The 72,089-nt window shown below is 38.5% G+C and overlaps 1 protein-coding gene across 2 annotated transcripts; it reads left to right on the forward strand.

The window, feature by feature from the left end:
* Positions 1-20,749: 20,749 nt before the first annotated feature.
* On the forward strand, positions 20,750-35,605 carry NABP1 (nucleic acid binding protein 1). Of its 2 annotated transcripts, none has more exons than XM_012776939.3 (6): positions 20,750-21,118; positions 24,562-24,700; positions 27,884-27,955; positions 29,586-29,661; positions 30,051-30,117; positions 31,160-35,605. In XM_012776939.3, exons 3-6 carry the CDS (start codon positions 27,894-27,896, stop codon positions 31,327-31,329), a joined length of 375 nt encoding a protein of 124 aa, XP_012632393.1. In that variant the 5' UTR covers positions 20,750-21,118; positions 24,562-24,700; positions 27,884-27,893; the 3' UTR covers positions 31,330-35,605. The 2 variants fall into 2 exon arrangements, with proteins under 2 accessions (XP_012632393.1, XP_012632392.1); XM_012776938.2 differs by lacking the exon at positions 20,750-21,118 and adding an exon at positions 23,632-24,235.
* The last annotated feature ends 36,484 nt before the right edge of the window (positions 35,606-72,089 follow it).

Consider the following 72,089-nt stretch of genomic DNA (forward strand, 5'->3'; position numbering starts at 1 on the left):
CACCAGGCTTCCCTGAGGAAATGACACTTGAATGGAGACCTAAGGGATGAGTAAGCAATGATGAGAGCCAAGTGAAGGGGGAAGTGGGGCTGTTGGGAGCAGCTGCAGGAGGGAGCTGTTCTGCCTGAAGGGGCCTTTGGGGGAAAAGAGGATCAGAAAGAAAGAGGATCAGAAAGAAAGGCAGCCACACTGGGGAGCTGACCCCAGGAAGGAGTTCCACTAGATAAGGCCAGAGAAGGAGCCAGATCAGTCCCAACAGGTTCTTGCAGGCCTTGCTAAGGATTGTCGTCCTTATTAATGGGAAGCCATTGAAGATTTTAAGCAGATTGTGTAGACCATGATCTGGCTTGCATTCTGCAAAGGTGACTATGACTGCAACGTGTGGAATGGACAGGTGAGTGGCTGAAATGTTTGCAGGGAGATCAATTAGGAGAGAATTGTAGAAATCTAGGAGAGACGTGCTGGTAACTTTATCAAGGGCCTTCACAACAGAGCTGGAAAGATGTGGACTCATGTCATAAATATTCATAAATATTTATAAATATTCATAAGCAAGACTTGGTGATAGGTAGGTGTGGGAGTTGAGGAAGAAAAAGGTGTAGGAATGACTCCTAAGTTTCTGACATGAGAATTGAAAAGATAAGGTACCATTTACTAAGATGGTGACCATTGTAAGAGAACATTGTGACACTCAGAATTTAGAAGCAGGATTATGAATTTTACTTTGGACATGTTGAGTTTCACATAATTAGAAGATTTCTGGGGCATAGTGGCTCATGCCTATAGTCCCAGCTATCTGGGAGGCAAAGGCAGGAGGATTGCTTGAGGCTGGGAGTTTGAGACCAGCCTGGGAAACAAAGCATGACCCCATCTCTACAAAAAGAAAAATTAGCAAGGCATGTGGTGCCACATACCTGTAGTCCTAGCTACCTGGGAGGCTGAGGCAAGAGGATCACTTGAGCCCAGGAGTTTGAGGCTGTAGTGAGCTATGATCATGCCATTGTACTCCAGCCTGGGTGACAGGGTAAGACCTTGTCACTAACATCAATCAATCAATCAATAGATAGTGTTTGCTAGATTTAGTATCTGTCTTTTGAGAACAGTTAGAACAAACTTCCCTAAAATATAGAGAATAATAATAATAGCTCAGGATCTGGGACAGTCTGATTAAAGATGTCAGATTGAACATAAGCATTCAGATCTCTTCCCTCCAGAACCCAGCTAAGAGAACAACAAAAGTATTTGTAACAAAGCATAAATTCACAAGGACAAAGGGCATGGGATAAGAGACAACAAGAATAAACTGTAGAAATTGGGAAGAAGATAGACAAGTAGTAACCGAATTAAGACACCAAGAAAGCTAACTATTAAGCTTGATGATAACCAGCCCAACTTGGAATACAGAACCCTAAATAATTGGAGCAACAGATACCTTAGGAACTGGGAATGAGAGTGGTGCTTAAACAGGGGACTTGGTGGGAAGTCTTTCTAAGAAACTGGTGGGTCCCTAATTCCCCACTCCTATTCTTTTCAGGTGTGAGGCTGCCTCTTAGTCTGGTGACAAGAACAAGCAAAGGGACTCTGGATTGGGGTTACTGGGAAAGGATGTGGCTACACTATTGAAGGCCGGGGATTAAGGGTATGTTTATAAACTGTGTATTGAGACGTCCTCAATCTTCTTTCTCCATTTGGCTCCCAGAATGCTGTTAGCCGGGTGTATGTTCTCTTAGCAAAAGGCTGGAAGTATTTGCTGGGCAGTAAACCAAGAAAGAGAAAGACATAGGAATCAGGTGAAAAGATCTAAGACTAGACAGAGATGAATAGAATCCCTAGGACGATGATGAAGGCAGCGTCAGTCTCCTAACTAGAGCTCATGCTAGAGAGCATCCAGTCCAGATGGAAGCAAGTCAGATCTCCTCCAGGAGATTGTTAGAGTCCCTGATGCATTTGAATATATTCAAAGGAGATTTACACAATTAAGATAGAATTTGAATCAGTAATAAATACAGAGAAAATTAAGTAAAAAAACAAGAAAATAATAAAGACAGTGATTCCGGGGAAAGTAGGAGGTAGTGTAGGTAAAAAAAAAGTGGTCACTGTGATCTACAGGCATTAGCTGTGAATAGCATTTGCCTCTACATAATTATGTAAACACTCACTATTAGATATAATAGTGCCTATGTGGCCGGGCGCAGTGGCTCATGCCTATAATCCTAGCACTGTGGGAGGCTGAGGCCAGAGGATTGCTTGGGCTCAGGAATTTGAAACCAGTTTGAGCAAGAACAATACCCCATCTCTACAAAAAATAGAAAAATCTAGCCTGGGCAATAGAGCGAGACTCTATCTGAAAAAAAAAAAAGCATTAAAAATGGAGAAAAAAATTAAAAAAGATTTTGAGTGCTCTCAAATGTATTGAAATATTATACCAATATCTTGTTAGGTGTCAAAAGCAGATATGGTAAGATCGTATCTTTTTGCATATGGTGAATTTTTCCAGAACATTTTGGAATTATAATAATCCAATCCATCCTCACTTTCTTCTTGATGGTCTGGATTTTTTTTTTTTTAGTACAATGAACATGTAGTACTCTTTGATCAGGAAAAAAAAGATTTTCAAAACAACTCTTACATAATAAATTTACAATTTTATGATTTATTTCTAAAGGTTGCTTTCTTATTATGTGTGAATGTTACTAGTTTGACTCCCTAAGAGCCAATGTATTTCCAAGTTTCTGGGGGCACCTCAGTGTTCTTTCCCCCCCAAAAAACATTCATAGCCTATTTGAGGTATAAAGTACTCTAAGTTGCCAATGTAGAGATCGAGACTCACTAGCTTGTCTGAAAGTCACAACCAGAAAGTGGCAGGGTTAGGGTTCAAGTTCAGACTTTCTCATTGTAAGCCTAGTGGTTTTTCGACCATATGAGCTAAGTGCCCATAAGTGAGTGACAATATCTCTGGTATCAAATTTGTGATGTGAAGGTATGGGGTACGTGATCTTTAAATTTCTGTCAACCCTAATATCCCATGATTTACAGAGGTATAGGATAAGATTAATTCTATATCATTACCAATATATTTTCTCTTCCATATAGGGATTGTGGATTCTGCTAAGTACCAAAAGATTATATGTTTATGAAGTCCAGTTTTTTCGCATGCAATTTTCACTCCCTGTCTTATAAATACCAAGGTACAAAATGGCTTGGGGTTTTATTTTCACTTTTGCAATTACTTGGGAATCTTATCGAAGCTGAGCAAGAAATGTGGAAACTCACAGTGCATTTCCCAAGAAGCTGCAAAGGTTGTGAAATTCATGGGGCTCTAACCTTCCTGAGAGAACGGACGCTGACTGTTCAAGACAGCTCATTTCCAGTAACGTGACTGGCCAATTCTCTGGAGATAAAGGGCGGGCCATGGTAATTGCAGCCCAGTCATGTGCTTCTGGCCTGTAGTCAGTGGCTATTGTGGGACATCCCAGAGAACTTTCTTTCCCCTCAGCCCTGGACAGTCACTCAGCAAGCTGTACTCAGCCAGCCAGGAAAGGCCATAAATGAAACAGCCCAGCCCTGTACTCTGTGGGAGACCAGAAGGTACAAAAACCCAATTGCTGCCAATGACAGAGTTTCACACTGGGTTCACATCCAAGAGATAGAGTGAGATTGCCTTCTGCTTACGTCTTGGCTAACCTGTGTGAAATTAACTGTGTGACCCATTTTTTTTCAGGCCTTCCAGAACCCCTTGCCAACCCCTCACAGCGATGGGTCAGAGGTCTTCTTCGGTCTTCTTCTTCTGGTTTTAGGCCTTGATAAATAGTAACTCTTACTGTGTGCTTAAAGACTAAGGCTCAAATCTCAAAAATATTCTTTTGAAAAGCAAATCTCTATGAAACTGGTCTTATAGCTGATTGTATTTTTGAAGGCATGATCTCAAACACCCTTCATAAGTACCTATAAACAATTTCTAAAGACTGTCTTAATGCACTGATTAGAAGTTACAGATCCTTGAGCAAGCTGCTGCTTAATAAACCATTAAATAAAGTTTATTATCATCAATACAATGCAGTGTTAAAAAAAAAAAAAACACCCCAAACTATCCTGGCCTTTGTTTTTTCACATGTATATTCTGGGTAGTGCTCTGAGGCAAACTAAGCTTTCACTCTGTAAGGACATTGCCTTTTCATGTCCCCTTCTCAGCAGCACTCTGTCCCCACCCTGCAGCACATCTACAGAGCAATTTCTGCCCTCTCCTCATGAAAATTGTATCTTGTAATTAATATGATAAATTCAGCCCAAACACTGTATAAAGACTGGTTCAGTTTACTGTGTTCCCTCTTGCAGGGATATTTTCACTTTAGTCGCTCCTAGGACAAATGAAAGAGTCTGATATCAAGGTTTACTTGGGAGCATGGAGTGGAAGGGGAAAGGGTAAGCTTCCTGTTGACCCTAGTAGTAAATCTGCAAATGACTGAAATCTTAAGACAGAATGCATGTGAAGCTGTTAGCAGAATGCATGCCTCCTAGTGAGTGTTAATAGATGTTAGTATGTTTATTGTAGCTTTATCATGGATCCCATTACTTGGGTCCTGAGAACACGGACTGAACATTCATGGATAAGTCTCAGGCGATGGTATAATCCACATTCAGTTTCAGTTCTCGAACTGGAACTTGCTCATTGGCTTCTGCTGTGGACTGGTAACTAGAAAAGAATGCATTAAGCTTTCCTGGCTGAATGGGAGCCAGCTGAAATATCTTGGGGATTACAATTTTAAGAACTCTGACAGGAAATGTTTACAAAATTTTGGACATCTATGACCTTCACCAGGAGGGCCATGATCGTAGAGATTTTGCTGAGATGTCAAGTTGAATTGAAAGGATTCTGAGATTAGTGAGTACATTGCTATGCTACCAAGCCAGGCCCAGCAACTTCCTGGCATGTCTCTTCTTCCTGGTATTGTTCTCAACTTGTTTTAAATACAGTTAATGGTATTATTATTTTATGTGTCCTCCAATTGCTAGTTCTGATAATCCAAGCAAAGCTCTAAGAAACTGGTTGTTCTTAGTGAGGCAAATGACTTTTGGCATAAATTAGTGTGTGGAATATATAATTTGGAGGTGGTTTCTATCTGTGACGTGAATGAATGAGTCTTTTATATTAAACAAACAAAAGATTAAAGTGTTTTAGTGAGTATTTCCCACCCAGTGCAAACCTTGTTCTTGGAGTGAAATTTTGGTGAAAGATGAGAAGGCAGTAATTTATTCTACATATATCCTTCTCGGAGCATGTGTGAAATGACATATGTTTCCATTTATCTACTACAGCATTGTTTGTAATATCAAAATATAGGAAATAACTCAAATGTTCATGAATAGGGGATTAACCAAATAAATTACAGTAAATCTGCTAATGAAATATTACAAAGACGTAAAAAATAATGAGAAAACTATGTATCACAGTGGAAAGATCGACAGGACGGAAAGGGAAATAAAGCACGGTGCGGAAGAGTATCGTACAAAGAGGTACTTACAAAGACATGGATTATCTCTGCAATGATATAGGGGAAAATGGTAACTGTGGTGGCAGAGAGGAATGGAGACTAGGTGCCTGGGGAACAGAGGTAGGAGAAAGAAGTTTCACTATATACACTTTGTTTTGAATTTTTAATTGTGTGAATGCATTTTCTTTTCTGAAACAAAGATTAATTTTATTTTTTTTACTTCAACGAGGGAAATAAAGATAATCTGTAGGGTGTGAGTTTGTGGGTAGGAAACAACATGCCTGCCAATGGAACAGAGAGAAAACCAAGAAACCATATGCAATTTTTCCTTTTTCTGAATCGTAGGAATTTTAAAAGTTTCTAGAAATGATATTTCTAAAAATGTCAAAAAATTATTGTGTCATGAACATCTCTGGCCATTCATGGTGAGTTGAATCTGTGATTGTCCTATTTAATAATGACAAGCTGTTTAATTGGGATTTTTTTTTTCATTCTAGGTAGATCCTTCATTAGGAAATCATGTTCATTGTAGTGAATGTTGGGATTGACTTGTCAACATCCATTCAACTCCACCCTTAAGATTAGTTGTGGTTGGGTTGCCAGGGGTTAGCTCAGATTAATTAAACCAATCACAGTAATCCTATTTCCCTTGCCAATGTTTAATTGGTTCAGGGATGGGCAGCCTAAGTCTATCTAGAAAGGACATTAAGTAAAAACTAAGGAAATCCTTTAGTTATTACTATATTGGTTCATTGACTATGCAAATGTTCCATACTAATGTAGGATACTAATAATAGGGGAGGCAGGGTGAGGTGAGCATATTGGGAACCCTGTATTATCTTTGTAATTTTTCTGTAAATCTAAAACTGTTTTAAAATAAAAATTTATATGAAAAAGAGAGTAAAATCAGGTGGTTTATTGTCACCAATTTGTCTTATTTTCAAATTAAGAAGAAATTCTTTACTTTTTAAAAGCTATTTCGTTTTTTTTATTCTGTCCCTTTTTATAATTAAACAATTTTCAGCTTTGTTCCTTATTTTAATTTTTTGCTATTTACTCAGATTTGCTTTTTCCTTGTTACTTTGGAAATTAAATGATAGGTTCATAGGGCCAATCCAATCAACCTTAACTGACTACCTTCTGTTACAAAATTTCTTGTGGATTATTCAGAATTTTAGTGAAGAGTTTCATATTTCTATCCTGTTTTGCTATCTTGGTATAGAAACAAGTAAGGAACATTCACTTGGTATGAATATAATTGATAAAAAGTCTGTAAACCTTTTTGATCAATTAAGTTCATTTAGTCCTTGAACTAATTTAATGCATGAATGATACTAATAAAATGATGTAGATTAAGAGCCTGGCTACCTAATTTCTCAAGATGAATATTTTTCATTCATCTATCCTTTTGGGTCAATGTGAATCCTAATCTTTGGTTCTTGCAATATTTAAAAACTCAGTTTTATCAGGCCTTTCAAATATGATCAAACCTATATAACAGTTTCACACAAATTAAATTCATAATGTGGTGATTTTGAATCTAGAATATCAAACTACTCATTTATAATTTGGCTACATTTTCACAGTGACTATATTATCTGTTTTTCCGCATACCTATTTTCAGTTATCGCAGTGCTCAGAGAATGGTATTTGTGATGAGATTCTTTGATGGATAATAGGCCAGGGCAAGGGGAATTGACTCATTTTATAAGATAACTATTAATATTTCCAGACTGGAGCAGAGTCAGCAGATGCCCTTGGACATATGCAAAAGTATGGCTTTCTAGTGTCTGCAGACATTGCATCTCTCTTCCTGGGACACAGTGGTTATTGATTGACAAAGGTTCTATTCCAGAGGTTGGCATGTTCTGTCAAGGGTCAGATAGTAAATATTTTGAACTCTGTGGACCATGTGGTTTCTGTCACAACTACTCAACTCTGGCCTTTTGGCTGGGAAGCAGCTTAAGGTTATATGGCAAACACACAGGTTTGAGGCCAATATTTGCTGACTCCTGTTTAATTATTTTCTTTTATTTAATTTAATCTCCAAGAGGATCACTCCATTTTGGGGATGATATCCAGGATAGCTTACACTTGATTACAGCTACTGGTAGCTTGTGATGTGATCACATGGTCTTTTATGTTAGATGATAGAGACACAAACTTTGGAACCAGAAAGACATGGTTGGAATTTCAGTTCTGCTTAGCACTAGTTGTAGTTGTGTGGCCTGGAGCCTCCCTCTCCAAGCTTCATTTTTCCATCTGTGAAATGTGGATCATGAATCTTACCTTAGAGAAGTGTTGTAATGATTAAATGAGAGTGTATGTTCAGTGCCTGGCTCTAAGAAAATGTTCAAAAAATATTCCTTTCCTTCTCTGATACTGCAACATCCTCTTCTTTACACACACGTGGAAATTGGGCAACAACTAACCTCATCAACACACATTGGCAAACCCTCTCTCAGGTGGCTGATCTGGAACATTCAAAGTTAATTCTAATTAGCTTTAATTTCAGACAATGCTATGTTTAAAAAATTTGTGTTCAGCTTCTTGGAATCCATTTTGCATAGTTCTTGCAACCTCTTGCATGTCAACAGCAATAGCCACCACAACCACACGTCATCAAAGCACTTAACCAAAGGCCTACATTCTGATAGCTCTCAGGGAAGGACAGGAGACCTATAAAACATACTACTGTATTTTAAAGGGCCACTACTCAAAAGAGAGCTTATGGAAACAGTAACAAATTTAGATTTTATTCAATGTTTGCTATCACCAGGTCTAAGCTTGTTAGAATTGGTTTTATTATAAAGTTGCTTTGGAAATTCACTTTTAGTGCCATTGTAGTGGGTTGGGAAATCAATACTACTTGAAATTATTCCTCTTGGAAAAGTTTAATTAAAAAATATACATACACATATGAGGTACTAGTGGCAGGAACTACTTTCATAGCAGGAGAGTGACTTCGTGTGTTCACTTATTTGCATAAACACAATCAGATATTGTAGAATTGAGTATACTTAGCATTAGACTTTTTTAGTTGGGGGATATTTAAGTTCTGCCATAATTAAAAAAATTTGCTACCTCACTAGGGAAATTATTAGAATCAATGCTAACATGGCTATTTAACATATGTAAAGTAGTAATATCTTTAAAGAACTAGGGTAGTGCAAAATTAATATAATCTGGAGAAATAATAAGTACCTCAATACCTGAATGATATTATTGTTTCAAGCATGAGAATTGAAAATTGGGTGTTTGGTCAAGGAGGGTTGTTCTTGATTCCTTGTATCAGAATCTTCAATTTGTGATTCATTGCATTTGTTTCTTGGTTCATTCATTCATTCATTTCCTTGATATACATTTATTAAAGGATTACCATTTGTGAAGCACTATGGTAAGTGCTAGGAACATAATTTATTCAGAGACAGATGCACAAATTGTTGATTACAGTATGTTTTATAAGTGCTACTACAGAAATATGTACCAAGAGCTGAGAGAGTAATACAGAGGGAAGGATTAATAAATCCTTAAAGGGGCCAGACAGAAATATGGAAGAAGAAATGGTCAGAGAATGCAAATGACACTGGAGCTGGGTATTGAAGCTCTTCAGGGTTTTTTGAGGATGACAAGACCAGAAATTATAGACAGAGTAAACTACATGATCAAAGTCAAAGAAACACAAAAGTGTCCTTTGAATATATTTGTGAGTAGGTCGCTGTGGATGGAGCAGGCTTTATTACCGTGGTGGAGGCGGGAAATTTCATGCCATATTACAAGTCTTGGTCCTTTATCCAGTTGGCCAGAGATCCCTTGGCTATCATTCTAGTCGTAGTTTTTCTCTATAAAATCTGTGTTTTCATTGGCTAAACCCCAGAATTAGTGAAGTGTTTTCAGGTTTCAAGGAGTGCAGACATACCACTAACCTTGAGTAATTGGAATTTATTATTAAAATACAAGAGTAAATAAGGAGGCAAGTACAAGAAACATTTCAGTGGAACCATCAAGTCTCACGTAGAACCAGACCGTGTTGTTCTTTGGTCTCCAGGGTGATATAACAACTCTGATGTCCCAAGAGCAATACTACGGGTGTTGTCCCATCAACTTCTCTCTTCTTTGCTTCTTCCTCCTGCTACTTCTCAGTTTATCTGCCTCATGGTTTCTGCTCACTCACTGTTCCCACTGACTCATGGAGCCTGCTTAGTATTTTGGCTCCTACTCCACTTTGCTTTTTTTCATCACTCTCTGTGTACTTTTGCGCAGAAAAGAGTTAACAGCAGGCCCAAGCTGGCTTTTCTTAGGGAGATCTGCTTGTAAAGTTGATTATTGACTGGTATCTCAGAAGTTAGGTTTCGGGAGAGTTCTGGCCATTTCGTAAATGATAAGAGGAGCCCACTGTTTCGAAACTATTTGTACAAAACAATGTAGTTTATGCTGAACACCTGCTTTCCTTCTGGCAGTCAGGGACTTTGGTATGTGTCACGAAAAGGGTGCCTATGTGACCAGCCCTCAATAAAAAAAGCCTTGTGCACTGAGTTTGTCATGAGCTTCCCTGGTAGGCAGCATTTCATAGCTATTGTCACAAGTTGTTGCTGGAGGAATAAAGTGCCTCTTGTGTGACTCCACTGGGAGAGGACTCTTGAAAGCTTGTGCCTGGTTTCCTCCAGACTTTGCCTCATATGCCTTTTCCAACTCTGCTGATTTTGCTCTGATATCATAGCCTGCTGATATCATAGCCATAAATCGAACTAAATGTTGAGTCCTGTGATTACTCTTAGCAAATCATTGAACCTCGGGAGTGGTCTTGCAGACCCCCAGCAGAACTTTGCCTTTGGACTTCTCAGGAAAAAATACCTTATTCACAGTACACTACCTAGCTCTTACAATGCTCTGATCTCTGGCTATCTCTTCATCTTGTCTATTATCACTCTCTCCTTCCCCATTCTAGTTATGCTGGATTCCTTGCTGGTCCTCTAACATCCCAAGAATGTTCCTTCAAGGCCTTTGCATTTGCACTCTCTCTGCCTGCGCTTCCTCCTCCCCTCCCCCCAGATATCTGCATGGTTTGTCCCCTCACCTCATTCATATTTCCATCCACATCTACTCTCTTGTATAGTAATAGAACCACTGATTTTTGGCTGGGCATGTGGCCATTAGCAAAAAAAGTATACTCCCAACCCCCTGTTGATGGATGTGGCTGGGTGACTAAATACAAGCCAATGGGATGTAAGTGGAAGTTGGGTGTGCAACTGCTAGGAGGCATCCCGAATTAGAGTCACTTTTATCTCTCCTTCCCTTTTTCCTTCCTACTGAATGAAATGGAATGTAATGCTTGGAGCACTGGCAGTCATCTTGGACCATGTGGCAACCTTGGAAATGGTAGGTATAGTGAAGGGAGCAACAAGAGAAAAGGGGTTTGATACTGTGGAGACCAATATCAATCTTCTAGGATCTACCTCTGGACTTTGACAAGAGCCATAAATAAGCCTCTTATTTTGTTTAAGCCCAGCCATTTTGGGTTTTCTCTTACTTGAAGTTGGCCCTAATCCTAACTAAAACAAGCACTAATCTCCAGTCTGACTCCTTGAAGCCAGGAAGCAGAATGACACAATATAAAGCATGGTACCATATGAACTTCACTTTGTTCGAGAGAAGCCATGGGCATGACAGAAACTGGCAGGTAGAATGTCATCCTGTGGGAAATGTCAGCTGTGGAAAAGCATTATGCCCTCCCCCACCCTGCCCAATGAATCACACCTCTCCGTGTCCACATGCTTCTTTGCAATGTGGTGTTGCTACTCCTGCTATCAAAAGGCAGAGATGATCTCTCCAACCCCTTGACTCTGGCTCGGGCTTGTGACTAGTTTCAACCACTAGCATGTGAACAAAAGTGATATGCTAGTTCTGGAGTCTAGAACTTGGACCTTGCAGCTTCCATTCACTCTCTTGCAACTCCAAGATCACCACCTTGTGAGGCCTGGTGTAGCTTACCAAGGATGGGAAACGACCAGAGAACGACGGAGGTGCCCCAGTGCAGAGCCAGCACTCACCACCGGACATGGGAGTGAGGCCTTCTAAGGCCCTCCAGCCCCAGGGCAGCCATCAGATGACTTGAGCCACATGAGCACTTGCAAGCACGACCACCAGTAGTCACTCCCAGATGCCAGCCAACTAAATCATGAAAGTAAACAGTTGCTGTTTTAAGTTACTAAGTTTTGACAAGGTTTGTTATGCATCAATGCATATATGAAAATGAATTGGAGTGAATATCTGTTTCTTGCTGCAGAAAGAGCTGAGAAATGTAGGTAAATAGAAACTTAGGTTTGGTAACTTTTTTTTTTTTTTTTGAGACAGAGTCTCGCTTTGTTGTCCAGGCTAGAGTGAGTGCCGTGGCGTCAGCCTAGCTCACAGCAACCTCAAACTCCTGGGCTCAAGCGATCCTCCTGCCTCAGCCTCCCGAGTAGCTGGGACTACAGGCATGCACCACCATGCCCGGCTAATTTTTTATATATATCAGTTGGCCAATTAATTTCTTTCTATTTATAGTAGAGACGGGGTCTCGCTCTTGCTCAGGCTGGTTTTGAACTCCTGACCTTGAGCAATCTGCCCGCCTCGGCCTCCCAGAGAGCTAGGATTACAGGAGTGAGCCACCGCGCCCGGCTAGGTTTGGTAACTTTTAAAGGAAAATATAAGGTATTCAACTTACCCCTTGAACATTAAAAATGAGGAACATAAAACATAAATGTTCAATAATTATAATAAATATAAAAAGGGGATAGCAAAGGATTGTAGAAGGAAGGTGGAATGTAAGTTGATAGAACTGGGCTGTGGTTCACCTTTCATTAACTAGTTTTATGACCTTAAAAACGTTGCCTAGCCTCTTAGTGTCCCATTTATTCAGCTGTAATATGGGGATCACTCCATTGCTCATTCATTCATTCATTCATTCAAGAAACATTGATTTGTCCCTAATTGTTGGGAACTATTGTCTTGAAGGGCGAGATGATAGGAGACTTTAACTTTCTACTTGTACATTCCTGTATAATTTGCTTTTAAAAAACATAAATGACTTTTATAACTAGCAAAAATATTAAAGTTGTTATGGGCTGAAATGTCACCCCAGAATTCTTACACTGAAGCTCTAACACCCAATACCTCAGAATGTGTCTTGTATTTAAAGATACTGTCTTTAAAGGGGGTGATTAAGTTAAAATGAGGCTGTTAGGGTGAGTGCTAATCCAGTATGACTGGTGGATTTCCTTATAAAAAGAGGATGTTTGGACACACAAAGAAACATCAGGGATCCATGTGCACAGGGGAAAGATCATGTGAGGACAAAAGCGAGAAGGTAGCTATCAGCAAGCAACTCAAATTTACCAACAACTTGATCTGGGACTTCTAGTCTCTAGAACTGTAAGAAAATACTCATGGAAAAGAACTCATGCCTTCAATGAGTGAATGGTCCTTATTCTTGAAGTGTTCGTGTTCAAGTAGGATATTAACTTTTAATACAATGTAATATGATAAATACTATGGTGGGATCATTTAAAGAATACTTTGGGAGTCCAGAGGTGGGGAGACCTAACTGGCTATGGAGAGGAAGATGATGGTGGGTCAAGTGAGGAGAGTTTAGAAAACCTATCGTGGCGGTGAGATGTCACCTTCTATGTTGAAGGAGGAGTAGGGATAATCGTCCTAACTACTTGGCTCTCTGCTGACTCTCTTTGCTTGGTTGTCACATGGAACATTGGTTCCCAGGTAAGGATTTCAAGAATCAGTAAAATCTCAGCAACAAACACACACAAATAAACTGGGGAATTGGTATACTAATGGGGTGTTGCTGATATTCTATTTTCCTTTTTCTTTTTTTAAAAAAGGACACTTAAGATGCTGTCTACCGTTATCTGTCTTTCATTAAAGATATTTTACCATAAAACATAGGAAGAATATTATCTCATAATAAAGGACAATCCCTTAACTTGAACATATTTAGCTTTAAATTTCTTCCATTGTCCCTGGTCTTAGACCAGCATTTCCTGGCCATTAGACTTTCAAGTCAACTTTTACCACTTAGGTTACAGACACAAGATTTGGTTTCTTCATATGGCAAACAAAAGCTTCTGATTTTCCTCCACACTTCCCTTTTTCCATAGAAATAGGGATTATACTAGGTACCTGACTACTGAGCTAGAGACTATAGCTTTAGCCTCTTTCACAGCTAAGTGTGATTATGTGCCTAAGTTTCAGCTAATGGATGTAGATTGGAGTTATACATAATTTCTGTGCCATCTCTACCTTTAAATTGCCTTGGATTTCCTCTCTTTCCCTTTTCCACAAGTTGGAACACTGAATGTGAGCACAACCCAACTTTGACCCTGAGGATGATGGTATCACCACAGGGAGTGGTGACCTGGGAGACAGAAGGAGTCTGGGTCTTTGAGTGACTTCATAGAGTAGAGTCTCACCTCCAACCTGCACTGCTCACCTCAGGACTCTAACATGAGGAAGAAATGAACATCCATCTTATTTAAACCTCTGCATATAGATGTATACTGTTTGACGTTTGTTTTGGGGGGCAGCTAAACCTTTGCCCTTGCAAGTAAGACTTAGCTTTCTCTTGCTTTTGAAGTGACGTTTGCCTACAACTAACCCTTCAAAGGTTCCATGCTACTTCTATTTTTCTCACCCACATGAGATAGCTGAGTTACTAGGTCACCAGAGAAGGACATTTACATAATATTCTCTCACCTAAATGTGGAATTCCCCTAAATGGAGAAGGCCAGTTATCTTCTTACTGCTCCTGCACAGTTTCTCACACAGTTCTCCGCTTGTTCCCTTTGCCCTACATGTACTGTAGTTGAAGGAACCCTCCCTTGGTGGTTTGGCTGCGTAACCAAGGGACGCAGCTCACCCTCAGGGCTCTCTACCCTGCCTCGCTCACTTCCGTCTTCTGCCTTCTGAACACTGACTCTTTTACTTTCCAGACTAGATAATACACACTCCCTTTCAAATCATACAGATACTTTCAACAAAGAGTTATTGAACATGTACTTTGGAAGGTATAAGATAAGATGATGAAACAGGAAAAGTACCTAACTTTTAGTCCACGTGGTAGAAATGAACAAATAAAGACGAAATTATACATTAAAGGGAAAATTCCTATAATTGGAATATGTTCAGTGTGTTATGGGAATACTTAGGAGAGGTGCCTGACACAGTGTGTGTACAAAAGGGAGTGTGGTCAACAGTGTGAAGCTAAATAAAAGCATGAAAAATATGAAATAAATGTACACATTGGCTGCAAAAATCCTGTACAACTACTAATAGCACAATTTTAAAACTTCAAATAATTTAGAGTATATTAAATAACAAATGAAAGTTCTTCCTTTCCCACTTCTTAATCCAACCAAACTGATTTTGTTAATATTTGGTGTATGTTTTTCCAGATATATAGTTTAAAAAAAAGAAATATCAATATATATCCATATTGGTTTTGATTTTGTAAAATCTAATTATTGCATACGTATTATTCAGCTTCCTTTTTTCACAGGGACTTATTTCTTTATCAGTACATGTATATTGACCTCACTTCAAAAATAGTTATGTAGACATTCCTACTAATGATACCAACTTATTTAATAAATCTCCTTTTTTTGATATTTAGGTTTTTTAAATTTTTTCCTTTCTAAAGTCAGTGTTTCAAGGAACATCCTATGCATTGGAATTAATGATAAAAGCGAAGACAAAAGAACTTTTAAAAATCCTATACCTGCCCAAAACATATGAGAAAAAAATTAGATATTTTTGCATATGTAAAGTATCCTAAGGTGACTTCCTCTTATTTTTCTGGGGAATTTACTTGAGAAATCACCACTTTAGCAAAATCAAAATCAAAGGAAAACTATGATCTCAAGGGGATTTGAAGTGTATAAAAACATGAATGAGTGATCATTCTAGTAAAATATAAAAAAGAAGAATAGAGGACCAGAGCATGGTTCTTGAATAGGGTACTTGAATATTATAAAAAAATTGATATGTCCCAAATTAATGTTTAGACTTCTTTTAATTCCAACCCAACCCTGAGAGCAGTCTGTTTTTGAATCATGATAAAATATTCTAGGAAGATAAAGTAAGCAAGAATGGTTATATAATGTTCATAAAAGGTGCTGGAGGTTGGGCCTTACTGGATGCTGAAAAATTATAACTACCGTGTTTCCCTGAAAATAAGACCTACCCATAAAATAAGCCAGAGCAGGATTTCTAAGCATTTGCGCAATATAAGCCCTACCCCGAAAATAAGACCTAGCGATGGACGTGGCTACGCAGCGTATCTGCATTTCCTCAAAGAGCGGTAAAGAAGAGCAGCCCTTCTCATCTGCCCCATCGTGACAGCTACTATCCCAGAGGTGACCGGAAAGGTGCGGGCAGCCCCACCAACCAGGTCGGCTCCCCCTGTCAGGTCCCGGCCATCCTGTGCCTGCTGCAAGCTGAGGCTTTGAGGGGAAAATAACATATCCCCTGAAAATAAGCCCTACGGTGTCTTCTTGAGGAAAAATAAATATAAGACCCTGTTTTATTTTCAGGGAAACACGGTATACACTAGTTAAAGCATATTACATACTGAGTATAGACAGATAAACCAGCGACCTAGAAATGAAAATCTGGAACCAGAGTTTTTAAACTAGAAAAGGATAATAAGATAATATATTTTTAAAAAATCATAAAAAAAATAAAAAATAAATAAAAAAAGCAAAAAAATTACAGATACAGGCTGCTGTCAAAAAAAATAAATAAAAAATCATAAATGCAAGGATAAAGAATTATGTCTTTAATAAATAACATTGGTAAAATAAAGTAACTCTTTGATGAATATTTTATTAGAGATTTGTATTACAGCATATATATATATAGATAGATTAAAAAGTTAAAAATTCAACCACAAAATATTGAAGAAGGTATATAGAAAAAGTTTATATTGTCCCTTTATGAGGCTTTCCTCAAGCAAAGGAGCAATGGAAGAAACCACAGGAAAAGATAACAGGTTTGACCATATAAAAATATGAAATTTCTGTCCTTAAAAATACAGATAAAAAAAAATACAGATAAAAGAAAAGGACAGATTAAAAACTGGGAAAGATTTGTACAATATACATTGCAAAAAACAGGGTTAACGTCACTTGCCAAAACTCCAGTGCTGGTTTAAATCCAACTCTTCACCTAGTCTGTGCCTAAACCCTTACAGATGACACATCTGATGAAATTTACAAAACCATGTCCACTGTTAAACTTTAAATTGGCTGTTAACTGCCTTAAAGTGAGACTTTAGTTTGCTTCTGAAATTGTGATATATTTTTCCAGTTCATTCACTCTCCCACATTCCCCAACAACTATTTCGTAACCTCTGCTCATACTTCAAACTTCCAGCATCTCCTCCCTGTTCTCACTCTATCTGATGATCTTGCCTATTTCTCTCAGAATAGTAGCAATCAGAAGAGAACTCCCACACGCTCCTACCACCATGGCAACCCAGCCTCCTGTTCCAGAAGAGTCCTCTGCCTCCCGTCAACCCTTCCACAGGGGCTCTAGCTCCATCCTCTCTCACCTGCTCAAGGACGTGTCTCCAGTGATTTGATTTTGCCCTCTCTCTACCGAATCATGCCTCTTGGCCTAAAATCATGATATTATTTTTCACCTCTTAAAAAAAAATCTCTTTTGTCCCACTTTCCCTGCAAGGTATTACCCCATTTCTCTGCTCTCCTTTGCAGCAAGCCTCCTGGAAGGAACTATATACACTTACTTTGACATTCCCAATTTCTGGACTTCTATTTTCTCTTGAATTTGACCTGTTCAGCCTTTCCTCCCCTGCCAACTTCATTGCAACTGCTCTCGTCGAAGTCACCAATGACCTTCATTTTTGCTAAACCCCATGATCAATCTTCAGTTTTATCTCACCTGATCTATCAGCAGGATTTGATGCAATTGTCATCCCTTCTTCCCAGAAACATTTGATTCATATGGCATCCAACATACCACTCTTCTTGCTGTGTTTTCCTGCCAAAATGGCCCTCCTGATCTTTCCTCGTCTCCCAAAACTGCTCCACTTGTCATCTTCCCCATTTCACTTTCTGACAATCCCCTCCTTCCAGTTGCTTAGACCAAAAACCTAGAAGTCGTAATGGATTCATCTCATTCTCTCATACTCCACTCCAGCCAGATGGTAGATCTATCTGTTGGCTCTATCTTCCACAGAGATCCAGATGCTGATCACATTGGGCCTGGTGCAAACCACCACGCATCTCAAGTGGAATAACACGATAACCTTCTAACTGATATTCCTGCTTCCTTGCTCCTTTTGCTCTCTAACCAAGTCAGAGTGACCCTGCTACGTCAGGGTAGCATGTTTGCTCAAAACACTCCAATAGATTCCTATTTCAAAGTAAAATCCCAAGTCAACACAAAGTTCTCATATATGATATACCCCTTCTTCCTCTTCGTCTTCTAGAATCTCTCCTTACTTACTGCTTCAGCCACAGCACCCTTCTTGATGTACCTGGAAAAAGGCATAAAGGCTTGGGCCTTTTCCATGGCTCTCCCTCTGTCCGGAGTGCCTTACCCCACATGCCACCTGGCTTGGTCCCTCCTCTCCCTTGTATCTTTACTCTCATATCGCCTTCCCTGCCCACTCTGCACCCTACCTGCTAAATCCCTATGCCTTCCATTGCTTTATTTTTCACCTTAGTATTCATCATTCTCCAGTATATACTACACAATTTACTTATTTATTTTATTGTCTTTCTATCCCCTTAGAATGTAAACTCCATGAAGTCAGGGATTTTTGTATTATTTTTCACTGATGTAGTCCCAGTGCTGGCACGTAGTAGTTGTTCAATAACATTTTTTTGACTAAATTAATGAATTATGTTTACTGTATATACAAAGGGCAAATGGAGTATAAATCTCTTCAAAAATTCCTAAAAAGTAATTTAAGAATACATATTAGAAGTCTTAAATATCTAATCAGTTATTTCACTCCTAGAAATTTATCAATGCAGGCTTTCCCTAACTAGTATAAAGGAAACACTGTTCCAGAGTATTAATAGGTATATGTTTTTTTTTTATTTATTTTTTACTGTTTTTGAGATAGAGTCTCACTCTGTTTCCCAGGCTAGAGTGCTGTGGCGTCAGCCTAGCTCACAGAAACCTCAAACTCCTGGGCTCAAGCCATCCTACTGCCTCAGCCTCCCGAGTAGCTGAGACTACAGGCATGTGCCACTATGTCTAGCGCTCTCTCTCTCTCTCTCTCTCTCTCTCTCTCTCTCTCTATATATACATATATATATATATATATATATATATGTTAAGTTGTCCAGCTAATCTCTTTCTATTTTTTTTTAGTAGAGACGGGGTCTTGCTCTTGCTCAGGCTGGTCTTGAACTCCTGAGCTCAAACGATCTGCCTGCCTAGGCCTCCCAGAGTGCTAGGATTACAGGTGTGAGCCACCATGCCCAGCCCAGAGTATTAATAGATATATGGAAAATAAAGAAAATTTATCCTTAAAAAAAATCACTTAACCTGCTGTGATTCTCAGACTTACTTGCATGTTGTCATTACCTGGGGAGATTTAAAATATGTGGATGCCTAAGTCCCACCTTGGGAGATTCTTATTTAATTGATTTGGATTGGTTGTCTCTCTTTGTGTGATATTAGCAGTCTCTAGTAATGATTGCTGAGATCCATTAATTCATTAGGAACTGTAGGTGGTAATCTTGTTAACATCTCTGAGCTTGTATTTTTTCATACACAATATGAAAGGGTTAGACTACATTATCTGTAAGCATCCTTCCAACTGGGACACTCTATGCTACTATGGGAAATACTCTATTTAGAGATTTGTTTGGAAACATTTACCGTTTCTTCCTGGTGATTTACTGGTGTGTAAGTATGTGCGTGTATGCGTGTGTGTGATGCTTGATAATCTCCAACATAAGCAAAGGCATTCATTTTTATTGTAGAGAAACCATGATGGTAAATCAGACTTCTATAAAGAGTCATCAAGCCCTCCACCCCCACATGTGGCAGGCATGATGTTAGGAGAAACAATAGCATACTTCTTGCAAAGCCTATTAAGGAAGAGGGCTCTGAAACTAACCAACCTTCCTTCCTTCCTTCCTTCCTTCCTTCCTTCCTTCCTTCCTTCCTTCCTTCCTTCCTTCCTTCCTTCCTTCCTTCCCACCCTTCCTCCCTTCCTCCCTTCCTTCCTTCCTTCCTCTCTTCCTCATCTACAGGCACGTGTCAGTGATGCCCGGCTAATTTTTCTATTTTTGGTAGAGATGGGGGGGTCTCATTCTTGCTGAAGCTGGTCTCAAACTCCTGACCTCAAGGGATCCTCCCACCTCGGCCTCCCAGAGTGCTACGATTACAGGGGTTTTCAAAACTGTTACTTATTATTTTATTTATTTACTAATTACCTAGAACATTGAGAAACATCAGCAAACTATAGCGAGTAACTCTTTTTGAAGCAGCTAGATACTGTATGTTGTTTTATCAGTCTCCAATTAGTTCAGTATTCAATAATATTTTTGTTTTTTATCTGAATAAACAATAAATCCAGGCAGCTATTTAGAAGTATGGTACATTTGAATGAAATTAAATTCTAGAGCACAGAAGCCAAACTTGTTCACTCTATCATTAAAAGATAATATAGCTGAGTTGAATGAACCCATTTAGGGATGAATTTCTGCCCAAGGAAAACTACAGAGTTATTCCTCACAAGCAGATTTCACTGCCCCCACACAATCAGACAGATTGGGGAATCAGATAACATTTTACTGCACTTATCATTGTGAATTACAAAGCCTTTGAAAGATCCAATTATCCATTTAGATGACCAAAGAAACATATCTTCTAGGGCAAATAAACCGTTTTGTAGAAAAAGTTATTACATGTAACACATGGTTGTTTTTAAATCCCAGTTCTATAACTTACCATAAGATGAAAGCAATCACCTCATATATATTACTTTTTAAGTAATATATCAAAAAGTATAAAGTGCTTATAAGTATAAAATGCCTGGCCTATAGCAAATGCTCAATATGTGTTAGCATTTATCATTCCAGAGATGATTTGTGCGGCCATTCTTGCAGTCATTACTAAACATTCATTACTTCTGAGTCTTTTGTTTAAATCTTTTTAAGAAAATTGTTGTTTTTTTTTTGACCTTGTCAATTATGTTACAAAGTGGATTATGTGAGAACACTGTAGTTCTTGTTAATTTTTAAAATTCCTGGTTTCACCATGCTAGATGTCTAGTATTCAACAGTACTTGGTGATAGGTTTTATTGATGTGTTAATAGTTTTAAATAGATGGATAGTGCAAACAAAGTGAAAATGATCTTGGTAATACCAGAACCCAAAAGCTGGGAGTGAGCATGGGCACTGAGCACTGGGCAAAGTCTACAGAAAAACTTTTATTAATGAGGAACCAGATAACCAGGGCCTTATATGTGCAGGACTCTACCTGTCCTTCTGTATTACACTGGATCTCACTAAGCATAAGTTTATGTTTAGGCTGTGAAAAATGAAGAAGACCTGAAAAACAACAGCCTTAGAAGGGAGAAGGCCATGAGGTAATCTTATGAATATACTAAAGGATCAGCAATATAATCATTATGACCTAACTGTGCCGGCTGAATGACAGATCTCTTTGTTTATTTCACTGAATGGTAATTTTAGGAATGATTATCTGCTTAGCAATACTTGTTCTTCTTGATATCCCTTTTCTCTTTTTATTAATCACCACCTTTGGGAATGATTTAGGGGTAGTTGAAACCAACTAGCCTGAGTTGAAGAGTTCCTGTATTGCCCACACCATCTTGTTTCTCAAGGCTGTCTTTGCTTTTGGTTAATGAGAAAGCATATGGTTGCCATTTCCTTTCTGAGAACTACTGAGTGAGTAGGGAAGGAAATAGATGTTCAGCTGAGTTATGTCCTGTGGGGGAAGGGAAGGGCTGGGTCACTGCTCTAAGCACCAGCATCTGCTTTTGTGGGGCTTTGTTTCCTAAGTGTCTTGTTCCCCTTTATAAAATGTCAATATAACTAGTCTGAGCAGCGCTACCTAATCCCCTTTCTGGGGACAAATGACTCAGAATTCAGAGAGTGGCTAACTACTTTCTTTACCCAAACTCTTGGCCACAACTCTGCTCAAAGTTCTTAATTGCTTTCCTATCTATTCTTAATATTTTGAAGATGTTGTCAAACCTTAAAAAGATAGACTGATTTAAATATTGTTTCTGTGAGAATGTTTGCCAGCATTAGAAAATACAGCTTTGAGGCAATCCATTTGAAGTGTCAAGTTCCATCACACAACCATGGTAATCAGAGCTTCTGATCTGGACTGGAGTCTTTGGGAGCCTTGAAGTTGGATGCTGGTTCTACCATTAACTGGCATGTTTCATCATTTGTTTTATTTGATGTTGAAATCATGCTTATATTATTTTACACCACTTTCCATTATGTCAAGATCTTTAGCACTCTGTCTTTATTAATCCATGAAATGGAAACTTCTGCTTCCTTAAGAATGCCTTGAGTGTCTTGCTAATGCTGTGATTATTTTTGAAACTCTTTTTCAAGATCTATAATATATCTGTGCAGATGTTTGGGAAGTGGTGGTTGACCTAAAAATATTTAGGAAATAAGGGGGAAAAATTAATGCTCCTGACACACAAATTCTGACACTTTCCAACATTTCTGTTACCATCACTAACAATCAACTAGATGATTCTTTAAAGCCCTACTGTTTTATCTTGCTGCTACTATTTTATTTCTTTAGTCTGATTTTCGATTCTTATAATTCCACCACTGCAATTTAAGTCTAAAAATTAACGTTAGGGTGGAGAGCTCTGGAGCCAAGATTGCCCCTAGATTCAAACCCAGTTTGGCCGTTCTCTAGCTATGTGGCCTTTGGTGATTTCATCATCTGTAAAATGAGCACTCACTCCAGAGTCAATGAAAGAATTAAGTAATCACAGGCTATTATTATTTTTCTTCTCTTTAATACAAAATTGGCAAGGGGAAAATATTGAGTATCTATTATTAATATTTGCTAGGCACTAGTTGGGCAATTTATTTATGATCCCATTTAATCCTTGGTAGATCAGGGATCATTTCATTTTTCAGATGATTAAATTATGGCTAGCCAGACAGCTTAACCACTTGTACTCAAGGTCACACAACTAGCAAATACTTCGCCCCCAGGTTTGTCTCTAAAGCGCATGCTCTTTTCACTACATGAGATTAAAAAAAAACTTTAAAACTTTATTGATTTTTTTTTCAATTATGGGTCAGATGTTCCCACAGCTATGTGTATTTTCTTTTGGATGTATAAAAACAAGCTCAAAGTAAAAGAAGAAAAGCAAAATGGGGAAAGGGTGTAGTCTGAGAGGGAAGGGGTAAGGAAAAATGAGGTCTGCAAAGGAATTTAATTGTCTATCTGCTTATATTAGAGTGAAAAGTGGAAGACCAGGTGGGACGTCTTGTATTGCAGTTCTGCCTACTTATAAGTTGCCAGGTGACCTTCAGCAAACTACTTCAACTTTCTGGATCTCAATTTAAGTATGCCCCAAATGAGGCGGTTAAATTGATCTCCCAGTTCCCTTACCGGCTAAAATTCCAGCCTTGCAACCATAGACCCCTTCACCATCCCAGAGGGCTTTTCCTTGGCCCGGTGCCAACCACCCGGGGTGGAACCCTGGTCTTACTCGACTGCACACTTTTTAACGTACCCACTGGGTCCTAAACTGCACCATTCCCCGTGACCCCAGGACTAAAAGGAAAGGGTGGTGGACTTTACGGGGAAAAAACCCAAAGTTGGGCGGCGAAAAGCAGTAGTAGCAACGCGAAGTACCGTAGGGGTGACGCTGCGCCGAGGCGGCCGGAGTGGGAGGAGCGCGGGCGGGGTGGGCGGGGCCGTGAGCGGAATGGAAGGACGAGGGGGCGGGGCCCGCGCTGACAGCCCCAGGGGAGGAGTGAGGGCGTCGTTGGTCCGCTCCCGCCCCTTCTCTTTCCTCCCCCGCGCCAGGAGGGCGTGGCAGCAGGCGTGCAGACGCCGCGTGACGTCATAAGGGGCGGCGCGGCCCAGGGTTCCAGCCGACGTGCGGGCGCATTCGCCAGTCGCTGTTTGGGACGCCGGGTGCGCGGTTGTGCTGTCTCTGCTCTCGTTTCACTGTCACAGCCGTCCCTTCCCGGAGCCCGGGAGAGGCTGGGCGCGCGCCCCTGTGTGTGAGCGGGACTCAGGGCAGAGCTGTCTACTCGTTGCCTTTTTTTTTTTTTCTTTTCTCCAAAGAACGGGGCAGTTCGCACGCTGGCCATCCTGTAGCCCAGTTGGGAGCGGGGTTGGTGTGCGGAGTGGTTCGTCTTTTTTTTTTTTTTTTTCTTTTAAACTTGTGAGCGCTTTTTTTTCCTTTTGCTTTTTTTTAGGCTCAGTGCCGTCCGGGCTGGTTTCCCGGGCCCTGACTAACCGCTTTCTGCCCCTTCTCTCGCCACCCCCGCCCAAGGTCGCCCCTCCGCCCTCACCCCTGGCCCGAGAGGGTGGGAAGCTTTGTCCCCGCCCTGCCCACCCGTGCGTCTTCGCTGCGGTAGCCGCACCTGCCTCAATATGAATGGGGTCAACGACCCTCCTCTTTTTATAAAAGACATTAAGCCCGGACTGAAAAACTTAAATGTCGTCTTTATTGTCCTGGAGATAGGTAAGTGGGGGGTCCGCAGCCCACTCCACCGCCCCCTGTGCGCCCCGGCGCGGGAGAGAGGGTGCCGCGGCCGCGAGCCGGGGGCTTCCCTCCTCCCTTCCCCTCCTCCTCGCCTTCCCCCTCCCCTCTTCCTTCCCCTCCCCCACCCACGTGGCTCCAGTGCCTCCCGCCTGGGCTCAGATCTTACCTGCGGCGAGAACTCCAGGCTTGGCCTGTTCCCACCTTCCTGATGAATTAGAGTATCTGAGGAGGAGTTAGGGAGCTTTCTTGGACGTCCTTATCTAACACAGCACCTCCCCCCCCTTTTGATTTTTAAATCCTCACAGGACGCGTGACCAAAACCAAAGACGGCCATGAAGTGAGATCGTGCAAAGTAGCAGATAAAACGGGCAGCATCACTATTTCCGTGTGGGATGAGATCGGAGGTCTTATACAGCCAGGGGATATTATTCGGTTGACCAGAGGGTAGGTGTGCATAAAAGGGTGTTGGAAGAGAAGGTTGGAACAGCCTGCAGAATCGGGCTTGGCTGACTCCCGGGATCTTGTCAAGTTCTGGAGTTCCGTGTCTCTTCTGTGAGCCACTCCGAGGAGTTTGGAGCTGCTTTGGTGTTAAATTTCAATGGTGGGCAGCACTGGGATGTAACACACCTTTGCAGTTATAAAGGCAGTCAATTTCAGGCTTTTGTAATGCTCCCCGCCATCTCACCACCGCCACCACCAAGTTCACAGGTCCAGTGTAGTTTTAAATGCTATTCTGGGAGTCACTGAGTCTTTTAGTAGATTGATGACAGTCCACATTTTCTGTTTTCCTAAGTTATTTAATTCAGCGGAGTTGTCACTCAGTTTTCAGCCCCTCACTTTTTTAAGGACTTGAAATACTGGCCAATATTTTACATATGTTATTTAGATGATGTGGACATAAATTAAAATCGTAGTTGGGGAATTTATCATTTTCTGTGGTATGTAAAATTTGCACTGAAAAAATTTAAGAGGGTAAGTTTATGATATCTGGAAGGCTCATTCTCAAAACTTTCTTTGCCTTCCGCATTTAGCATAACTTTTTTTTTTTTGATAAGATGTTTTCAAAAACTTACTAAAACTTTAGCTTAGGAAGATAAAAGGTCAGAACAGGATCTTGAAAACAGAATTTGGGTGGGGCATGGTGGACTGTAATCCTAGCACTTTGAGAGGTAGAGGAGAAAGGATCGCTTGAGCTCAGGATTTCAAGACCAGCCTGAGCAGGAGTGAGACCCTGTCTCTACTAAGAATAAAAATAAATTAGATTGATAACTAAAAATAGAAAACAAAATTAGCCCATGGTGGCAGGTGCCTGTAGTCCCAGTTACTCTGGAGGCTGAAGCAGGAGGATTGCTTGAGCCAGGAGTTTGAGTTTGCTGTGAGTTATGATGACACCTAGCACTGTAGCCTAGCGGACAGAGTGACTCTGTCTCAAAAAAAAAAAAAAAAAAAGGGAAATAGAATTTGGAAGCTTTGGTGATCAATAGAATTGTAATTTGTCAATCATAAAAGAGTAGGTGGAGATTGATCCTGGCCTAATAAATATAATCTCAGAGGAGTATTGGAGAGCCCTGAGTGTAGGAGCTTAGAGCTCTTTGATATTATCTTACAGCTCTTACAACACCTTCAGGAAGTGAGGTTATCACAGCAGGAAGTGAGAGTCAGGACTTAGATGTTTTATTCTCATACACTGACTCATTATGACACTAATTATCTTTTTTTTTCTTTCTTTTTTTTTTTTTTTTGAGACTGAATCTCACTCTGTTGCCTGGGATAGAGTGCTGTGGGGTCAGCCTAGCTCACAGCAACCTCAAACTCCTGGGCTCAAGCAATCCTTCTGCCTCAGCCTCCTGAGTAGCTGGGACTACAGGCATGTGCCACCATGCCCTGCTAATTTATATATATATATATATATATATATATATATATATATATATATATATATTTAGTTGTCCAGCTAATTTCTTTCTGTTTTTTTTTTTTGTTTTTGTTTTTAAGTAGAGACAGTCTCACACTTGCTCAGGCTGGTCTCGAACTCCGGAATTCAAATGATCCTCCCGCCTCGGCCTCCCAGAGTACTAAGATTACAGGCATGAGTCACCACGCCCAACATGACACTAATTATGTCTTTTAAATTTTCACATCTTAAAAGGAAATTCCTACATGAAGGGGTGTGGTGAGGATTAGCATAATTAAGTTTCTTGACTCCCAAAATATCTTTCATCCAATGAATAAAAATATTTTATATACTGAAAACAGCATCTCATTTCAAATGTTTCATATTCTGTGGTCACAGTCATAGATGCTTCTATTAAAAGATGGGTTAAAAAATTAAAATCAGTAGCTATGGTGTCTATAGAATGTTAAGGAGAACAATTACCTGGGAGTACAGTTTAAATGAAAATTCAAAACTAAAGAAGCTCTATTTACTACTTTAATGTGACCTTGGGAAGTCACTACACCTCATACTTCAGCTTCCTCTTCTGTAAGATGGGAATGATTATACCTTACTTACTAAAATAACACACTCAGCTTGGAGTCTGGGCCATTGTAAGGCCCTTAAATTTTGTTTGAATCTAAGAAAAGTAGCTTTTGAAGAAAGATGTACCTAACATCTGAATAATAGTTAATTCAGAAAACCCTGAAAACTTGATTTCAGTATTCTCATTTCTTAAACAAGTGGAAGTTAAATGCTTTAATTTTAACTATGAAAATTTTTTCTCAAAATTTGCATTTTACTTTAGTATGGTGAAATGTTACTGCACTGTCTCCTGTGTCACTCTTTATATAACTTAAGAGTGGTGAATGCAGTCCTTAATAACCCTTATTAAAATGAACTGTCTAATAAGTCATTTAAAAGGGATGCAGTTACCATAGTAGTACAGAGAACTGTTGAAAACCAAACCTTAGATTGATTTAAGACAGATTAGTATTGATTAGTTTACCTTTTTCTTAGATTTGTATCTGGTTTATTTTATTTTTTTGATTGGAGAAATTGTCTTTTGCAAGGGATTATTTTAAAGATACCTGCATTCAAAATTGTTCAGAATAAACAATTTTTCTGCTAGGTTGGTATCAAAAATTGCAAATTTGGAAAGGCAGATTGGTGAATGGTTTGTGACTTTAGTTTTTTTAAATCACCTTGATTAAATTCTACCAAATCTTCCATAGCTTGGGAACCCTGTGTCTTTTATGGAGGGGAGAAGAAAAGACAGTGTATCAGAATGTGACTAGACTGTGTAAATGAGCATAAAAGTAAACTAAACACTAGCGTGCAGATTTTATGTATCTGAAAAATAATTTCTGCTTAAATTTCTCCAATTAAAAGTTCTTCCTTTGTTAATTGACTAAAGATATGATCATCTAGGGTATAATCTTTGCAAAAATACTTTTTCTTTTATTTTCTAGAGTTTGTCATAGTTAATTATGTCAAAACTTGGCAGTAGAATTCCTATGTAAGTAGCAAGTTAATCAAAGTTAGATTTATTGTATTTGATTTACTGTGGGTAGAGAGAGGGGTTGATTCTCACTTCTACCTCAGTACAAAAATATACAGTATGAAGATTCACTTGATTTAAATAGAAGAAAATATACATATTTTCAAAGAACTAACATTTCTTTTCTCTTTAGGTATGCATCCATGTGGAAAGGATGTCTGACACTTTATACTGGAAGAGGTGGTGAACTTCAAAAAATTGGGGAGTAAGTATTAAAACCCGCATTTTGTAAAATTACAAATAATGTTTTCTTTGGTAGGTTTAAATTATAAACCTCTTGGCTTTTTTTTTACTAGTAAACTGAATGTCTTTGACAGCTTAACTGAAAAAATAACTTTGCATGTTCTAGTTTAACAGCTATCAATACTGTTTCCTATGGTTGTAAATGTCATTTTTTCCTGGCAAAGAGCAGTAAGAAGCTGCAGTAGAGACCAACCCCAGTGGGACCATTTCTGTAGGCTTTAGAAATGTACATCTTTCAGATGTCACAAGTGCCATTTGAAAGTCCAGTCTCCTAGTGATTTGCCAAATAAGAAGCTAGGTATGAATTTCAGGCCATAAGTTTAAATTTTCTTTTTCTCTGGTTATGGGTGAATGTACTCACATTAAAAGGACTTGCAGCAATGAAAACTGAAGTCCTCTATTTATCCACAGTCTAGGTACGGTGCAGGCAGCCGCAATGCGAGCTTCCGTACACTACCACCCTGGTAATGATCTTCACCCTGACCTGGAGGAACCATCCTCTCTAGGGGTGTAAAGGTAATTCAGCCTCCATACTAGCCTAGACATTTGGGTTGTATGAAAGTATGATGAAGGCAATGAGCTAAATAGTTAGTCCATTCTACTTGGTTAATGCTCAGATAGCTACTTAATGCCCATTGAATTGGAGGATATTTAAAGAGAGAAGCCATAATTGGCACCAAAAAAAAAAATGGAGAGATTTTGTTTGGAGGATCTTTTTATAATGAAAGGAGAAAAAAAGCAATCATAGTAGCTTTTAAAGATCAGTAACTGGTTTAACACTATGTTTTTGCTAGAAGGAAGATTAGAGTAGTAATATTAGAGTTACGTGTTATGAAAGGTCTTAGTGTCTATAACCAAAAGGTTCAAGATTCTGTTCTGGCCTTCTTGTATACATAAAGAGATATAATAATGGAGGTTAGTGTGAAGAACCACTGGAGGTCACTCAATTCTTAATGACTGCTCTTTGTCAGGGTCAGTCTAGGATTTACCAAAACTGCTTCTAATTTCTTTTTTGTGGGGTGAGGAGCTAAGAAAATACTTATGTGTGATGTTAATTGACACCAAATGTGAATTTATAAGCAACACTGGGGTAAACTGGTGGTTTGATAGCCAGTTTTCTTTCTTTATCATCTATAAACCACTCTTAACCTTGAATGATTGTCTTTGCAGATACACAGTGATTGGTCAAAAGAGGGACTGGATGAGTGTGTGAATGGATCATGCAAATCCATCACCACTGCTGGAGAAACCACTCTGGAACCCTAAACATGGTTCACTGGCATCAGCCTTTGTGGAAAAACAGGACAAAGAAGTGTTTCTGTGTCCTTGATCTTTGACATGATTTATTTTTTGCAGTACAAAAGAAGAATCTTATTATAAAATAGAATGTTTTATGTCTTATAGATAGTCAAATATTTGATGTTTTTTGAGACATAATCATTTAGGAAGTTTCTTTTATAAACGAATACAGTTAACATGTCATGTTAGTTTGACACTAAGGTCTTCATTCCTATAAGTTAGGGATGTTATATAAAGGAAGGTTGATTACTTTATTTTAGAAATCATTTAACTTGTCCTTTATTTTCTTTCAGATTTTGTATGGTTTATTCAGAAGTGCCAAATTTCAGTGAACCCAACCCAGATTATCGAGGACAGCAGAACAAAGGGGTAATTAAAATGTATAATATGTTGTTATGATAAGGCTAATTTTGATTGTCAAAGTGTAATGAAGAGGATTTTTTAAAAATCTTTATAGTAATTATATATATGTTTTGTGAGTCTGTATATTATTAGCCTGTAGCAGCATATACTAGATAATGCGTCATTTAGCACTTTGTGGAGTAATATCAGGAAATGCAATAACATGTAACCAAGGTCTGAAAGGTTTGGGAAAGATTTATGAGTATTTCAATCTTGAATTGACTTGGAGAAATTTTTTAAAAATTTGTTAAAAATTAAGAAACCAAAACTTAAATTGAAAAAACAATGGGTATAGTAATGTTATAATAATATAAATGTGTTATGTTCATTTGGTTAAATTCAAAATTTTTTTTTAGGCACAGAGTGAACAGAAGAATAATTCCATGAATGGTAATATGGGTACAGGTACATTTGGACCAGTGGGTAAGATATTTTTTTTGCATATTTGTGATCAGGTATAAGAATTAAGAGCTATGAAAGATTTAGAGGAAAAATGTCTTTAGGCATACAGTAGTATTAATGGTAAACTACCAGTAAACAGGGAATTCCCAGATAACTGATATTCTAGATATACTGTTAAACCAATTTATTGAGCACATCTATATTTAAACATTTGGGTCAGTAACTGGGAATACAGTGGTGAACATTTACTAATGATGAAAATTCTAAGTTTTGGTGATGCCTGTGATGAGGTTTCATATTTTTTTCCATTGATCTCTATAAAATTTCTGTAATTTAGTGATTACTTACAATAGATGCAGAATTACTGGTTATTTTTGTGCACTAAAAGTCTTTTATCTTCAGAGTAATAGTTCAGCTTAATTTTTCATATACTGGTAGCCACCTCTTTAAAAGATGAGCCTTTTAAAGGCTAAGCATGATCCTTATATGTACTGTTAATGGTCCTTGCAGCCCTGTTGAAGGTCTTTTGAAGTCTTTTTCTTAAATACCTGAGGAAAAGTCTTTGAGATTTGAATTTATTAGGGTGGCTGATGTTTTATTTGACCTGATGGCTACATGTTTTGGTATAACTGATCATCACATTCTGAGGACGCTTTGCTGTCTTTGCCTTGAAAAAGTTAGAATTACATTGTTTTGAGACATTAATCATATTTGAGCCAAATGCTAATACTCAAATGCAATTTTTTAACTCTTACAATGTAGGTAGTACATGTCTATGTTTTATTTCTATTCTTTCTAATTCTGTTGCCCAAGTGGATTTTTTTCTCTCCATTAATGTAGCAACAAGTTAATATATTTGCAGTAATCATACATTTGTGTTTTATTACCTAGAATCCACATTGGGTACTTTTTTTTTCCCCAGTATAAAAATAAAGGTGTATGTTTCCCTTAATATTATTTATAAGCATTAATAGCATGTGTTGGAACTTTTAAATAGGTGTAGTTATATGGATCACAATAGGCCACTTGTGAAAATAGTGATGAATTTTGTATTCTTTTTTAGGAAACGGTGTTCAAAGTGGCTCTGAGTCAAGGGGATGCCACTTTTCATATGCTGGTAGAAGCAATGGCCGAGGACCTATAAATCCACAACTACCAGGAACTGCTAATAATCATACGGTCATGACCACAATAAGTAATGGCAGGGACCCTCGGAGAGCCTTTAAAAGATGACCTATGCCAAATACCCACATGTAGTTTTTAAACTACATGCCCTACTTGAACACTTATTGCACTTTTATTTATTGTTAACTGTGAAAAGTATGTCTTTTATGGTTTCCTCTTATGTTTTTGATTTGTTAAGAAGAGTGGTTTGTTTTTTATAGCAAAACTGTTGAGCTGCTCAAGTCTCCTATTGAAGAATGGGAACACTCTGAAAAGTAGGGGCATTTATTTTTAGAGCAAAAAAGATTGTTGGATAGCCTCTAAAAACCCGGCACCCATTTCGTGGGTGAGTTACTTAAGACATCAGCATTATGGCCTCTATGAGTCTAATTTCTGTATAAGTTTTGTAATATTTAACATAAGGCTTAGTGGAAAGATGTTTTGTTTTGAATTCAGATATTGCCAACTAAAGCAATAACCACCAAAACCCACAAAAACTTGACTAACAATAACAGCAATTTTTGAGTGTTTGTGGCTCCAGGAATGATTGACTTCACTGAGTGACTGCCATTAAGATTTTCCAAGGACTGAATCATCCTAAATTCTTGTTTTATTTTCAGAAGACCAGATTCTTTATCAGAATTATGGAATGTGATCTGTGTTGTAACTAGTAGTTTTTAAAAGAAAGCCAAATTTATTTTAGGGTAGTGCTCTTAACATTTCTTAAACTTTGTGGATTACATTGAAGGAAAATTTAAAACGGAGGCCTTGATTATTTTTCGAAACTACCATGTTAAAATATTATAATCTGAGGGAGTTGTAAAGTCATAATAAACATTGATCTAATTATTTTAAAAATAATTGTGGTAGATAAACACAGTGAAGGTGATTCAAATTGAATTCATGTAATACTATGAAGTCTTAAGTTATAGGTCCTAGGTACTTACAGGTACTCAGCCTGGAGTGAAAATCCTAGGTATTTTATTTGAAGGGTGTGTATATGTGTGTGGTCAAAGTTTCTGAACACAATTCACGTAGCCTTATTAGTAAAAGTTAAGAAATGGCTCTCAGAGAAGCAATTACAGCTTTATTCAGAAGTGTAAAGGTCGAATTATTTGTCATAAATGATACCTATTTCCACTTTTTACTGTCGGGTGGATAACTAGTAAATTTTTGCTTTGTTAGAATTCAGCTCTTCTTTAATATTATCTCTTGAATAAAACTTGCATTAATATTAACCTACCTACCTAATTTTTGCTGTCTTTCAATGACTTAGATGGAGAGCCAGTGTATCTTACTACAGTTGTAGTGGGGCATCAGCCTGGTGGCTGGCTGCTTGGCTCTGCACTTATCACTTTGTTTTTTTCCCCATTTCAAATCACGAAATAATTTAAGTAATACTTTGTTTTCTGAAAGCTCCATAGCATTTGAATAAAAAAAAGTTGTGCCAGATTGTTTGCTCTAATTTAGTGTGTTTAACAAATAATTCAGTACATGCTATGTATTAGGCACTGTGTAGATAGTGTTAAGGGGTACACACAACATTAAATCTCAAGGAGTTTATTTATGGTCCATAGTACTTTTGTAACTGGGGTTTATATATAATAGAAAAAAGTTTTTTCTTTATTCATATATTAGTGATAACTGTTGTTTGGCTTTGTCAGTAATATTTTGTTAAGATTTTCACATTTCAAAATACCTCAAAAGAAGTTGTCTAAGAGTTGGGATAGAGTATATTTCATCAGATTGTAGATATTCAGAACTTAAAATGCAGCAAATTATTAATAGTATATGATTTTTAAATCTAAGGAGCAACAACACTTTAAATTATTTTTGGGAGAATATAGCATAAAGAAGATTTTAAAAGAAAGGATTTTGGAGTTTTAGAAAGTTAAAATACTCTCAGGTATGGGTCACTGGGCTTCTGGTCCTGGCCATCACACTTGTGATGTTGGGCAAGTTATTGACACTTGAAACCTCTCATAAGGCTTAGGCCTTATGTTCTGCAACTATGAAAACAAGTAAGTAATGGTACTTCTCCCTAGAGCTGTTTTTAAGATTTCTATGTAACTAATTAGAATGACTTCTGGCACATAATAAACAGTCAATGTTTGTTGTCTAATCATATACCTCATGCAGGAAAAAAAATACAGCTTTAGGTGTGAAAGTATTGTTACCCTTTAACATGTTGAGATTAAAATAGAGAAAGACCTAAGCTTGTACTTTTGTGATTGACACTTGCCTTGATAATTTAACCTTGTTCTGTATTTTTTTTTTAATCATTTATTAACAAATTTCTTTTTTCTTAAGGGAAGCCTCCAAAACCAAAGCAAAGTGAGTCACAATCCATAATGAATATTTGCCTTACCAGTCTACTTGGACTTCACTCATCAAGAAGAGGAAGAAAGTTATCTGCCTTCCTCCTCCTTGGTGCTTTCAGCTGTCGACTTTGAAATAAGTTTAAACAACACCTACTGAAAACAATAACCATTTAGTACAGAAACACACTCTACCAGGATTGGGTTCCCTGTATTGTTTCATCAAAACCGTTCTGAAGTGGATGGAAGTCTGATGAGACCAGCTTGTCCCTCCTGTGTGGGTGGGTTCTGGGGAGAGTTGCTATGATACAAAAACTGAAAGATGAAATCCATAAGGCCAGATGATGATATTTAACAGTGAAGGCTCCAGTGTGCTTTCCCATAGGCATTTCAACATCTAGATTTCTATGTAGTGTACCAATTCTATTTTTGCTTTGTCCCTATAATAATCTTAGTAATTTTGGTTTAAATTTGAGGACAGTTTAACTTGAGAATACCCTGAGTATGTGTAGTACTATTTGTCAAAATTGTATTTTTATCATTTAACATTTTACATGTTTAATTTGCTGGGTTGGGTAATACCAAGGGGATGATGCTGAAAACAAACAGATGTGAGGTTAGTAAAAATTACAAAGTGTAAGAACTTTTTAAAAAAATATATAGGAAGGTAGTTAACAGGCCCTAAAATGTTTTCTCAGAAGGTGCAGGTCTTACATCTGTCAGAAGAAACAGTGGAAGCTATTAGCTAACATAATTTCAGTAACATTAAGCTTAGTTACTGAAATTACTTGCCTTTTTCTGGTGTCATTAACATAATGGAGGTTTGTTCCCAGCCATTTTAGGCTGCCTATGACTTGAGCTCCTTTAAAGGATTCTAGAGACAACAAACTGACAACAAACTGAAAAGGGTGCGTGGTATCAACATAGAATACCCCCAAAGGAGTCTCTTCTTACCTCTAACCTTGTTTTTGAGATTAGTTGCCCTTATAGCTACTAGGGTTTTTTTTTTTTTTTTTTTTTTTAAGATCTACTTTTCCTTCTCTGTTTTATCCCTCACCTGATGAGAGTCTGGACGTTTTTGGTAGAAAAAGATGGTCACAGTTCTCTAGTATAGGCAAACCTACCTCTATCACGGTGGAAGCCTGTGTGCTGAGGTTCCAGCCAATTTTTGAATGTTGGAGTAATTAAACAGTCCCACATTTCACAGAGTAGTTGTAATGATTAACAGTTTAGATATGCTGAGGAAATCTAATTGTGACCTTTGGAAAATTTAGCCCTGTCCTGAATACTGTGGTGGTATGCCTTGAGGGGGAAGCTAGAAAAACATTTTACTTTCCAGGTATATTTAAATTCTCTCCAAGCTTGCTTTATTGGGAACCACTAGAGTTTGGGTTCAAATATTATAAACAAATTACTCCAGATTTCTGAACTAAAAGGATCTATCGACATTTCTCAGAACAAACTGAAGAGAATCAGCTCAAATCAAAAAGTTTGACTAGTAGATGTTTCATTTGGGCCTTTTGAAAGGTCCTGGTAGACAGCCCCCAATTTTATTGTGGCTCCCCAACCTTTGAGAAATGCCAATCAAGGTTTGGATGATCAATGTTGACCTATGCTAGAGCCCAGGTCTCAGTTCATTGCCATACCCCTGTTCACACCATCACACGGTATCTATTGTTTCACTTCTATGAAGGACTACTCGCATGTTTTTAGAAACCTGTTCTTTTCTTCATTTCTAAATGGAGAAATTGAAGTAAATTTTATATCCCATCAAAATTTATGCTTCTGTGCATAGGATAGTCTAGTTTATTAATCCATATATTAAATACATGAATAGAATTCTCAAACAATGGTTTGTAAGCCACCTATATGAGACTCCCCAGGAACTTGTCAGACCTACAGATTGTGCCCCTGCTCTACTAGGAGAATTTACCAGTATAGATTTGGGAGACCTGTGCTTTAAACACCCATCTTGTCTTTGGCTCTTGAGTTCTCTGTTTAAAAATGAGATAACTGTTTTGAAGTTACATGTGTATGTTTTTTCAGTTTCTTCTGCCTTTGTGAGGCTAAAATATGCTAACATTTTGGATTATAAAATAGAAAAAAAATTGCACTTAGAAGGATATGCCTCCAAAGGGCAGGATAGATGGGGTAAGCTACATAGTCCTGAGCAGAATAACATGTTCGGTATGGCTTCTGGGTGAGGGTGCCACAAATTTTGAATTAGGTTCAAAGAAAATTGTTCAAATGACATCAGTGCTAAGATCAGCTCTATGGGGAGGGTCACTGTCTAGATAAAAGTAAAAATAAGCTTTGTTGCTATAAGTTTTTTTTTTTTTTTTTTTTTTTGAGACAGAGCCTTGCTTTGTTGCCCAGGCTAGAGTGAGTGCCGTGGCATCAGCCTAGCTCACAGCAACCTCAAACTCCTGGGCTCAAGCAATCCTGCTTCCTCAGCTCCTGAATAGCTGGGACTACAGGCATGCGCCACCATGCCCGGCTCATTTTTTCTATATATATTAGTTGGCCAATTAATTTTTTTCTATTTATAGTAGAGACGGGGTCTCGCTCTTCCTCAGGCTGGTTTCAAACTCCTGAGCTCAAGCAATCCGCCTGCCTTGTCCTCCCAGAGTGCTAGGATTATGGGCGTGAGCCATCACGCCTGCCCTGCCATAAGTTTTTATTCAAAAAATTTGAAGTTGATTTTATTGTTGCTTATCTCAGCAAATACATGTTTACAGCATCTTCTACCTTATTCCAGTCCCTCAATTCCCCCACTTTACTATGTGGAGGAAGGCTGGTCTCATTGAAAAGTAGTGGGATTGGAGGATTGATAAATACTGAAAATGCCTGTTGGACACACCTTTCAGCTTCCACTCACAGATCTCAATCCTTTTCTGCACTGAGAGGCAGCTATGGTATTTTCTGCAAGTAATAAGACATGACTCGATTGTCACGTGGGGCTAATTTTCAGTTTCAAATATTTACAGCCCTACTGGGAGGCAAACTTCTGACCCAAGTTGCTTGGACTACTTCAATGAATAAAACTGGGTAGTCAGCACAACTAGTGCCATCTACTGGGTGATTACTGCATAGTTTCTGTAATTTAGGAATCTGGCTTAGTTGAGACATGGGGAAAAAATTCTAGGATCATATTGAATAACAATTTTTGCCTGGTGATTTAAGCATGATATGGAAAATCATTAAGGAGTAATTGGGTCATTAGTTTATGAACAAGTAACACTCTGATATCAAAAGTAAATTTCAGTTTAGGCAGATTAAATCCGGAACTGCCCCTAAAGCTATAGAAAATATGGGAAAGGTTGCCAAAGTTTGTGTTCTCATATTTGTCAGTATTACTGGTGAGAAGGGTGAAAAATGCCTTTTGATGGTGTCTTGGTGAAAGCAATTGAAGTAGAACACGATGCTGCACTTACAACTTTCATTCCTCTACCCAGTGGTCTTTTCTAAAATCCTAGCCAAATGACTGCTGCTCTTCTTGCAGTTATGTGAGCTTTGGTGAAAAGAGCATGGTGTTGAGCTGATATCTTGGTTTGAGTCCTGGATCTGCTCTTTACTGGCTGTGTGCCCATGGGCCTCACTATAAAACAAGGCTAATGGGGTTATCTACTGGCAGTGTTAGGAGGACTCCGAGCTAATGTGTGCAATTTATTTTATTTATTTATTTATTTATTTATTTATTTATTTATTTATTTATTTATTTATTTATTTTTTTGAGACAGAGTCTCGCTTTATTGCCCAGGCTAGAGTGAGTGCCGTGGCTTCAGCCTAGCTCACAGCAACCTCACACTCCTGGGCTCAAGCGATCCTTCTGTCTCAGCCTCCCGAGTAGCTGGGACTACAGGCATGAGCCACCACGCCCGGCTAATTTTTTCTATATATATTAGTTGGCCAATTAGTTTCTATTTATAGTAGAGACGGGGTCTCGCTCTTGCTCAGGCTGGTTTCGAACTCCCGACCTCAAGCAATCCGCCCGCCTCGGCCTCCCAGGGAGCTAGGATTACAGGCGTGAGCCACCGCGCCCGGCCTAATGTGTGCAATTTAATACGTGCTCCATATCTAAAGCTCAACAAACATCAAGCCCTTTCTCCATCCAAAATGGAAATAAGACTACTAGTCATTTCTTCAATGCCACTATTAGAAAACAATCTATAATTTAAAATTTGAAATTAAGTAATTTATATGAATTATTACAATTTACATTTTTTAAAAACAAATTCAAGTTTTTACAGTCTTCTCTGGGCACAGGAAAGGACTTATGCTGACATTTTACCAGGATAGCATGTAGAGTTGAGTCTTCAAAGATCTGCTGGGCTAGCTGAGTTCCCCGAGCTGTTTTTCCATTCACCTCTGCCCAGAGGGTGGGGGCCTGATGATGAAAGTGCAGAGAAGAGGGAGGACTTTTGGGCCAAGGTTTCTGCAAGAGAGTATGTCAGTGGGCTAGGAGCAGGCAGAGGGTAGGTACGTTGGAAGGAATTTTCTGTTCCTAGTGACAGTGTAGGATTGCTGCACACCCGGAATTGCAGAGTAATTTGTTGACTTCTGATAACTAAAGCATTGGGTAACTTTTTCCAACATTTTATGAAAATTTTCAAACATACAGAGATGTTGAAAGAATTTTAGTGTAACCCTGTTTACTACCTAGATTTTGCCATTAACATTTGACTCTACTTATTCACATATCAATTTATCCTTTCCATTTAATCATTACTCCATTTTAAATACATTTCAAATAAACTACAGACATGAATACAATTTTCCCTTAATATTTCAACATGCCTATTCATTAGAATTCAATATTTTGCAGTTTTTGTTGTAAAATTTACAAAGAAATGTACAAACCATAGGTGTACATTTGCAACTTTTAACAAATGCATAACTAAGCCTACGTCACTCAAACACCTATCAAGATACAGAACATCTCCATCATTCTAGAAACTTCCCTCATGTGCCTTTCCAAGCTAATCCTGCTTTCCATGGCCCCAGCAGCCATCACCTCTTCTGCTATTTTAAAAACCATTCTTAGCTTAAGGGAAGCTTTCATATATGACAGGGCCATCTCTGGAGTTTACTATCTAGTTTTGTAACTCCAACTGTGCCGGAATACAGCCAAACCCAGCCCTGTATTTTTTATTCTGTCCTTTTGCTTCAGCTTAGCTCCAGCCTTCCCTTTTTTGTCTTCTCAAGATTTATACCTGGCATCCTAGATTTCTGGAGCAAAAAGTGCTGAAATGAAGACCAGCTGAGCAGAGTGTGCCTTCCCAGGACTGTGGCTGGAGGGAGTTGGCTACCTGGATAGGGACATCACTCCTTTGCCCTGAGCAGCTGTAAGCAAGAGAGGGGAGCCAGGGGCAGGCCGTGATCTGAAGTCCTCTGGGATGGCGTGTCAGGGGTGGGGGCCTTACTGGAACTTCAGTGTTTGCAGGGCAGGTTCTTGGCTTTTCAGCAGATGTGAATTCTCAGACTCTCATTTTCTTAAAGTATGAGCTGACCTGAAGTGCCTTGTGCTATTTAGGATTTCGTCCTTCTCACAGGTTGTGCTTTAGAATTGTCATACCCAGAATGTATAAGTTACTTGTCAAGCAAAGACCCCACCACTCTTAGTCTACAGGGAAGCATCCCTGAATGAAACAGACTAAAATAACACGCCCACATGTACACACACAACACATTACCATTGCCAACAGAGGTGTTTCTGCACTGAGCGCCACATTTGCCAGTCACATAATCAGGGTTTTCCTTCTCTTTTTTATTTGCTTAAGGATCCTCTCCTTCTACTTCTGTAGTGGGCTACCTATAATTTATTAAGCACTAACTATATGCCTAGTACTATGCTAATGAGTTACCTACATTACCTCATTAGCATAGCACCTAAAATGACCATGTGAAGGAGGTTTTGTTATCCTCACAAGGAAGATTGAGTAATTTGCCTGAGATCTTACAACTAGGAGGTGACAAAGTCCCGTATACCAAATCCTATACTTTTTGATTTTTAGAGACAGGGTCTCACTTTGTTGCCCAGGCTAGAGTTCAGTGGCAGAATCAAAGCTCACTGTAACCTCAAATTCCTGGGCTCAAGGCATCCTCCTGAGTAGCTGAGACTACAGGCATACACCACCATGCCTGGCTAATATTTTTAATTTTTTGTGGAGACTGGGGGGTAGAGAGGTCTTGCTATGTTGCCCCAGCTGGTCTCAAACTCCTGGCCTCAAAAAATCCTCCCAGCTCAGCCTCTCAAAGTGCTAGGATTACAGGTATAAGCCACCATGCCCGGCCCATAGCCTGTACTTTTAACTGCCAACACACTTCCTAGTGCTTGATAGAGGAGTGAGGATTGGAGTTGGTTTTAAAAGAATATAGGCAGAGGGGAAGATGAAGAACACAAATACAGAATTTGAATAATTCACATTTTTACTTGAGATTAGTCATATTTTAAATGTCAACTTAATACAGACCTAGTCAAAGAAATTTAGTCTACAATAAAAGTAGCATCTCAAATCAATAGGGAAAATATGAACTATTGGGTATTGGGATAACTGAATACTCTCCCTAACCCTTAAATAGTTAAAAAGAAAAAAAAGTATGAGTAAATTCTATTATTTAAAAGTGGAGAAAAATTTTCTAACAATGGCTCAAAAGAAAAAAATGGATTTCCTTTAATCCAGAAGCATTAAAGGAGAGATTGATGAATTTGACTACATTTACATGTTTAAAAAATAAAATGATAAACTGGAAAACATATGTATAATATCACTGACAAAGGGCTAATATTTCTAACATATAAATAGCTTATAAAACTAGAGAAGACAAACCACTTAATGGAAAAATGGACAAGCATTATGGACAGTTCACAGAAAAAAAATCAAATGGTCCTTAAACATATAAAAATATGCTCACCCTTACTCATAATGAGAGATTAAATTAGAATATCACTAAGATACCATTCTTCATTTTTAGATTAGAAAAAGTATGAAATGTAAAAACATACTCTCTTGGTGACACTATCAGGAAACAGAATTTTCATTAATAGTTAAAGAGAATGCAAAACTACGGAGAGGGATTTAACAATTTGACATTTGAATTTGCCCTCTGACCCAACAATCCCGATTTTAGGACTCTCCATGACAGAGGATTTGTGAATGGCTGGTAGCACACCCCTCCTTATGTGATGTCTTTGAGTCATCCTCCTTTTCCTTATTGACACTGGGTTTGTCCATGGGACAGTAGCAAAATTGATGCCTGCAAAAGATTAAAAAGTGCTTGTGTGTTGATTGGGACTTGCTCTCTCTTGATGTGCTTGGGGCCCCAAGGCTGCCCTGAGAGCAATGAACGAGTACCAGCCGGCCTCCTGGAGGATGAGAGGCCACTTGAGAAACCTTGGCTGACAGCCTGCCACCCACCGGGCATGTGAATGATCTCTCCTGGACTCTCCAGCTCCAGCTGAGATGCCAGCTGACTTCAGCCGCATGAGTGAGAACAGCAGAAGGACAGGGCTGTGTCCTGCCACAATTGCTGACCTACAGAATCTTGAACGAATAAATGATCGTTGCTTAGTTGCTTTACGCCACTAAGTTCTGAGGTAGTGTGCTATACATAGCAAAAGCTAACTGATACAAAACTAAAGATACAAAGGCGAAAATGCGAAAAGACATGTTCACTGAAGCATTGCCTATAATGGCTAAAGACTGGAAACAACTCAGATGTCCACCAATTCAGGAATGGTTGAATAAGCTACAGTGCATTCACCCAGCAGAATACTAAGCAGCTCCGACAGGGGTGGAAAAATCTCTTTACACACCTTATGAAGTGGTCTTCAGGATATATTGTTAAGTGAAAAAAACAAGGTGCAGAATAGTACATATGGTATGCTTTTACTTAATAAGAGGAGAATATAAACGTGTTTTGCTTTCATTTTAAAAATGAAAGAACAAGAAACTTCCTTTCTTATAGGAAAGGGAGCGGACACAGATGGAAACTAGGCTTCTCTAAATATATTCTTGTTTTGTAGATAGAATGTTAGAACCATGTAAATATATACACACATATAATCAAGATAAAAATATTTGCATAGTCATTCATCACTTAATGACCAGGATACTTTCTGATACAATGGTATCACTAGATAGTTTCACCCTGTGCCAACATCATAGAGTGTACTTCCACAAATCTCGAGTCTACCACACAGCTGTGTGGTACAGCCCGTTGCTCCTAGACTACAGCATGTTACCATAGGCAATTGTAACACAATGGTGAGTATTTGTGTTTCTAAACATATCTAAACGTAGAAAATGTACAATAAAAATACAGTATAAAAGATAAAAAATTGTACAACTGTATGGAACACTTACCATGAATAGAGCTTGGAGGACTGGAAGTTGCTCTGGGTGAGTGAGTGAGTGAGTGGTGAGTGAATGTGAAGGCAGAGGACATTACACTACTGTAGACTTTATAAACACTGTACACTTAGTCTACACTAAATTTATTAAAAACATTTTTTCTTCAATAATAACCTTAGCTTATTGAACTTTTAAACTTTATATTTAAATAAAATATTATATTTATATATAAATATATTTATATAATGTATATAAATATATATTTATACAAATATTATATTAAATTTTTAAAAAACGTTTTGACTCTTTTGTAATAGCACTTAGCATAAAACATGAACACATTGTACAGCTGTACAAATATTTTCTTTATATTCTTATTCTATAAGATTTTGTTATCCTAAAATTTATTTACTATTAAAAGTTTTTTTAAAAGTAACACAAACACCACATTAGCCTAGGCTTACACAGGGTCGGGATCATCTATATCACTGTCTTTCACCTCCACCTCTTGACCCACTGGAAGGTCTTCTCGGGCAGTAACATCCATGGAGCCGTCATCTCCTGTGATAACAATGCCTTCTTCTGGAATATCTCCTGAAGGACCTGCCTGAGCTTATTCTTGAGGAGGTATCACTCTTTTTAGAAATATGTCCATGGTGGTTTGCTTGTTTTATTTTTTTTTAATCATAGATTTGCATGAGTAATACATTGTGCTATGACCTTAGAACAGCTACAATGTCACTACCGCTATGACATCAGTAGGTGATAGGAACTTTTCGGCTCCATTATAATCTCATGGAACCACAAATGTATATGTGGATTGTTGAGGTCCATTGTTGACTGAAACATTGTCATGTGTGTTATAACTACATAGCCAAAGCTAAAACAAAACAAAATAAATGAAACTAATTGTAGAGGTGTCTTAACACACTGAGAAGAATTATTTCAAGTATTTTTAAAACATAGTTATTGTCTATATACTTAGTGGGCATACCTTAAGGTAAAAATGAATTAAGAAAAAATATTAACATTTTTAATAATAATATTGTCATTCTGAATCTATTATGTATATTTTGCAGAATAAATAAAATTCACAATTTTGTTAGTAACATTAGGGATCAAGAGAAGATATACAAATATAAAAATCAAAGATGCTAAGTCAAATTATAACTTGTAATTATAATTACAAATTTTGAGTTGGAAATATCATTATGAAATAACAATGTATTTCCTTTTAAAAGCACATTTTCTCCCCCTGTTCTTTGAAGATCAGTAATGAGCACCCTTAGAACTAAGATTATAGTTTCTAAATGCAATTTCCTAGTAAAGGAAATAAGGCTTCTAGGAGAAATGGCAAGGACTTTATGAGATGAGCTAAAAACATCTTGTTGGACCTGAAAGAAAAGAAGCTATTAAAAAATAATGGCATTATTTCAAAAGGACTTAAGAGCTAATTTGTTTTGTTTTTTTGAGATAGGGTCTTGTCTGTCTCCCGAGCTAGAGTGCAGTAGCATCATCATAGTTCATTGAAACCTCAAACTCCTGGGCTTAAGTAATCCTCCTGCATCAGCCTCCTGAATAGCTGGGACTATAGGTGCCCCCCACCAGCCCTGGCTAATTTTTCCCCTATTTTTTGTAGAGATGGGGTCTTATTCTTGCTCAGGCTGGTCTCAAACTCTTGGCCTCAAGCAATCTTCCCATCTTGGCTTCCCAAAGTGCTAGGATTACAGGCGTGAGCCACCATGCCCGTCTGTAAGAACTAATTTGAAGGGATTCTTTCTTGCCAAAGATGGGAAAATTTGTATATCAAATAATAATTGCAATGAATTGAAACTCGTGTTAAAATCTGTGAGTTTAAATTATACTAGAACACACACAAAAAACTTCATAGGATGTTAGGGAACTCATTTTTCTGAAAACAGATAAATAAAAAGAATAATAGAGCATTTATACTGCCTTTCCTTTCCTATAGAAACCATGCCTCAGAGTAATCTAATAGTTGATTTAGAAATGTTCTTCTTTATAAGAAATTCCAGCTAATAAATTAAGAGAAAGGAAAGAATTAAAATATCATCATTTTGCTACTTCTAATGAAATAATGAATTTAAGAAATGATCACCAATTTCTTTGAAGTCATTTTGGAAAAGTTGGTGAGAAATTTATAATAAATGGATCTAATTAACAATTCAGAACCTCCCTAATCAATAACAAAATAATAGACAACCAGACATTATGCACTTCCTGATATGAAGCACTAGGAAGTAGTAGCACTAATATTCTTTCAAAAAATTGAGCCTGATTCTACTGAGATCTCTAGATCTAACTACCCATTTATAGGAAGTACAGGGTACAGAGAGCAAGTTAAATAATACAATGGGAGTCAGTATGTGAAACTCTGCAAGACCAACAGCCATAATTTTTCAACAAATAAATTGCAAGGAAATTAAAGGGGGGGGGGCAGTTGTGGAAAATACTCTTGGGCAAACGTCAATTAAGTGCAATGTGTGGACCTTATTTAAATTTTGATTGGAAAAAAATCCAATTGGATAAAAATATTCATTAGACTTTTGGGAAAATGTGAACTGTGGTTATTAGATACTGATAATATTAAGAAATTAGTCATTTTTTAAGGAGTGGCATGGCTTGTTAGCTATGTTAAAAGAGTCCTTATTTTAGGGGATTACCTTTTGTATCCTGTTCCAGTTTCCATTTCTGGAAGTAGCCGCTCCATCCTAACAAGTAAAAAGTTGAACAAACTGAAAAGTCAACAACTCTTCTTTTTTTTTTGAGGCTGAGTCTCGCTTTGTTGCTCAGACTAGAGTGAGTGCCATGGCGTCAGCCTAGCTCACAGCAACCTCAAACTCCTGGACTCAAGCAATCCTACTGCCTCAGCCTCCTGAGTAGCTGGGACTACAGGCATGCACCACCATGCCCGGCTGATTATTTCTATATATATTAGTTGGCCAATTAATTTCTTTCTATTTATAGTAGAGACAGGGGTCTCGCTCTTGCTCAGGCTGGTTTCGAACTCCTGACCTCGAGCAATCCGCCCACCTCGGCCTCCCAGAGTGTTAGGATTACAGGCGTGAGCCACCACTCCGGCCTTACTCTTCTTATATCTGTAAGAACAGTGAGGTCACAGGGCAAACTGCTGCTCCCCAAATTGGAGTTAGGCAAATACAAAGAATCAAAACTTACCAGAGCATAAAACCAGGAGCAGGAACCTCTGTGGGAACAGTGCCAGGGTAAGAAAACCTGAACTGTAATTAACCATCTGCTGAAGGCTGAAGGCTCAGAGTCCACAAGTCTGAAACATAAAAACTGCAGGAAAACCCAGCCGTTGGGAGAGCCATGACACTTATGTGGGTTTATCTCCTGGAGCTCTACTGGGTTCTCACAGTGAATGTCAAAGAAAAATCCTTTCCTGCTTCTAGTGGAGGAAGGGAACTGTAGCCACTTGGAAATCCACTAGAGCATTCTGTTCTTCCTTAATGAAGTCTTCCTATTTAGCCAGACCCTAACCCACTGGGTTTTTATCAGAGCCAAATTGACCTGGGGGAAATAATATCCAACTTCAGCCCTCTCTAGTCATACTGCCTGACCCAAGCGGGGTGGGGTAAACTAAGGAACACATGTAAAGTTCATAGTACAGAGGCAAAAGCTCTCTAAAGGATCGAAATTGAATCATAGGACTATAAAATGCTGCCTCTACTCCCAACACCTCACCACTACATCACTGAAGGCCTGTCTATAGCAGTTTCTTCCACCCACAGCATCATGTCTGGCTATCAATAAAAAATTACAAGGCATACTAACAGGCAAAAGGCATAGTTTGAAGAGACAGAATAAACATCGGAATCAGATTCAGATATGACAGGGATGTAGGATTTATCAGACCAGGAATTTAACATCAATGGATAAAGTAGACAGCATGCAAGAGCAGATGAGCAATGTAAGTGAAGAGATGAAAATTCTAAGAAGAAACCAAAAAGAAATGCTGAGATCAAAAACAATGTAATAGGCTGGGCACGGTGGCTCATGCCTGTAATCCTAGCACTCTAGGAGGCCAAGACAGGAGGATTGCTTGAGCTCAGGAGTTTGAGACCAGCCTGAGCAAGAGTGAGACCCCATCTCTACTATAAATACAAAGAAATTAGCCAAATAACTAAAAATAGAAAAAATTAGCCAGGCACGGTGGCACGTGCCTATAGTCCCAGCTACCTGGGAGGCTGAGGCAGGAGGATTGCTTGAGCCCAGGAGTTTGAAGTTGCTGTGAGCTAGGCTGATGCCACGCACTGTACCCCAGGCAAAGGAGTGAGACTCTGTCTCAAAAAAAAAAAAACAAAAAACAGAAACAAAAAACAAAAACAAAACAAAACACTGTAACAGAAAAAAGACTACCTTAGAAAGGCTTATTAGTAGACTGGACATGGATGAGGAAATAATCTCTGAGCTTGAAGATATGTAAATAGAAACCTCCAAAACTAATAAAGAGAAAAACGACTGAAAAAAATTAAACCTGGACAGACTATCTAAAAACTTTGAGACAATTGCAAAAGGTATAACATAAATATGTAATGGAAATAGAAGAAGGAGAGGAAAGAGAGAAAGAAACAGAATAAATATTTGAAACAAAAATGATTTAAAATTTTCCCAAATTAATGTCAAGCACCAAACCACAGATCCAGGAAGCTCAGAGAGCACAGAGCAGGATAAATGCCAGAAAAAAAACTATATCTAGGAATATTGTATTCAAACTACAGAAAATCAAAGATAAAGAAAAAATCCTACTAGACATTAGAGGAAAAAAATAATCTTACTTATAGAGGAAAAGAGATAAGAATTATATCCAACATCTCAGCAACCATGCATGCATGCAAGAAGATAATGGAGTGAAATATTTATTTCGTTTTCTTTTTTTTTTTTCTATTTAAGTCTCTATCCAGAAGAATGGAATGAAATATTTAAAGTGTTGAAAGAAAAACCCACCAACCTATAATTCTGTACTCTGCAAAATTATCCTTCAAAAGTGAAGGGAAATGCTTTCTTAGATGAACAAAAACTTAGGAAAATTGTTGCTAGCAGACCTACCTTATAAGAAATGCTAAAAGAAGTTCACTAGAGAGAAAAAAAATGTTATGTCAGAAAATTGGATTTACATAAAGAAAGAAAAAGCATCAAAGATGGAAAAGTAAAAGTAAAATAAAAACTTTTTAAAAATTCTTAATTGATCTAGCAGATAAGTTTGTTCAAAATAATAGCAACAATATATTTGATTATGTATGATATATATGATTATGTATGACATGTATTTGATTATGTATATATATCATACATAATCAAATATGTATATATAGAGAGTTACATTGATTTATTGCACTTTATTATGCTTCGCAGATACTGTGTTTTTTACAAATTGAAAGTTTGTGGCAACCCTGTTTTAATGATGTGACTGAATTGCTGCACCATTTTCCCAACAGCATGTGCTTACTTCATGTCTCTGTGTCACATGTTGGTAATTCTTGTAATATTTCAAACCTTTTCATTATTATTGTATTTGTAAATGTCATGTGTGTTCTGACTGCTCCACCAACTGGCCGTTCTGCTATCTCTGTCCCTCTCCTCAGCCCTCCCTATTCACTGAGACACAACAGTATTGAAATCAGGACAATTAACAACCCTATAATGTCCTCTATGTGTTTAAGTGAAAGAATTACGTATCTTTCACAATAAATCAAAAGCTAGAAATGATTAATTATTAGTGCTTAAGAAGAAATATCAAAAGCTGAGATAGGCCAAAAGCTAGACCTTACACCAGTTAGCGAAGTGAGTACAAAGAAAAAGTTCTTGAAGGAAGTTAAAAGTGCTACTCCACAAACACATGAAAGATAAGAAAGTAAAACAGCCTATTGTTGAGATGGAGAGAGTTTTAGTAGCCTGCATAGAATATCAAACCAGCCATAACATTCCCTTAAACCAATGCCTAATCCAGAAAAAGGCCCTAACTCACTTCAATGCTTTGAAGGCTGAGAGAGGTAAGGAAACTGCAGAAGAAAAGGAAGCTAGCAGAGATTGGTTCATGAGGTTTAAGGAAAGAAGCCATTTCTATAACATAAAAGTGCAAGGTGAAGCAGTAAATGCTGATGTAGAAGCTGCAGCAAGTTATTCAGAAGATCTAGCAGAGATCATTGATGAAGGTGGCTGCACTAAACAACAGATTTTTCACTATAGACAAAGGAGCCTTCTATTGAAAGAGGATTCCATCTAGAACTTTTATAGCTAGAAAGAAGTCAATGCCTGGCTTCAAAGCTTCAGAAAACAGGTTGATTCTCTCGTTAGTGGATAATGCCACTGGTGACTTTAAGATGAAGCCAATGCTTATTTTACTATTCTGAAAATCCTAGGGCCCTTAAGACTTATGCTAATGTACTCTGCCTGTGCTCTATACATGGAACAACAAAGCCTGGAAGACAACACATCTGTTCACAGAATGGTTTACTGAATATTTTAAGCCTACAGTTGAGATCTACTACTTAGAAAAAAAGATTTTTTTTTCCAAAATAGTACAGCTCATTGACAATGCTCCTTGTTACCCAAGGAAATATACATTTTGTTTGCTTAATGTTGTTTTCATGCCTGCTAATGAACATCCTTTAGGCAGCCCCCCAGACCAAGGACTAATTTCAACTTTTAGTATTTAAGAAATACATTTTGTAAGGCTGTATCTGTCATAGATAGTGATTCCTTTGATGGTTCTTGGCAAGGTAAGTTGAAAACCTTCTGAAAAAGATTTACTGTTTTAGATGCCATTAAGAACATTCGTGATGCATGAGAGAAGGTCAAAATATTAACAGAGTTTGGAAGAAGTTGACTCCAGCCCTCATGAATGACTTTGAGAGGTTCAAGACTTCAGAGGAGGAAGTAATTGCAAATGTGGTAGGAATAGCAAGAGAACTAAAATTAGAAGTGGAGCCTGAAGATGTGACTGAATTGCTCATGATAAAACTTGAAGGGATGAGTAGTTGCTTCTTATAGATGAGCAAAGAGAGTGGTTTCTTGAGATGGAATCCACTCCTGGTGAAGATGCTGTAAACATTGTTGTAAAGATAACAAAGGATTTAGAATATTCAATAAATTTAGTTGATAAAGCCCAGCAGGGTTGAGAGGATTGACTCTAATTTCGAAAGAAGTCCTACTGTGAGTAAAATGCTATCAAACAGCATGGCATGCTACAAGACAGATCTTTCATGAAAGGAAGAGTCAATCAATGTGGGAAGTTTCATTTTTGTCTTATTTTAAGAAATTGCCAGTCACCCCAACCCTTGGGAACCACACCCTGATCAGTCAGCAGCCAACAACTTCAAGGCAAGACCTTTCACCAGCAAAAAGATTACAACTGGCTGAATGCTCAGATGATTGTCAGCATTTTTCAGCAATAATGTGTTATTTTAATTAAGGTATGTACATTGCTTTTATACATATACTATTGCACACTCAATAGACTATAGTATAGTGTAAACATAACTTTTATAAGCACCGAGAAGCCAAAAAATTTGGTTTCTTTGTGATATTCACTTTATTGTGGTGGTCTGGAACTGAACCGACGATATCCTTGAGGTACGTGTGAGTACATGTGTGTGTGTGTGTGTTTATGTGTGTGTGTACGTGTTTATGTATAAGTGAAATGAATGACAGCAATGTTACAGGGGTGGGAGGGGAGAATTAGGGTTATTTTATTATTAGAAGGTACTTGCACTACCCATGAAGTGGTATAATGTTATTTAAAAATGGACTTGGATTAGTTGTAAATGTATATTGTAGACTCTAGGGCAACCACTAAAAAAAAAAATAAAGAAAAAAAAAAGAAGTAAAACGGATATGCTAAGAAAGGAGAGGAAATGAAATCATATCAAATGCTCAATTAAAACCTGTCAGTCATGACAGGTCCGTGTCAGTCATGATCCAGTTAGGAGACAGAAACCACACGGTATTTTGAACAGGGCAGGTTTAATACAAAGAATAATTAATTAGCCACACGGGATTAAGTACTAAGGGGTGCAGTGGACTCTAAACAGAGGAACAGGAGCTATAAGCAGCAGCCACTTCCTCTAGTACTGAGACAGAACATCCAAGGAAGGGACACATCTAGGGCAGTCCTTCCCGCTGCCTCAGGGGTGAGACCCAGGTCTCCTTGGAGAGGTTGTATTTGTGCCCCACTGGGTGGCGGAGTAGCTCACTGAGGTGGCTAGAGCGGGCGGGGGAGGCCCCGTGGGAGGGTGCCGGCGGCTCTTCCTGGGAAGACGCCAGCGGGGCACCTGTGAGACTGAGTGGTAGGCTGGCGGGGTTGCCAGCAGAGCTCACTGGGAAGCCGCCCCTTGGGTGCTGCTGAAGCTCACCGGAGGCAAGCGCCACCGCCTGTCTCATGAGCCCTTGCTGCTTTGCACTGCAAGAACAAGCAGGGACCCACACCGCGGAACCAGAACCTTCTCTGTTTCTTTCTCCTACAAAGCCCCTCTGGTGCCCTCTACCGACAGAGCCGAACATCTTGCCAGCTGGCGAAAGAAAGGTTTCCAGGGTCAAGCTCCAGTGTCACGCAGCCATCAGAGCTAAGAAGGGTAGATTGATTTGGAACTGAGGAGTAATAAATTAATAACTGGCACACATACTAAAGTATTTATAGAGGAAATAATGGGATGTCTGTGATTTGCTTCAAAATAATTCTGTGAATAGGGGTATAGATGAAATACGACTATTCATAAGATGATAATCGTTGAAGATGGGAGGCAGATATAAAAGGGTTCATTATATTCTCTCTTCTATTCATTTTCATTATAAAAAAAGTTTAAAAATTTCGATTGACACATTATCTTTCCCAAGGAAGCTAAAGCTTTACACTATGATCTAAGAATCTAGGACTGCTCAGAATTTGGGAGAAGTCAGGTGTGAACCTCTTGCAATCTGAATGTGCCTTGACGGGGAAGATGGAACTCTCACTCCAGCTGATGTGGGAGAGAAAGGGATTTCCTTCCTACTGGAAAGTTTAGGGCCGGGGCTAGGCAGCCAGTAGAGTTACACGTATGCTTTTGACATTGCAAGGGGCTGGCAAACGATTGCCTTAAATAAGTTAATGTGTGCCAGGCACTTACAACAGTCCCTAGAATATTCTAAGGGCGGTGTACGTGTTTGCTGTTATTTCATGTTAATGATTTCCCCATCATGAAGCCACTGGGAGCAAGTGCTGCTGCCAGCGAGGCCCCTCCCCTCCTCCGCCCTTGTGGGGTGGTGCGATTGAGGCTCTCTATTAACCAGGAATTCAGACCTTGGATCTTGAAGGACAGAGAGCTGACTAGTACCGAAGTGTGCCCTGTTTGTCCTCTTTCTTCATGTTTCTAGCAAATACAGTGTCAGTAGAGGCTCTGCCCACAGTGCTGAGGGCAGGAAGGCGGCAACGAGGAGGGCAGCAGGTGCACAGCAGGGCCCCGAGGAGCTTAGTGCCAGCAGATTCACTGTGGTTCCCAGGTGGGCACCAGCGGGGTCACAAGGAAGTCGGAGAGGCAGCTCGCCATACGGGAGGGGTGAGGTGGGAGGTCACAGATACCGAGCAGTTTCACAACTAGTGGGAATCAGTTGACTGAGCGTTGACTGAAGGTCTTGGAAGGAGGTGTTCCATTTGCTGCCCTCTTGGTGGTGGTCATATGTGGGTGCGAGTGTGTACACACCATGAGCATGCAGACGTGCATGTGCGTATGGACAGCTGGTTGCTCGTGACAGTGGCAACAGAAGGACGCTATCTGCTGGTGAGAAAAAGCCTAACTTCATATTCAGATTAAATATTTGATTAAGTGAACATTACTAAGTGATCAACCTGGTATATGTTTTCCCTTGTATATGTGCATTTCATACACATTTAATTTATGGGCGTTCACTAAAAGTGCTTAGCATAAGCAAACAAACAAGCCCCCCCCCCCAAAAAAAAAAAAACTCCAATAAAAACAAGATAGAAGTGAGTGAGAAAAGACAAAAGTATTCATTTCAATAGCACATCCACCATGACTCCATGACTGGTACTTTTCTTAGTTCTTAGGTGGTTCTCAGAGTGGCACATCTTGCTGCTTTGTGAGATTCTAGCCCTTGAAAACACGTTCTTTTTTTTTTTTTACATTCAAGGCAACTGCTTTATCCAGAACTCAGTGAAGAATACCAACTTCTCACTTTCTCTTCTTAGGAAAATAAAATTTTGAAAATTGTATTTTTCATCTCTCCATTATATTACATGGAAGGAATCATTTGTAAGCAATAGATTTTATTGCATATGGCTGTATACACAAAGCTATGCATTCCAAATTAGTTTAAGAGAATTTTCAATGAATTTAGGCAATACATGGTTTTATTTTATATGCTGACTTTAGACCCTATCCCTACAAAAACACTTGGCTCTTCTGTATGATTTATATTACACACATTGAATCAAAACAAATGCCTCATTTGAATGTGGTGAATCAGCGTTGCACAGAGGGTGTGCCAAAATTCAGTGTTGATCATTTTCTTTCAACCAAAGCAGATCCTTAAAATCAGGGTGGGGAAAGCATTGAAAAATGAATATGAAGCTTAAATGTAACATCTGGGAAGGAAGGGCCAAGGGATGTGGGACAATAACCCTTGTTAGTATCTCAAAGGGACTACACAGTAAAGGGAAAGAGTAGAAATGTGACAGAGCTGCCACAAGGACATGAACTTGGCTAAGTTGTGAAGCATCGGTCTGGTTTTACCTAATCTTATGCGACAATGTGAACATTATAAGTTGTTTATCACATTTGAGCCACCTGTGCACACCCCCACCCCTACACTGTAGCCATGCTATGGAATGGTGTGGCACACCCATTGATCCAAAGTCATCTCTCCTTGATCTTAGCCAAAAGGCTGAGAAGTAATTGATCCAAAGTCACCTTGTGGCCACTGCTCAGTAGAAATGAAAGTGCTCTTGAAGCTGCCTGTTACCTTCCTTGTTCTTTTTCTGGATCCTTCCTTGGGATTGTCAGCACTTCTCGGGTTTAAGCTTGTCTGTGTTTATTGTCCATTGGAGGCAGTGGAGCCTTCTGGGAAGAGAAGTCAAGCTGGGTCCATTGCTGGTGCTCGAGCACGTGGCCTTGCAGGGGGAGCTGGTGAGACTGCCTGATGCATGCATCTTGAGGGGGAGAGGAGGTGGTGGGAAAGAGCAAGAAATGTCCTGGGAGGAAAGGGTCTGGGCATGTGGGACTTGACCCAGAACAAAGCCTTAGTTAACAGGGCTAGAGGAGGCATTGAGTACAATATAGTGACTGTTCCCAGAATCTATCCCTGGCCCTGCATGTTGGCTGGATCCCAGAGGAAGAGAGAGCTTCAGAGGGTTAGGGAAAGGCTGATGCACTCAACTATGTAACACTGTAAAGTACAAGGTCGCCCTGAGATTCCTCTAGCTCAGGCTCACACGCTGCTCTGGCCAAAGGAGAGGGAGACATTCTTCACCCACCTGCATACTGGACCCATGTGAGGGGTCGGGGGGTCGCCAGCTGGTGAATGTTCACTGCTAGGCCTGTGGGGACAGCAGGACCACTGCTAGGCTCAGGGGTTCATAGGGGTGCTGGGGTGCACCTGCAGAGGAGAAGTGAGGCCCCTGGATTGTGAGGGGCTCCCAGAACTCTTGGGTTGGGGGAATACGTTGCAGGGAGCTAGAGTACCCAAATCGGCTCTCCACTGTGGGTTAAACTCAATATTAACTTTTTTGGTTTTAAGTTTTTCTGGGGCTTCAGATAATCTCCTTACACATGGCATGGAATTATGCAACTTCATAAAAGTAGTATCAACTGTATTAATGTAAAATAAATTTATTATGCTCTAAAACTCTAACTTGTCTTTTCAGTGGGTAACTTAAGCCTCTGGTTGTTTGGTATAACCATAAGTTTCTTGGCTTTCTTGTAGCATTTTTTTTTTTTTTTTTTTTAGATTTTAGAATCTTATGAATCTCATCAATGCAACTAATGTTTTAAAATAAGAAACTTCATTAGAAGATTCTCTAACACTTTTCAAGAGCAGTTTGGGAAAGAAAATTAGTTTTCTAAGTTTGTTTTATGTGATTTCCACACAAAGCTCCTAAAGCCAAATCAATATGCAATAAAATCCCTGGTGCTGGAGCTGTTCATGTCAGTTTCTCACTACTAAGTGTGTTAGACCCACTCTCCTGTCCTCCTCATGTACTTAGTTTACATTTGTGTCCAGGTACACTTTGAGAAAACCAAATGTAAAAATGTCTTGCTGCATGATAATTTCCACCTTGCACACACATTACTTCTTGAGCTTTTTTTTTTTTTCCTGCTTCTAATAGAAATTTTGCAAAAATGATATTTTTTTGAAAACCTTTTTGGGAAGAAAGGAAAGTCAATTTATAAGAATAATTTGGCTCCTTTTCCCAATTATGGAGGAGGGACAGAAAAGGAAGTCAGCAAGCTGGGCTCTATTCTCCATCCTGCCTCCTTCAGGTAGGGTTAGGGCTAATCTCACCTCCAGAGGAGGCGGACCTGACCATCAGCTGGGCTGCTTCCGGCTTTGGTACTTCCTCACACCAAGGGGGCTTTGGCACAGTTCCGGACACCGCCATGCAAACGATGCTGGTTAATCACCGGCAGGTCATGTCTCCTGGCTTCTCTTTTTCCTTCTTCCACAATCACACACAGAGCCTTGCTTCAAGCTTCCAGGAATTAATAAAGGAAGAGACAAACATTAGACTACCGAGATTCTAATTAACTTCGATATGGATTTATGTGTAAAGTTGGATGATTCACTGATTTTTAATAAACAGGAGAGAAAATCTTGAAGATTAATGTAATAGCTGAGAACACAGGAACCAGAACTTTGATGCTTGCTTAATTTTTTCTCCCAACCCATGTCATTTAGAGAAAAAAATATCAAAAACCGTGATGAAGGGGGAAAGGAAGGGAGATTATGCAAATTAAAAATGAACCGGACTAAATCATTACGCGTGTGCAAATGAGCGTCTCCTTCGTGAGCTTTCCAGGAGTGGGGTTTTAGGGCTGTATTTGCTGGGGTTACATTCCTGGAGGTAATGAGAAACAGAGGCATGATGAAATAGAGCCTGATTATAAACTAATGAATCTATGTATTAAAAGAGTTTAAAAGTAAAAAAAAGAACAAAATCTGAGGTTCAGTAAGAACTTGACTTGTTTACATTAATATCTGTCTTTTTAAAAACAAGTGACAATAATGAATTAGTGACATGTACACTTTTAGTGTCCCTTTCTCCCTACCCAGTCAAGGCAGCATGTCAGAGGCCTGGGCCAGTAGGGCTGTTTGTCCAGATGTCCAGTAAGCTTTAGGCCTGCTGCCGTCCTGCTGCCTGTCTTGCCCTGAGTTGGGGACTATGGCACAGTGTGGGTTTCTGACTCTAAAGGAAGCTTCTCACGTTAGGTCTAATGGTTAAAATCATCATCTCTCTGGGCTCTCAGGCCATTCACTTTCCCATTTGATGGAATGTTCTAGTGTTGAGCATCAAGGTTGAATAATTTAGCCTAACGCTCCTTTGGCCTGATAGCAGACAGCAAATATGTATAAAGATTTATTTTGAGTGGTTATACAGATTAAGTATTCAATTTTTTCCTAAGTGATAAACTGACATCCTGATAGATTAGAAACAATGCACAAGGCCTCTATTGTGTTTGATTAACCTTGACTGTGGATGCTTTTGTATCTTAGGCAGCTGATTTGAGCAAACTTGTAATTTCACAGCCTTCCAGAAAAAGTCATTAATCTTTTATCATTTTATAAAGTAGAAACTTAGTATGTATTTACTGATAATGAGGGGACATATGTAGGTTGACATAATTTATTCATACTTTATTTCACACTTGAATTTTGTGGACAAATACTTATAAATAACATCCTGGGACATACATCTTTTCTCGCCCATAGTATTTTTTCTTAGAATAAGTTCCAAAGACTGTATTGCCATGGAGACTTTAGAGAGAAGTAACTAATAGTGGTTAAGACTTTGAAGGCTGAATTTTGGTTCTGCCTCTTATTAGCTATGCAACTTTGTGTAAATCACTTAACCTCTCTAAGCTCAATTTCTTGAACCCAAATATGGAGACACTATCACTTGCATCCAAGGGTTGTTTTGTATTAAATAAAATAATATATGCAAATTGCTTAGGCCAGTGTTGGCCACAGAGTAAAGCACTTAATAGCATAGCTGTTATGATTATTATTTCTGAAAATAGAATTGCTGGCTTAAGTGTATGTATATTAAAACTATTGATGCTTATCTCCAAAATTCATCTTAAATTTTGGACTATAAAGTTGTGGGACTCATTAATGAGGATATTACAGTAAGTGGTAATAGGCATGTCTGTGAATGCAAGAAGTTTGTTTTGTCTCTATTCTTCCTTCTTCTTCTGGTAACAGCACCTTGATTTTCCTTTGAGGAATCACTCTTCCCCAGTTCTCATCCATGTAGTTCAGGGGGGTTGACCCCATCTCTGGCCTCAGAAAGGAGCAGAAGTGTATGAGACAGTCTTGGGTAAACAAAACATCCTTGATTACTGGCACAGTGATTGGCTCAGTAAGAAGCATGAGACTTGAGCTGGGCCAATGAAAACCTACCCTAGGATGTTTATTTATTGATTGGGAAAGTGACATCCTTTTACTGAGTTTGCTAAGCTTGGTGACCATCTTTGCTCCTGTATAGAAAGAATGTACTAGGGAATGAAGTATGGAGAAATGAAGAGCTAAGATACAGAGGAACACCCCAGTGACCATGTTTGAACACTTTGAAGAAACCATGTCTGGAATTTTGAGTTACATGAGTCAATATATCCCCTTTATTGCTCAAATTGTTACTGGCCTCCAAGTGGAGGTTTTTCCAAGTTCTTGGTGTTGGTTGGGAAAAGAATTTCAGGATGCACTGTGTAAGCCAGGCAAGCAACAGCTTTTTATTGAAAGTGAAAGTACGCTCTCAGGGAGGAGAGTGGGCAGGCTCAAAAGAGAGCAGCTGAACTAGTTTTAGATCTTTTGAAATCTTACTAATTGAGGGGAGGAATATTCAAGGCCAAGGGTTTGCTTTTACTAAGAATTTGGGTAGTAATTCCTAGAATTGAGTTCTCTCCCATTTTCATACTTTGTATGGTTGTCTCGGAACTTCCCTGGCAATTTCAAGGGCAGAGAAATTTTAAAACTGCAATGTAAATGATCTTATAATTAGCCAAAGTTCATGTAAGGTGGCAGAGAAAGCTGACAAGCCAGTTCTTGCCTGTGGTTATCAGCCCCTCTAATTAGCTTCTGCTTAAGAGTTGTTTCTTTTAATACCCACACCTGATCTTCAAGCCCCTACATTTGGTCTCAGCCCTGTTTCCTAGTCTTTTACACTAATAAAGTTACATTGTGTGAGGTCCTTTTTGAAAGGTGGCCAAATCTGCCCAATTACATTATGTTCTTCAAAGTCTCACTCTATATGAGGAATAAACAGGGTTTCTATCAAGTTAAGTGTCAGAGACATTTACATTCCAGGATATTTATGAATTATGATAGGCTCAAGTCAATACAAGTTATGCGACACCTGTCTGATGTCATTGGATTAAGACCTATACTGGACAGGCTCAGGTTTCCTTCCAAACCATAAACGAAGCAGTGGATGCCTGTAGATTCTATGAATGCATGTATGTATCTATGAAAGTAAATGCAGGAAGCTTTTTAAAAAGCTAAATGAGTTGTTAAAATGAAAATCTGCATACCATATCTGTTGATATTAATTTCTAAGACTTCTTTCCTATAGGTTTGCCTTACAAAACATAAGCATTGTTTGTATTCTATTTTTTCATTTGTCCATGGTGAGTATACAAAGGCTGAAACAGAGGGTCCATGTTGAAGGGTCACAGAAGATAAAATTAAAATATAACATAAATGCCAAATTTGGGAAAGCTTTGACCACTGACCCAAGGCATTTACAAATAATTCTCTGTGTAATGGAGAGCCCTTAAATAATTTGAATGAGAAGATTAACAGGACAACAATATGCAGAAGAGAGTAGAAGGGAAGAGACAGAAGTCAAAGAAATCCATTATTGGTCTATTACAATAATTTAGGTTGAGATAAAGAAGTAGGGTAATGGGAGTGGAAAGAACACAATGGATGGCAGAGACTTGGAGGATGAGGAGTAAATAAGACTTGGCCTCCTGGAGATTATGGGCACCAACAGAGAGAGAAAGGTCAAAGAGGTGCATAGAATTAAGAAAAAAAAAAGGTAAGTTAGTTTGGGAAGCTGGTTTGGCTTGGTAGAGGAGCTGTGAGGAAGATAATGAGTTTAGTTTTATATTTATTTGAGCCTTTTTCTATCTGGCTTTCAGCTCTCTGGGAAGTTGAATGTATGTAGAATGGGTAGTAACCATGAGGTGGCCCTGGCACTTGAAAACTGCTCTCCCTGAGCTTTACTCACAAAGAGAAGCATGAAAAGTGACTGTAACCTTTACCCATAGCCTGGGATTGTATTAACATATCTAAAGAAAAAACAGCTCATTACAAGAAAGGTTGTTTGGTAATGAAATATTTTAAATAGTGAGTCATGCAGACAAAGCTTGACAGTTCCCCCAAAGCACTGTTTAGTGGCATGAGGCCTTAGGCTTGGTGTGATTGGTTGACATGGCCCCATGTATTGATGCATGGATGCACCAGTCTATTTTAACCTTATGCCACTTCATAGTTTGTTCTAATTTTATACTCATTAAATCGACCTTCTAATTTTAATTTGGTTTCTATGCCAGAAGGAAAATTCCTTGTGAGTAGCAGATCCCTTTACATTGTCTGTTATTAAATTGTCACGTCTGAGTTTCCATGGTGTTGAGTCATCATCCTCACCATCTGTCCGACCCCGGGGCACAGGCAAGACTAGGTTTTCCTATCTGCAAAGCGGAGTGGCAGCCTCCGCCTGGTGGTGACCTTGCAGGTCAAAGCTCCCTGGTAAGGCCTCATGGTAGATGGGCAACTGACTTTCTCCCTGGAATGTCCTGACTTTCCCATGAACTCTTCTCCTCTCGTGTGTATCCTTCCTAACTCAGAACATACCAGGCAACCAAGAATTCAACAACAAGGCCTCCAATCTGCTAGGAGAGTTGTCACAGACTGCAAGAATTAGTACCTGGGACACTTCAACTTCAGAAATTTGAAGGAAGGCACTACTCAAATCCCATTTACTTTGTTCATTTTTGTGTGTGGGTAATCATAAAAGTTACTCATAATCACTGTAGGAAAAAAAATAATGAGAAAGCAAAAAAAAAAAAAAAAAGGTGTTAGTGCCCCTACTCTACTCAGAGGCAGCCACAGTTTGCACTTTGGTGTATTTCCTCCTGGGCAATTTCATTTTTACTTCTAATTTATATGCAATTTTAAAGGCTTCATTATCTTGTTCCCAATTCCACTGTAGATTAGAAGTAGCAATTTAGAGAAAGGGAGGAGGAAAAAGAGTCATAAAAAGTAAATACAATTTTTTAAAGTGTGTAGCGCTTTGTAGTCATTTAATGGGCCACAGCCATGCACAGCTCAATAACTCCTGGGGTCAGTCATTAGATTGTAATTGGTATGATAATAAATCCACATCTTGATGACCTCAAATGATCTTTAAATGGTTAAATTATGTTTGGTATGCTTGTGTTAAAAGTCAGAGATATAAAGAATACACTTTTGAACTATATCATTCAAACTAGTTAAAATATATAAGAAATGAACCCGAAGGTGTCTGGGAAACTTGGCCATACAAAATTCTTCCTTTTTTAGATCAACTTAGCTTGGAGCAAGAAAACAAACAAGCAAAAAAAGAAAACAAAAAACTAAAATTCTTCCTTTTCTTTGAGTCCTAAATTCATAAGATATACTTAAAATTACTGGTTGTCTTCCCAGCATTCATTTTTCCCTTCTTCCTCTATGTAGTAGCCATGCTTTTGGTAGGATTTAGCACATCTCTGGCTCCAAAGGCTCTGTGTGGCCTAAGCTAGTCATGATAATCACATCTCCTCGCCACAGTAACTGACTCAGAAATGAGCCTGTAGTTGTGCCCTAAATCAAGAGCTCATGGCATTGCTCAGGCTCCAGTGGCCGTACAGAGGTAGGTGACGACTCTCATTAATCAGTCAGAAGAAAGCCCTTAACTTCTGTTCAATGGCTATGGAAGAGATGCTCTCTTCTTCTGTAATCTGACATGTGTATTAGAGTTCTGGAACTGCTGCAACTATTTTATTACCATAAAAAAGCCTGCCTGAGGATTAGTGCAGCCCATGGAAGAGGGCAGAGCCGAGGGAGAGAGAAAAGCAGCCAGAATCCTGGAATTCACTCTATATCTGGGCTTGAGTTGATAATTTCCATTGGCGTGCAGGCTATTTTGTATTTGCGTGTCCTCTTACTTGCAATAGAAAGTATTAATGCTCTGCTGTGCTTTGTTGGAAGTGATGGGAGCCCAGCTGCACATAAATGTTCAGTAGGTCCATTATGGACATGGATCTAAAGTTTAGGGCACCAATCAGGGATGCACTCGAGTTGGTAGCTTGTCATACAGGAGGTGCTCAGTACGGCCGTCCTGGTTGAATGTTTGGAGTAGAGTGGGTTGGGACTTGCTGGGAGAAAAGGCACAGACTAGAGTCTAGAGACTGAAACTCCAGTTAGCATCAGGAGGAGAAACCGGAAGCAGTGTAGGAGCCACTGGAGAGACAGGAGCGAGGCATTATATCATCACATCATTGTGCCTAATTAGGGAAAGGGCTGGTGAACTGCAATGTCAGATCCTTTTGAGGCGCCAAGATAATCAATGAACAAGATAAACTTGGTAATTTGGAGGTAATTGGCGACTGGGTGGAATGTACAGAAACAAATAGTAAGTGACTTTGAATGTTACTAGATTTGTGATAAACATGGTATAAACAGTTTCCCAGAGACACAGGTCCAACAAAACATAGAATCACAGTGACAGACACAAAATGGATTTTCTCTAGTCCTTGCTTGTATTTGCTCTGCAGATAAATCCAGGCTTTTAAAAATTCTTCACGCTTTTCTGGGGGACTCTAGGGTGCTTTTTTGTTTTTATTACAAACCACTGGTGGCCAATTGAAATCTATTATTTTCCTCCTCTAGCTCTCTGGGGAGACAGGTGATGTTGGCAAAGGCACAGGGAAAGACAGAGAGTTCACTCCTGGAAGGCTAGCTAGCCAGCAGCCACTTTCTTAGCTTGTGGCGTTCATCCTGAGGGTGCCCCCACCACTAGGGCATAGCTAGTCCTCAGCTATGAAGCTCACAAATCTCATTTTATCAGCAGTGCACTGAGAAAAGGCCATCCCTTTTGGTGGCCTGGCATTAACCAAGCTCTCAGAGGCTTGTCTCCTATAAACCAATTTGTCAAATTTTGGAGAGCAGTACAACTGTCAAGAGGTGAGAATGCCTCTTGGATTGGCAGAAATTTGGTGAGCAAGAAATCCAGACATCAGGAGTGATTCGACTGAAGAAGTGTCCCCCAGCTAGGACAGACTGAAGGTACTCTAGGGATGCTGTTGCCAAGAAATTCAAACTTTTAGTGTTTAATCAAAATGTCTTTTCCTCTATGCAACACTTGCATAATTATTTGTCAACATTTTCTTCCTCTGGGGATCCTGTTTTTCTCCTGTGTCTGTGGCTGATTATCTTCTATTCATGTATTTTTTTTTCTTCCAAACGTGAGCTGGATACACTTGATTAGGATCCTACTTGCAATCAACGCCAGTTCTGCCTCCTTGAGACAGAGCTGCTCTCAGTCACCTTGCTTGGAGTTTTAAGTGCTCACAAACATTCCCTTCATACATTTTTAAAGACCAGCTTTGGAGTTTATTCCCATAGTTGAAAAGGTATATCCAGTGATGTAGATGTTTTCTAATTCATTCATTTGTTCATTCATTCATTCATTCATGCCACAAATATTTAGTGTATACCTACTATGTGTTGGGTACTGTGCTAGACGCTGGGCTAATAACCTGAGCGGGGCAGAATCCATTCATTTGCAGCTTCTCATGATTAATAGGAGATATTTCCCTCTAGTCTCTGGATATTATGATAGTTCCTGCCGCTGCTAGAGCCCAAAATGGCAATGCCTCTGGGAGTGCCCTTTGATGTCCATCAGTGCTGATCAGTTTTTCTTGTTGGTGGCTCCATTGACCTAAGTACTCTCCTGCTAGAGGGCAGTAGTGGGGCAGCTGGTTCTGTCCCTAAGTCTGGGCAGAGGGCAGCCAGGGCGTGAGAGTGTGCTTGTGAGTACCGCTGTCTTCTGATCCTTCTGATACTGTCAAAGCTGAGGTCTTCAGAGCCAACTACTCTGGATTCTTCTAGCTCTGCAAACTTCTGGCCATTCTAGCATTTCTCATTCTTATGGTAGCCCTTCTGTTTAGCACTCACTGCCCTCCACCCTACAACTAGAACATACATCTTGACTTTCTTTCTTAGAACAAATTTTTTTTCTTTTCTCATGAAATTCTTTTTTTTTTTTTTTCCTGCTGCAGATAGAGACCTGGCTTGCTGCCCCACCATTCCTTCACATATGGGAAGACATCCTGAATCCCTCTGTACACAAACCTTAGGGTCAAGTTGACTCACCTGTAATAGATTAATTCAATTCTGTTCACAAAATACATATGTACATACATACAGAAAATTAATCCAGGGCCTGGTGAAGGACCTTGCAAAGTAAAAGGAAGGACAAGAGGGAGAGAAGGATAAAGGGAGGGAAATGAAGGGAGAGGAACAGAATAAAGAATGAATTCTAGTGCAGAATCGAAGAAATCAAGTAGTACATAATAAATGCTTAATAATTAAAGATAGGAAGAATGGATGGAAATAAGTAATGATTTACAGCTTTATAGAGAGTCTGATACATTTTTTAGACAGCATATGTTATATAAGCACAAAGTCACCCTAGAATGAAGAGAAACAAGTCTATTAATTGCCAAGAGACATAATGTAGCTGAAATATGTAACATATTATTTAAAGCAAAATCCTCAAATACATTCACATTTATATTTCTAGGGATATAAATGTCATTTCTTCAGAAATTTCAGATGGCTAGGTTGAGCCAAATTCGTATTAACCGTTTCTGAAATGTGCGTGAGAAACTAACAGTCTTGAAATTGCTTATCCAGTCTGTAAGAAGGCTGCAGCCTCAGCTGGAAAGTCAGTCTGTGACAGGCTTTTCACATCATTGAGAGGCAGAGCCACATGCTGGGAGACGCGGAGGCCCCTGCTGGGAAATGGTGTACTGCACATTTGCAGGGTTTGTTGTATTACTGGGCTCTTTGTGTTTTGTGGTTCAAGCAATAAGCCGCAGAATATGTGAAATGAGGACATGTATATTAAAGATATCTTGTAGCTTTTGGTTGCACATATTTAAACTGCTTAGAAACAGTAGCTCCAGGTTCATGCCTTCTGTCCTTGATATGTGTTTAATCAGTTCTAAAGTGTATCTCTGGATTGTAAAGCAATAACTAGGAGGCTGATCTTTATGTTCGGGGAAAAAAGGAAGATGTCAGAACCACTGTTATCAGGAGTCTTATACATATGGAACGGTGTCTAGTGGGTGGAAAGAGACAGATCTGGAAAGACTAATTCTTCCTCAGTTGAAATCCTTACTGTAAAATTAATTGCATGCCCCTTGGCAAAGACCCTCTTGTCTAGCTACAGAGGCAAAAGAGTTTCCAGAGAAAGTGATATGTGTGGACTGCTCATCTGAGCTCTCTATAGGGAGAAAAGGGATTAGACATTTCCCACTAAGTCCGTCCCATATCTTAAGGCTTTGATCTGGATAAAGTGAGATGAGAGTGACCAAGGTATCACAGAAATGATTCTATGATGATGGGATCATGTTCTACATGGAATTCCAAAATAAAAAAAAATAAATATTATACTTGTCATGTTGCCTATTTCAGTTGTAAGTAATAACAATTCAACTTGAACTGGTTTAAACAAAGAAAATAAATGCATTGACCCCAGAGTATATGATCAGGCAAAACTGGGTCCTGCTATGCAATGATTGTTGTCAGGAACCTGGCTCACTCCATGACTTGACTTGATTTTTTTCTTGGTGTTGGCTTTATTTTTAGGCTCTTTCCAGACAACTGAAGGCTTATATTCTATTACCTTAGCAACACCAGTAGAAAAAGTATCTTTCTTTCCTAATAGATCCAGAAACAGTTCTCAAGCTGATGCTCATTGCTCCAGATTGGCACATATATCCATTCCTTAATCCAACTCTGTTACTCTGATTGACAGAGCCTGGGTCATATGCCAACTCTTTCTCCTCGATCAGATTAGGCTCAGCGCCACCCACACCAGTGGTCTGAGAGTGAGAGATGGATGACTCTTTGGAAAAAAAATAACAACAACCATAAAAACAAAAAACAGAAAACTTAAGCAAGTGGAAAGACATTCTGTGTTCCTGGAGAGAATGGCTTAATCTTGTAGAAATGTCAATTCTCTCAAGTTAATATATAAATTTGAGCTAGCCCAACAGAAATAGCAAATAATTTTTCCTCTAGAGCTAGATAAATTAAATCTAAAGATAATTTGAAAACTAAACTAAAAAAAAAAAAAGAACAACACAGCAAATGCTGAAATGAAGAGCAGTGAAAGAAATCATGCTTTATTCTCCCATTAATGTTTCTAATATTACCCATCATAAGCAAAGGAGCAAAGAGTATCCTCTACATATATTCATGTGCAAATGTGCATATGTGCATGATTTTTCTCTAGGTATCTCCTTAGAAGGGGAATTAGTGGGTTTAGGATATGTGCATCTAATAAATAGTTCTTTTTTTAAATTCTAAAAGTTAAAAAACATAATTAAAATGTGACTTATTATATATATTTCTGTATAAATATTTTCCAAGTAAAGTTTATGTGGTTATCAAAAGCACTGGGGATAATGATAGAACCCACCTTACCGAATGAGATTTGAGTTTACTCAACAATTAATATAATAATTATATTAGAGAAAATAAAAAAGTAATGGACATTGTGATGCTGTTAGGTGAATCTCTAATCTCTTTTCAGCAGTAAAGTCTTGTAACTATTGGGTGGTCTCTGTTTTCTTTGATCATTTTACTTCCCTGTGTCCCATGATTTTCATTCTTGTCCTCTTCCCATCCTTCTTGAATTGATCAGTCCCTGGTATCAATCATTTACTACTTGAAAAGGATTCTCAGACTCTGAGTTTTTTTAAAAAATCCACACTTGCATGAGTTTTCTGTTTCAAGCATCTAGCACAGTGCTTGGCAAATAGAAGACCTTCTGTTCAACTAAAGTCTTCATCAATTATAGTTTATAGCTTTAACTACCCCTTATCTTATTTGCATAGCACCATACAAGATTTCATGCTAGAATTTCCAATGTATGTTTGAAAATAGTATTGCCAAATGGTTACAACAAAAATACTAGGATCACTTGAGAAAAACATACTGACCACAAACCAAAAATTCACATGTCTCGAGGAACAGTTTGTTGCAGACAATCTGTATTCACATCTTAGGCTTTACATATGATATCTTTTAATCAAATATTTATTTTTTAAGAACATAGCCTGTTTTAAAATAAGTGAATTATATTATCTTACAATATATTATTATATATCCCAAGAGAGCAAGATGTTGGGGCGCACACTTAATGTGCTGTGCTAATTGGTCCACATGTTACCCATGTCCAGCACTGATTTTTGCAGAGGAAGTTCTTTGACGTTCATTCCAGAATATTTTTCTGAGAATTATGAAAAGCAGGGGAGCATTTTATAGCTGAATTTATTTTTATTTTTTATTTTTATACTTTTATATTTTTTACTTCTTATTTTTCAGTGAATTTGAATGTTCACATATCTTTATAGGCGTATTGCTTATCTATTTTTGTGCAAAAAATTATCCCAAACTCTATGGCTCTAAATAACGATAAGCATTTATTACTCGTCACATCACCTATTATTTTTGTGGATCAGGAATGTGGCTTGGCTGGGTGGTACTGGCTTTAGGTTTCCCTTGAGGTTGAGTCAGCTGTTCACCCTTGCAGCAGGCACATGAAAACTTACCCAGCAGTGGATGCTCTGCTTGCAAGTGGCTGACTCACATGGCTGGCAAGTTGGTTGCTCGCCATATTGGCCTCTTGAATAATGATCTGCAGGAGCAGGGTCCTCTGTGGCAAGCAAACCAGACTCTCCCTGTGGAATTTTAAAACATCATCTCCTGTCCCAAGATTCTGAGAGGCTACTTCCTTGTACTGATAGGTATGACATGGGGAAAATTTAGAACCAATACTGTATGTAATAAGGGGAATTACTTGGATGTCATGATTTTCTGAAATCAAAGTCACTGGCATTATGTTCGGCAAGTTTTAGATCTTATCACAAAACCGTCTTTATGACAGTCCAGTGATGTGAGTATTATTATTTTCTCCAATGTATAGATAAGAAACCTGAGAAAGAGTCTGTTTAGGTAATTTTCCATGGAGCTAAAATTTGAATATAGACAATTGACTCTGAAGCTTGTACCCTTAAAATTAAATCAGGTTATCCTGTCTCCTCTTTTGATTTTATTTATATATTTACAAAACAAAAAACTCCATTTTATTATGGAGTTATTATTAGAAGTTTGAGAGTACAGTAAAGTAGATAGGATAATTTCATGCACCAACATGCATTCAACACCCAATCCCACTGTCAATCCCTGGCCATTCCTACCTCATCTACACATTTCTGTCCTTATTTATTTTGTAGGGAACCTCAGATATCATATAATTTCATCTATAAATATTCAGCATAACTTTCTAAAAGATAAGGACTTTTAAAAACATAAACGCTATCAGGCCAAAAAAATTAACACTAATGTTTTATCATCATGAAATAGTCAGTCACTGTTCCAATTCCAATTCTTTCATACATATCATTCCTTTCATTCCTTTGATTCTGTGATTCAAATAATGTCCATACATTGTGATTGATTTATATATCTTTTAATTTCATTTTAATCTATGTGTCTCGAAAATTTATTTATTGTGAAAAAAGCTGCAATAAATCTCCTTGTATTTATTTTTCTGGGAACTGATGCCTCGTGTCTTCATACACTTTTTTATTAGAGTGTTTCTTGTTTTTCTATACTAATTTTTAAGAGTTCTTTAAGTTCTTTACATGTTAAAAGATATTACCTCATGTCCTGATATATATGTTACAAATATTTTTCTTCAATTTGTTGTCTATCTTTTAACATTTTTTGTGGTATGTTTTTCCCCACAAAAGTTTAAAACCTGTGTGTAGTCAAAATTATCAATACTTTGTATTATAAATTTTGTCTTTAACACTTTGCTTAGAAAGATCCTCTCTATGCCAATATCATTAAAAACAAATCACTCATGGATAGTTCTAGGACATTGATTTTTAAATTCTTTAAATCCTTTGTTTTTTAGAGTTTATTTTAGTATAAGTGCCTAGTTTATTTTTTCAAATGCCTGTCAGTGATAGTAGTACTATGTGTTGTGTTCCATCTTTTCCTTAAAGATTTGATATGTCACCTTTACCACACTCTAAATGGTCATGATATTTCTTTCACTCTCTGTCTTTTTTCTTTTTTTTTACTTGCAATTTATTTGTTAAGGACACTGGGTTTTAGAGTTTCCTCAAACTGCATTTATGGATTGCATCTCTGTGATGTTCTTTAACTTATTCTATTGTCTTCTGTTTTTCCTGAAGATGGTAGTTGGAGCTTAAAGATCGATTGGATTCATGGTTTGATTTTTTTCCACATGGTCACTTCATAGGTGGTGGTGCATTCGTCTCTCAGCAGGAAGGTAGTGTCTGGATGTCTCTCTTTTTTGGGGATGTCAGCAGCCACTTATAATCAATGCTTATATTTTGGAATTTTTCAGAGGTTGCAAAGTGGTAATTTTCTAATACTGTATCATGCCTTCTTTGTTTATTAGTTAGCTGAAAGTCATGTATAAAGAGAAATACCTGACAACCACTATTTGGCTACCCGGTGGTCCAGTCCATATAAGAAAGGTAGGACAAATGCCAGATTATTTTCCTTTATCTACCAGTTTCAAAATAATGACACAATGTATCTAGAAGGTGACTGATAAAATTTTTAAAGCATCATTATGAGCACACGAATTTAAACATATTGATGTGTTTTAATCTATTAATGCTATTATTCTTACGATGCTTAAATTTGGCCAATAAGAACCTCTTTAAGTTGGCTTCAGAATTTTTTTTATATGACTCTAGTAGTATTTAATAGATTTCTCCTCCTCTAATTTGGTTCGAGAACATTTTTTAGTCTTATCTTATGTATCTTCTGCTCTAGACTTGGACTCAGGCATTTTTCTAAGGGTGCTGCAGCAAACTCACAGGGATTAAGTGAGATATTTTAAATTTCTGAGTGAAACAGCAATACTCAACATCTATCAGACAGGACATGAATTACTGGCACAAGGTAGTTCCCATTAGGTTGCACTTTAATATTTTCAGCGATGGCATGTATTTGCAGTGCTAGGTGTTTCTGGTTGCTGGGATAGAAAGCAAGTGTCTCTTGAAATCAATGTACAGGAACAGGAAATGAGGGTGTTGTGTTCAATTTGATTCTAAGGTTTGAGAACCTGTGCAGTCCCCAACAGGTCCACATATCTTATTAGTGTCGTTGTTAAAGAATACAATAATTTTTTTTTCAATTTATGTGTATTATTTTTTCAAATGGCAACTAAGTTGTTAGGAAACAGATATTTGGCCCTTTGAACCTAATTACTCAATAAATGAAACCCTTGGGTATCTTAAAAATCTTTTGTCTGCGGGTGCTCTGAAAACGCTACTGAAACACCAAGAACATTATGATCCAAGAAAGTTTGGGAGCCTCTGGGTTAGACTCTCCTTGTTTCTGTCTGCACGTGGCCAAGTCAGAGTTCTCCTGTAAGTGTCACTGCTGCCATTATCTAATTTACTCCTGCTTATCTTCTCAGCATCCTCTTTGATCCATGTTTGCTTTGTGGCAACTTCTTTAACTCATGTTTGCAGATCCATTTAGCTAAAAACAGGATAACATAATACTGTTGAAAGTGGCTGCAGTGCTGGTCAGGTAAAACAGGAGGATTTATCTGTTTGCTCAGACTTTAGCTTGCTTTCTCTGATGGTTGGTGCATGGTGCCACATTAATTTGTAGGGGCTGATTTCCTTACTAAAAAGCCACATCAGCAAGTTTAATTTCAGATGAACCTGGCTGCTCTACCAGGCATGGGTTAACTCCATCATGTCCCAATACGCTGAAGGCCAACAAATAATGTGGGCACCACTGCCGACTTTGTGATGCCCTCATCCTCCCTCAAGACACTAGGAATTGATGTGCTCATGGTCACTTGATATACAGAACAAGGCAGGGTGCCAGGGCCAATTAGTATGCACAATAATAGTGACGCTAACTACTTTGCTATTTTTCTTTAGATAGAATAGAAATAGAAATAATAATGTGTGTGTGTGTGTGTGTGTGTATTTAGAACTCCTGCATTATGTGCCCCTTATTTGGAGGCCACTACTCTAGAGCACTTAGTTACTGAAAGGTCACATTTTCCTTGCTACATCTTGTCCCAAGATAAGCCAAGGAGCCATTACTGGCTTTATTGGCCTAAGGTGAGTCAGCCAAGGCCAGGTTTGTACCCTCTCTTGACAAAAAGCTTTCTACAAGGAACCCTGTCTGGCTGTTTTGTTTAGAAACAAGTTGGGTGGCCCCCAGGGAAAAGTGAGGAAGGCCCAGAACCTTGAAATAACTGGATTGAGATCCTGAAATGACTAAGAAAAAAACGATTTCATTGAACATTCCTTTTTGAGTTTCTGAAAGGGCAGGAATTGGTCTAGGGATTGTGGACACGGTCATGAACACCAGAGTGAAAAATCTTGCTTTCAGGAGCTTACATTCTTGCATTCAGGAGCTTTCAGGAATCCTACATTCTCAAGCGGAGACGCAGGCGATAAAAAGGTATGTGAGCATGCTTGATGGTGCCCTGTGTGGAAGATTAAATCAGGGAAATGGAAGAAGGAGTGGAAGAAGGAGTGAGTAGTAGAACAGGGCCATGTCACAATAACGCAGGAACCAACCAGAAAGAGCTGGAATGATCTCAGTAGTAAAATAAATAATATAGTGTTGGATTGTAGCCCAAAGTATAAAATAAAAATAAATCAGTATATACTGAGAGAAATAAATAGCGGTGATTAGATAGATAAATGGAGAAGAGACAAATCTCCTTTACAAAAGCATTCCATTTAGTATATATTATGTACTCTTCCCTTCAGGAAGTAGAACACTTTCTTCCTTGAGGGTAGGCTAGTTCCAAATAATAGACTGTATGGAAAGGGAGAAGGGAGAAACAGTAACTTTATAGTGGAGAACACTGACAGACACGACTTTAGCCAAATGATGAAGGTTTTGCGGTTAGAGATGTCGTGTTGGATACTATGTATTCTCTGAAAAGGTGAAATGAGAAGGCATTTCATCTCTCTGCTTTTCCTTCCCCAAACTCATAATCCCAGCCTAATTCTGAGAAAACATCAGACAAACCAAGACTGGGGGACATTCTATAGGATACCTGGCCAGTACTCCTCAAGACAGTGAAGGTTATAAAAAAAAAAAAAAGAGGAAATGCTGGGAAACTGTCATATACCAGAGGAGACAAGGAAGACATAATAAGTAAATGAAATGTGGTACCTTGGATTGGATCCTAGAACAGAAAGATAATGTGAGTAGACTATCTGGTGAAATTCAAATAAATCCGGAGATGAGTTGATAACAATGTACCAGTGTTGGTTTTTTTTTTAGCTTTGACAAATGTACTATGGTAATGTGAGATATTAATGACAGATGGGGGTGTACTGTAACTCTGCATTATCTTTCCAGCTTTATTGTAAATCTATAATTATTCCAACATAAAAATTTTACTTAATAAAAAAAAAACAACCTAGGAGAATGAAAGTATCTCTTCTTATTTAGAAAAGACCTTCCTAAGATTCTCAGTATGGTCTGGAGCTCTGGAGTTACCAAAAAGGTTCATTATGGCTACAAATATAAACTTGGACAGCACTGCAATATGGAACAGGTAACCAGAGCTGGTATTGGTTGCCTTGGTTACAGGAGACTTGCTGCTCACAAAGAGAAAAAGTCAAGAGGATTCAAGCTCGACTTTGCTACATGTGATCTACAAAAAGGAAAACACCAGTCCTTCTCAGGGAATAATACAGCACAGGCGTACTGAGCCCGAGAGGCTGGGAAGGAAAAAAGACTGGCTAAGACTACCTACCACCTTCCTCATCTTCCTGCATGTGTTTTCCTTGCGGTGGGCCCATTTTTTTTCAAAACTAGAATTTGAGTAACTTAAATGTGTTTTAAATGATTTATTTTATATCTTGAACATGTGCTACTGATATTGTTGCAATAGATTGTGCTCATTAATTTATCATTTCTTTCACAGATAAAATGTTTCCATTCATTAAAACAACAATTAAAAAAAAAAAAAGGGCCGGGCATGGTGGCTCATGCCTATAATCCTAGCACTCTGGGAGGCTGAGGCGGGAGGATCGCTCTAGGTCAGGAGTTCAAGACCAGCCTGAGCAAGAGTGAGGCCCTGTCTCTACTAAAAAATAGAAAGAAATTAGCTGGACAACTAAAAATAGATAGGAAAAAAATTTAGCCATGCATGCTGGCGCATGCCTGTAGTTGTAGCTACTCGGGAGGCTAAGACAGAAGGATTGCTTGAGCCGAGGAGTTTGAGGTTGCTGTGAGCTAGGCTGATGTCACAGCACTCTAGCCCAGGCAACAAAGCGAGACTTTGTCTCAAAAAAAAATATGACTAAACATAGTATGGTAACCTGGGACTTTTCGAACATATTACCAACAGGGCATAGACTATGTTAGTAAATTTGATTTCTAGCTTTATCATTGACTGTCTACATGATTGTGAATTTATTTCTCTTATTTCTTCAAAGTTTTTATTTTCAGATTATTTTTGTTTTCATTATAAATGATAACTTCAGGGTATGTCATGTTCCCAGTGTATTTGCTCAATTTTATCATTAAGCAGAACATTTTTTTACTTGCTTAG

Source organism: Microcebus murinus, chromosome 8, assembly GCF_040939455.1.
Source record: "Microcebus murinus isolate Inina chromosome 8, M.murinus_Inina_mat1.0, whole genome shotgun sequence".
NCBI lineage: Eukaryota > Metazoa > Chordata > Mammalia > Primates > Cheirogaleidae > Microcebus > Microcebus murinus.

What these genes read in the sequence shown, in the direction of transcription:
- NABP1 (XM_012776938.2), top strand. Translation starts at nt 24,145, where the DNA reads ATGAATGGGGTCAACGACCCTCCTCTTTTTATAAAAGACATTAAGCCC. An exon ending in ATTATTCGGTTGACCAGAGG is followed by an intron (nt 24,701 to 27,883) that starts GTAGGTGTGCAT and finishes TTTTCTCTTTAG; the next exon opens with GTATGCATCCATGTGGAAAG. An exon ending in GAACTTCAAAAAATTGGGGA is followed by an intron (nt 27,956 to 29,585) that starts GTAAGTATTAAA and finishes ATTTTCTTTCAG; the next exon opens with ATTTTGTATGGTTTATTCAG.